At 38.9% G+C, this 72,089-nt stretch overlaps 3 protein-coding genes across 3 annotated transcripts; 1 reads left to right on the top strand and 2 right to left on the bottom strand.

The window, feature by feature from the left end:
* Window positions 1-9,247: 9,247 nt before the first annotated feature.
* Window positions 9,248-10,186, bottom strand: LOC127198012 (olfactory receptor 150). The gene has a single exon (XM_051155817.1). It carries the CDS (start codon window positions 10,184-10,186, stop codon window positions 9,248-9,250), a length of 939 nt encoding a protein of 312 aa, XP_051011774.1.
* Window positions 10,187-24,340: 14,154 nt separating this feature from the next.
* On the bottom strand, window positions 24,341-25,285 carry LOC127198011 (olfactory receptor 150-like). The gene has a single exon (XM_051155816.1). The coding sequence runs from the start codon at window positions 25,277-25,279 to the stop codon at window positions 24,341-24,343; it is 939 nt and encodes a 312-aa protein (XP_051011773.1). The 5' UTR covers window positions 25,280-25,285.
* A 21,764-nt stretch (window positions 25,286-47,049) lies between these two features.
* On the top strand, window positions 47,050-68,632 carry LOC127197869 (von Willebrand factor A domain-containing protein 5A-like). Its single transcript, XM_051155711.1, is given in 19 exon segments — window positions 47,050-47,092; window positions 47,184-47,386; window positions 47,654-47,672; window positions 47,675-47,873; window positions 48,573-48,750; window positions 49,039-49,153; window positions 51,588-51,763; window positions 52,004-52,092; window positions 52,261-52,405; window positions 52,855-52,934; window positions 60,722-60,836; window positions 61,596-61,760; window positions 62,029-62,129; window positions 62,800-63,010; window positions 64,086-64,182; window positions 64,348-64,425; window positions 64,920-65,050; window positions 67,557-67,686; window positions 68,553-68,632. Coding segments are annotated over 19 exon segments (2,355 nt in total).
* The last annotated feature ends 3,457 nt before the right edge of the window (window positions 68,633-72,089 follow it).

Genomic DNA, 72,089 nt, shown 5'->3' with positions numbered 1-72,089 from the left:
CTGAAAACACTACATATCTGAGTCATAGAACATGGCAAAAACCTAGCAAGTACCGACCTCGAACATTTGTTCCCACTGGCTAGCTTTCATTGTGCTAGAAAGTTCTATGGGCATTTCTTCAGGAGTGGAGTCATCCTCAATATTACTCAGCTGTGAACCCTGTGAGGTCCAATAATGACTGGCCTGACAGGATATGTGCACTGGTGCAATAGTGGCACAAATGCTGTGAGAGTAATCCACTGAAATTCAAGGTCTGCTTTGCAAAACAGAAGTCATGACTGACACCAAAATAGGGGTCAAGAATCTATGGCCAGACAGGCCATAGTCTCTCAGAGATAACCTACTAATTTTGTTATGTTAAACAGACTTAGAATTAAACTGACTTCTAATGACATCTTTATACCCATGCATTCATCTTTTAACCTCATTAGACAGGTCTCTTTTTCACAGGAGATGGCAACTTAGACTGAATAATACGCAGAGAATAAGAGACTGTAACTTCCCCTATATAAATGAGACATCTATATTATAGCCTTCCTTCAAAGGCTGAAGGGCCATTGCAGAAATGGGAGCAAAAAGACTATATTAGTCAGGTAGTGGATGAGCACAGTGAAACAGCTTTCTATATGCAATATGGTAGTGCACAAGTGAACTCAGGGTGGTTGTGACAGCATGCACAGGGCCTGTACATAATCAAGATAGATAGGATCCAAGTATGAAGGAAGGAGGTAGTATGGAACTCTCACTCTTAGTTGAGGAGCTGTTGACTATTGACTGCTACTAGTGAAAGGAAAGTCAGTTATTTTAAAGTGAGTCAGCCTCTGAGAGACTGCCCATATGTGTGCAGATGGTCCTAAATCCAGAAATATAATGGCAACAGTAGGAAAACTCAAAAGCTTTTTAAAAAGAACATACATATGAGTAACATCATTATTACTGAATGACTACATTACATTTAGGAATATGTAAGTGTAACATATACTTATATGCATATAATGACAATTAAAATAGAGGCTATGAATTTAAAGAGAGTAGGAAGGATGTGTGAGAGGCTTAGGATGGAAGAAAAGAGAAGGGAGAAATATTATTATTATAGTATAATTTTTTAAAAAGCAAAAAGCCAATGGTCAGAACATTCTCCACAGCTGAGTGGAGAGTGGGATATGACTTTCCTTCTCAGGTACTCTGGTGCCTCACATTTGACCATGTCCCCTGGAGGAGGGGGACCTGGTGGCACTCAGAGGAAGGACAGCAGGTTACCAAGAAGAGACTTGATACCCTATGAGCATATACAGGGGGAGGTAATATCCCTTAGGAACAGTCATAGGGGAGGGGAATAAAGGGAAAATGGGAGGGAGGGAAGAATGGGAGGATACAAGGGATGGGATAACCATTGAGATGTAACAGGAATAAATTAATAAAAAAATATAATACAACCAAGACAAGACAAGAGATGTATCTCAGTGGTAGAGTATTTGCCTATTGTTTACAATGCCTTATACTTAATCCAACAGTACAAATGAGTAAATTAAAATAAAAAATTAAATAACAGCTAAGTAGTATTCCATAGTGTAAATGTAGCACAGTTTCTTAGTCCATTCTTCTATTGAGGGACACTTAGGCTGTTTCTATGTTCTGACTATTATGTATAAAGCAGCTATGAACAATGGTTGAGCATATGTCCCTGTTGTGTGGTAGGGCATTTTCTGGGTATATTCCAAGGAGTGGGATAGCTGGGTCTTGAGGAAGCCCTATTCCCATTTTTCTGAGAAAGTGCCAGATAGCTTTCCAAAGTGGTTGCACTAGTTTGCATTCCCACCAGCAATGAAGGAGTGTTCCTCTCTCTCCACATCCTCGCCAACATGTGGTGTCATTTGAGTTTTTCCCAAAATTTGTGGACAAATGAATTGATCCAGAAATTATCATAATGAGTGAGTTCACCCAGAAGCAAAAAGAGACAAACGGTATATACTCACTTATATCAAAACACTAGTCCAAGCGATACGTACCATGAAAAACTTTACTTACCAAGAAAGTGGGTCAGAAGAGAGGACATCCTATTGAGACTTTAGGCGAGAGTAGCATGGAAGAATGGGGAAATAGTAGGACCCACAGGGTCCTGGGAACCTACAAGAAGAACTTCATGACAGGCAGATCTGGGTCCTGGGGTCCTCCTCAAACTAAGGCACCAGCCAAGGAGAATATAGGCAGTAAGCTTCGAACCCCTAACCAAGACCTAGCCGACGAACATGATACTCTCCACCGTTGAGTGGCAAGCGAGATCTGACTCTCACAGGAACTCTGGTGCCCCTTTTCTGACCACGTCGCCTGGATGGGGAGGCCTGGCGGCACTCAGAGGAAGGGTAGCAAGTTACCAAGAAGAGACTCGATATTCTAAGAGCATATATGGGGGAGGAGGTCTCCCTCAATCACAGACACAGGGGAGGGGAGAAGGGGGGAAGTGGGAGGGAGGGAAGAATGGGAGGAAACAAGGGAAGGGCTAACAATCGAGATGTAATATGAATAAATTAATAAAATTTTAAAAAATTAAATAACATAAAATAAACGAAGAGTTGATGAGCAAACTGTAGAGCACTGAACATAGGACACAGTTCTCACATTCACTTCCTCTCTCTACTCACTTTCCACTCTCATCCCTAAAAAGACTTGAACAAGTCACTTTTTCCTGGGCTTCTCCATGAAAAGCACTAGATGTTGTATCCTAAATGGTCAAACTCATATCCCATGTATGGATCTTTGGCAGAATAGCTCTATGAGTAGACCTGGAAGCCAGTGTTTTGGGCTCTGGCTGTTGTTGGGTGGTTTAAGTTTTCTAGGTGATCTTGAGCAGCCAGCCTGTGCTAGAAATGCAGCCCTATGTCTGCAACACTAACCTTTTCCAGGAATAACAGGCATTAGTTTCACATTTAATCTTTCTTTCTCACTTGGAAACTTTATTTAATAAATCAAAATTTGAGTCACCTGAAGGGAAAAAAAAAAAAAGAAAAGAAAAAAGAAAGAAAGAATGTGGGATCACAATGCCTCACTGGTGGGATCATAAAATAATAACCTTTTCAGAAAACAAGTGGGTAACTCTCTTTAGCTGGTTAACTCCTACAGAGGAAAATTGCCCTGTTATGGGCCAGTTAGTTATTTTACTAGAAAAGGTTAATAAAATCTAGCAGATGAGATGGCTAACTCAAAATAAGCCAAACTTGCTGAAACAATATTGGATAACTTACCAAGATAAGAAAGATGTTTTCTTCAAGGTTGTCAAATACAAATAGCCAAAACACTAAGAATGCAACATTTATATGAATCTTGATTGTGTCATGGTTCTTCTTGATATCAGTAGTTTATTGAAGATACATGTAATAATATAAATGTATATGTAAAAAATTTTTAAAGTGTTTTAAAAATAATAAAATAGAAAAAAAGATGAATAATTTGAAAGTTGGCTATTATGTTTGGTTTATTTTAATCCATCCAATCATTTTACTACAGTCAAAGACTCTGAAACTTGTATAGATGTGGATGAGTCTTTCACAGTTAATATGTTGTGAATTTTATCTCTTAGGAAAAATTTGTCAATATGCAAGATCCTTAAATGACAGTATTAGTGTGATACAGTAATGGTGTTAGGAAAATAAAGTAGTTATCATACATGTGTATCTAAAATTCAGAGTCCTCTGTGTTCTCTAACCTACGTGCCCTTTGTTCTTAATTTTCCAATACATCATTCCGCAAGGAGGTGGTGCCCATAGGATGCAGTCTTTGACCTTGGACATCTCAGCATCCAGGTACTTCAGTAAACTTCCAATCAGCTAATACCTGATCTGGAATATTTATTTATGGATATATAATTCAATCAAGGACACACATCCTTCCATATTTTTGAGTCTTATCACTGGCAAAATGTTTATTTTATCTATCTCTTGTCTCTCACAAACCTACAAGGTTACCTCAGGAGACTGGTACCATCATAGTAGCTCTTTTATCACTTGCTTAATGATTGTGACTTAGCATTTGTTGGGTTTTGACCTACTCCAAGTGACCAACTTCTCCTGAACTCTGAGTCTTTCACATTCTCTAACGTTCTACTGTTCCCCATGCTTTGTTACCACCACCAGTGTGGTGGTGCCCATTCGTCCTTGTGGGAAAATCCAGATAACATCCCCTGTGTGACAACTATCTTAACACTCTTTAGATTCATCTTCGGGGATGTATAGAGCAAAACTAAACTACAAAATGGTGTAGTGGGATAATATTAGTTCATTAGCAGTATTGTTGAAATGTAATCAATATACAGTGATTTGTATATATTTGATCAAATAAAGTTTGACCAGTTTGAACACACAGAAAAATCAATTATGCTGCAAACATAATCAGGATAATCAGTCCACCTTTTACTAATCAAAAATTTCTTTTTATCATATTGTGATTCTTGATTTGTTGTTTTATCAAGATTATTAATATAAGATGTACCCGGTCTTAGGCATATAATTACATATTGTTTCCTGTGGGTATTATACTATTTTGAATATATTGTAATCTAACTCATTCAAACATGTATAGTAAAGAATTATAAACACTGAATATATCCACCCTGTCTCTTGCAGATCCTTCCTCTGGTGATCATTGCTGCATTCCCTGCTTCAGTGGGCCAGAGTTACCTTATATTAGTAGAGTCATTCAACATTTTTCTTTTAATTTCTGGTTTATTTCACTTAGCATAGTATCTTCCAGATTTATTCATGTTTTTCTTTTTTTGGTTTTTTCAAGACAGGGTTTTTCTGTGTAGCCTTGGCCATTCTGGACTCACTTTGTAGAACAGGCTGGCCTCGAACTCACAGCGATCCGCCTGCCTCTGCCTCCGGAGTGCTGGGATTAAAGGCGTGCGCCACCACGCCTGGCTTTATTCATGTTTTTGGAAGTGGAAATGGTGATATGCATTAATGCAAAAATTTTCATGTACAAACATATGGACTCACAAAATACTAAAATAAAATCGTAATTCAAAATGACTTATTAGAAGGAATTGTGTTTCCAAGATGAAGGGAGTGATAGGAACATATTATGAAGAATGCCTGATGAACTGTGTTTAGTTTCAGAGTATACTTTATGATAAGCTCATAAATTATAATTATCCACTATAATTGAAGAATATTTTAAAGTAGTTTATACTTACTATGCATGTATCAAGTAAAAGAAATGAAGACTGTGTTTATCATGTTTTCTTAAGAAAAGTTCTGTAGCCTTTTACATACATTCTGTGTTAACCTCAAATTCTCTCATCACTGAACATACCTGTAGAAAGTACTAGCTCCAAAACATGAGTGTTATTTTTAGCTGTCATTATGAAACTCCTGTCATGTCTTGAGAACAGGGTTCATGAACATCCTCCAACATTCTGGGCATGAAAAGGTACACACTAGAACACAAGGAACTCAGATACTCACCTTCTCTCTACTTGGAATCCAAGTGAAACTTAGAACAAAGGATTCCCTCAGTGAAATGGTGCTTCAGGTGGTTGGTGCTCAAAGTAGAAAATAAAACCCTTTGGCTTTTCTTTACTTGTGGGATCACAATGCAAAGCTCATTATCTGAGCAGCTCATATAAGCACTGCAATTGCGTTGCTTCAGTTCTCCTCAAGGCTTTCTAAGGCCTAAGATCACAAGAGTGATCTTACTCTTAAAAGCATTTTAAAATATAAGAGCTGTCATAGATATATGTAGAAGGAAGCCCCTTCTAGACTTTCTTTCCTTAGGGGTGAACCACTAGATAAGAGCAATGAACATTTCCTCTATTATGATTTGTATGTTACTCTGACCTCTTGGGAGCAATTCTCTGTGCTCTGAAACTGTAGCAATGATTAACTAGAGACTGAGCCCCAGAAGACATTATTGTAAAGTTTTTCAATTAATTAATTAATTTACTTTGCATCCTGGCCATAGCTCATCCCTCCTCACTTCTCAGACTCCCCCTCCTCCCCCTGCCCTGTTTCTCAGAAAAGGGGAGCCCCACTTGAAATTCACTCTAGCTCATCAAGTTGAATCAGGACTGATCTTGTCCTCTTTCCCTGTTTTCTGGCAAGGCACTCCCACCAGGGGGAAGTGATCAAAAAGCTGAAAAGAAAGTCCATGTCAGAGAAAGCCCTCAATTCTTCCCTTACTAGAGGACCCACATGAATCCTGAGCTGCTTATTGGCTATGTCTTTGTAAGGGACCTAGGTCCAGTTCATGCATGGTCCTTGGGTGATGCTTCAATCTCAGCAAGCCCCTCTGGGACTTGATTAGTTTGCTGTGTTGATCTTCTTGTGGAGCTCCTTTCTCCCCTGGGTCCTTTTTTCTTCCCCCTACTTTTGCACAACACTCCCTACACATAGCCCAAAGTTTGGCTGTGAGTCTCAGCATCTATTTCAAAGTGCTGCTGGGTGTAGCACCACAGGGGACAACTATATCAGGCTCAAGTCTGCAATCAAAGCAGAGTATCATTAATAGTGTCAGTAGTTGGCTCTTTCTTGGGTTGGGCCAGGCATTGGTTGGACATTTCCTCAATCTGTGCTCTATCTGGTCTATCTTTATCCCTGCATATCTTGTAAGGCAGGGTGAGTTTTGTCTCAAGAGTTTTTTGGGTGAGTGTGTGTTCCTCTACCTCTGCTAGGAGACTTGTCTAGTTAGACGGTATCCTCTTTAGTTTCTATGGCCCCTGCTACTAATAGTCTCTGTCTGAGTCCCCATCCTGTCCTCTCAGGAGCCTATTTTGACTTAGGCCTGCAACTTATCACAGAGAGGCTCCCACCACACTTCCTCTTTTCTCTGCAGGCCTTCGGTTCTCCTCCTCTCATCTCCCTCTTCCCCTTTTCTCCTCCCCCAGCTTTCCTCTACCCTTATTTCTCTTTGTGCACCCTCTGTTCCTTCTATTCATCTACTACCTCTGTCTATTCTATTTCCCGCTCTGGGTGAGATTTAAGCATGGCCCACTGGGTCCTCTTTGTTACTCATCTTCTTTGGCTTTGTGTATTGTAGTATGTTTATCTTTTACTTTATGACTAAGATTTGCTTGTAAGTGAGAATATACCAAGTGTATCTTTCAGAGTCTGGGTTACTACGCTCAGGACAATGTTTTCTAGTTCTATCCATTTGCCTGAACATTTCATGATTTCTTTGTTCAACATACTTCATCATCAGGGAAATGCAAATCAAAATGATGTTGAGATTCCGTCTTACACATGTCAGAATGACCAAGATCAATAACTCAAGTGACAGCACATGCTGGTGAGGATGCTGAGGAAGAGAAACACTTCTCCATTTGCTACTAGGAGTCCAAACTTGTACAACCACTTTGGAAATAAGTATGGTGCTTTCTCAGAAAATTGGGAATTGTGCTACATCAAGACCCAGATATCGCATCATGGGCATATATCCAAAAGATATTTCATCATACCACAAGAACATTTGCTTAACTATATTCATAGCTGCTTTATTCAATAATAGCTAGAAACTGGAAACAACCTAGATGTCCCTCAGTTGAAGAGTGGAGAAAGAAACTGTGGTAAATTTACACAATGGGATACTATTCAGATATTAAAAACAAGGAAATCATGAAATTTGCAGGCAAATTATGGGTCTAGAAAAGATCATCCTGAGTGAGGTAACCCAGACTGAGAAAGACAAACATGTACTCACTTATAAGTGGATTTTAACCATAAAGTACAAGATAACTATGCTACAATCCACAGACCCAAAGAAGCTAAGAAATAGTATGGTGAGGCGGGGGGCCCTAGAATCAAAGTGGGCATCTAGTGTGGATGGAGGGAATGGAGGGAAGAATTGGTGTGGAGGAAGGGTGCAGGGACATTGCAGGAGGGATCAAGTGGTGGAGGCAAAGGGAGAAAATATGGGAGGGATAACTGGAATTGGGGTAGCATCTTTGGGATGAGCTAGAAACCTAGGACAGTGGAGGCTCCTGGGAATCTGTGAATGTGACCTGGCTGAGACTCCCAACAAATGGAGAATATGGAGCCTGAAATGGTCATCTCCTGTGGCCAGAAAAGACCTCCAATGAAGGAACTGGGACACCAGATCAGCCACAAAACCTTAGACACTCTATTTCTCCTACCAACAAGATAGACAAAGGTAAAGATGGAGCAGAGAGTGAAAGAATGGCCAACCAATGACTGGCACAACCTGAGACCCATGTCAGAGAGATAACCCACCCCTGAAACTATTAATGATATTCTGCTGTACTTCCATAAAGGTGCCAGGCATGGCTGCCTCTGCAAGGCTTCACCCAGCAACTAATGGAAACCGATGTGGAAACCCACAGCCAAGAATTGGACAGAGCTTGGGGAATTCTCTGGAATAGGGGGAGATAGATTGAAGGACTCAGAGAGCTTAAGGACACTGCAAGAGAACTTACAGAATCATCTATTCTGGACCCATTGTGGTTCATGAAAACTGAACCACCAAACAGAGAGCATGTATGGGATGGACCTAGGCCCTTGGCACATACGTAACAGCTTGATCTTCATGTGGGACTCCAAACAGCTGGAGCAAGAGTTGTATCTGACTTGTTGCCTATCTTTAGGTCTCTTTTCCCTAGGTGGTTGCCTTACTTAGTCATGGTGGGAGAGTATGTGAGAAGTTTACTGCAACTTGATATGTTGTGTTGGGCAGGTTAATATCCATGGGAAGTCTCCCTTTTTTGGAGCTTTTTCTGAGGTGAGGTGGAGGACAGGAGGATGGCAGGAGGTGGAAGGATGGGGGTGGGTTGGAGGGAAGACTGGGAGGACAGGAAGAAGGGGAGCCTGTGAATGGCATGCAAAATAAATACATTAATTAAAAAATAATAAAAAGAACAATGTCAGACAGTCAAAATATGGAGACTATAAAACAACATGATCAAGTGTATTTATTCACCAAATAGGAGAAGTAATATTAGCCTAAAAAGCCATGTTCTACATATAAAGCAAAATTAACCACAATGTGCATCGATGGATTTAAAAACGTTTATAAGCTCTACAGGTTACTCTCTATGGGTGAACTCTCAGACACTCAAGGATTTTTTTTTCTTGTGTAAGAAGATGTAAATCTATCCCTCCCTGACAATCTTCTTTTTCCCACCAAAATAATATCATATTAACAATAATTTCATGGCTGGACACAATGTTCTTGTTTCTGTACTTTTTCCTAAACAAATCTCTTATATAATCCATGGTATATTTTTGCTGTGGTGAATATGTTTTTACATGGGGACCTTCTTTTTTTGAAGTAACTTATTTAGAGCAATTTTGACATCTCTGTTCCTTAGGCTGTAGATCATGGGGTTTAGCATGGGCACAACTGTAGTATAAAACACAGAGGACACTTTGCCTTTGTCTTTGGAGCTGACTGAGAAGGGCTGTAGGTACATGAATGCCAGGGAACCAAAGAAGACAGCCACTGCAGAGAAATGGGAGCTACAAGTACTGAAGGCTTTGAATCTCCCCTCAGTGGATTTGATCTGGAGGATGCTAGCTATGATGAAGATGTAAGAACCCAGGATGGTCAGGGTTGGAATAAAGATATTGAAAGCACTGAGACACAGGAGTACTACCTCATTGACATACGTACTGGAGCAGGCAAGCTCCATCAATGGTAAAAGATCACAGAAGTAGTGGTTTATTACATTAGCCTTACAGAAAACCACTCTTAACATGCAGAGGGTGTGAACCGCTGCACCGATCAGGCCCATGCCATATACCCCACCTACCATCCAGGAACAGACTTGGTAGGACATGGTGACACTGTAGAGCAAGGGATTACAAATGGCAACATAGCGGTCATATGCCATTGCAGCCAACATGTGACACTCAGATATAACAAAAGAAATGAAGAAATAGAGCTGAGTCATACATTCCTGATAGGAGATGGTGTTCCTCTTTGCTACAAAGTTCACAAGCATTTTGGGGGTGATTATTGTGGAATAACAGAAGTCAATGAAGGACAGACTGCTGAGGAAGAAGTACATGGGGGTGTGCAGATGGGAGCTGAGCAGGATCAGGATGATCATGCCCAGATTGCCCAGCACTGTAAGCAGGTAGATGCCAAGGAAGAGAAGGAAGAGGGGCAGCTGCAGTTCTGGTTTGTCTGTGAGCCCAGCGAGAATGAACTCAGTCACTGTGGACTGATTGCCTTCAGCCATTTCTTCCTGGGAGTTCTATTTAAGAAGTGAAAAAATAGGAGTTAGATATTTATTGTCCTTCCATACATTGAAGTGTAATGTAGAATTTAAATCTTTGTGAACAGATATGACCAGCTCTATGACAATAACTTGTGTATGTTAAATGACAAAAATTAATAATCTGCTAAAATACGGAACATGCAAATGACAGGTAGATCTAAGCCATCTACATCCATCTGAATTCTATTCCAGAGGAGTATGTTTGTTTTTGGGCTCAAGCTCTTGAACAATAGGTATGATTACTTTGATTTTGTTTCCTTGGGACTTTATATACCATAATTATAATACTCTCATCTACTCTATATATGAATATTTCATATTAAAAATATATGTCATTCACAATAGACCTTAACCAATACTACTGAAAGACTCTCATTGAAAATTAATTTACAGGTGAAAGAAAACTTCCTTGCACTTTTTAAAATTCAGTATTGAATCAGAAGTCTTATTTTTAGCAATTAATTGAGAAAATAAAAAGAATTTTTTATGTATAAAGCCAAAGTGAAGTTAGGTCTTCAGATAAGCAATGCTGTTGTATACAGAAAATTCTAAATGACATACAAACCCAATTGTATATCTATAGAAGTAGTGTATAAAGTCAGCGAGAAAACAAAATCAGTAAGAAAACTTAAGAATTGTAAAACTTATTTTAAGATCTAGCCAATGGTCAGAACATTCTCCACAGTTGAGTGGAGAGTGGGATATGACTTTCTCAGGTACTCTGGTGCCTCACGTTTGACCATGTCCCCTGGAGGGGGAGACCTGATGGCACTCAGAGGAAGGACAGCAGGTTACCAAGAAGAGACTTGATACCCTATGACCATATACAGGGGGAGGTAATATCCCTCAGGAACAGTCATAGGGGAGGGGAATAAGGGGAAAATGGGAGGGAGGGAAGAATGGGAGGACACAAGGGATGGGATAACCATTGAGATGTAACAAGAATAAATTAATAAAAAAATTAAAAAACTTATTTTAAATATATGAACTTGTAAAATTCTCATGAATGAGAGAAATGTAAGACATTGTACTTATAACCAGAAGTAATGGAAAGGAATTATAGATATGCAAATGGATTCAAAGATTCAGCCTCATGAAAATGAGAAATAGTTTTATAAAATGTCATGTAAACTCAGCGCAAATCTGTGAAATCACTACTCTATTTATGCAGATACTCATAGGAAGACCATAGAATGCCTAGAGAATGTGTGTGGCCTCCCCAAAAAATCAGAGAAAATTTGAAAGACAGGAGTAAAGTTGGAGTTCGTACTTTTTCCAACTTGGAAACTGCTTAAGTGTTACAATATCAAGGTGATGCTATATTGACAGAAGCATATATGCGCAAATAAACGAAACAAAATTGACATTCTAAGTATGGGCATCTTTAAAGAATTAATTCCATATAAAAGTTTTATGACATTTCAGTAGGGATAGTAATTTTTAACATATGATACTGAAATAATTAGATAACTCCTCTTAATCAATAAAATTAATTTAAAATGGTTACTGAAAATAAACATAAGAGCCAAAGCTATAAGAATGGTGATGATGATGATGGTGATGATGATGATGGTGATGATGATGATGATAAACCCATAGACTAAATCCTTGCAAGTTTGGAATTGATGATAGTCTTCTTGTAAGATGCCTAAAGCAAAGATAATAATACAAAATTATCAAACTGAGTACTACTAAAATTTAAGTATGGGCATTGGAGAGATGGCTCAGAGGTTATGAGCACTGACTTCTCTTCTAGAGATCATGAGTTCAATTCCCTGCAATCATGTGGTGGCTCACAACCATCTGTAATGAGATCTGGTGCCCTCTCCTGGCTTGCAGGCAGAATATTGTATACATAATAAATAAATGTTTTAAATAATTGAAAATATGCTTTAAAAGACACAATATATAATGTGAAAATATGACATACAGAATGGAAAAATGGTTCAAGGAATATATCTGAGGAATAAATTACAGGTAATATACATAAAGAACTCACACAGTGTAACCATTAAAAGGACAAATGATATTACTTATAATGGTCAGGAGCTGTGAATAGTTATTCCTCTATTGGGGATGCACACGTGCCTAACAATCACCCGGAAAAAAAATCTATTGTTATCCCTGGCTATTAAGAACCTTCAAATCAAAACCACAAAGGAATAGCATTTCACACCAATTGTGAAGCTACAATAAAATGACTCTATGCTTATGTAGCAAGTGTGTTTACCCACTATACAATATTCTCAAATCCATACCTTTGTAACTATTAACTGCCAATGAATTAACTGACAATGAGTTGAAGACACAGGACACATAACTTAAAATGTTTCTTCTATATTTTTTATGAGAGGAGCAAAAAGAACAAAAGAAAACAAGAAACAATGAACTCTTGGGTGGGATCAGCAACACAGATAATATATCAAAATATCAAATGGTGTCCTCAATAATTTGCCTTATATGTACCCTCTTCTAACTTACCAGCTGGCCATCTTCTGCCCAGGATTACTACCTCCAATTCTAGCTTGAGGAATATCTAGAAGTAGCTGTTATTGATTCATTAGGAAGGCTAATGTTCTAACTGATATGTTCCAGTCATTACTCTCAAAACCTTCGTTAAATTTACATCATGCACTTTTATGTCTATTAGAGATCGCCCATATACATACATAGGTATATGGATTGAATGTGTCCCCCAAGGTTGTGCTAGGAATTTAGTTTCCAAATTCATAGTGTGGAGAAATAGAACCTTTAAAGGAGACCACTTTAATAAGATGAGAGGAAGTCAGTTATCACATGTGTAGATGCCTAATATAAGACTGAGCTTGGTCTCATGTGTACACTCCAGTGCTCTAGCATGTGTACCCTTTGCCTTTACTTGTCTACCACAGCACTCTTCACCCTCTGGTGTAGAACTTCCAAGCATTCAGGGACTAGAGACAAATGAACTTCTGGTCATTACATATGGTCTATGTTAGAATGTGGTACTGTGCTAAATCAGCATATATCATTATACAATTCTAATGGTTTCACTGGCAATACGACTGGTTTTTCTGTCATCTTTGCCTCTCACAAGCTCTCCCTGGAAGGGAACACTAGTCCTCATCACAGGATCTGCATTATCTTTGTGACTTTGAGAGCAGTCTGGGGTCCTTACCCATGACAGTTAAGTAAGCTATCCTGAGTCTGTTTCACACAAAGATCTCAGAGTCCTGCAGCTTTGTATTTGGCTCTGCTAGTGCCATCTGTCTAGTTGCACGCCTTTGAACTTAGCAGATAATTTCAAGCAACCTCCTCTGAGTCAGTTGATTAGTCTCTCCTTGTCTGATGAATAGGTCATCAGCAAGATATCTAGATAGATTAATGAAATGATGTTTTATTTGGATGTATCTTAATAGTGCCGTTGAGTGGAAATGACATACAATGAACAATGACCATTTGATATGCATAAGTTTATCAGCTCTTGTATATCCAAATCTCATGATATTATTGCCACAGTCTAGGTAATTATTTTGTGCATCCTCTAATAAAAGATTTTAGGTAATATTTGTCTATCTTTCTTTAAATGTGTTCAGAAACTGGGCGGGGAGGCTTGAGACAGCATTTCTCTGTGTTGCCATGGCTGTCCTGGACTCACTTTGTAGACCAGACTGGGCTTAACTCAGAGCGACCCACCTGCCTCTGCCTCCCCAGTGCTGGGATTACAGGTGTGCACTAATGCACCCTTGCTCCAGAACTCTTATTAAGAGGGAACTACTATAAGCTGCAAGTGTAGTGATTTACTATAAACCACAAGCAGTATACTATACAGAGGGTCATACTTTATTCATGTAAAATTAGTTAGAATTAGCAATAATTGCAAAAGCCCTCCCTGTGTTGCCCACGTCTCATACTCTAGGAATCACTTATATGCTCTTTTCTTTGGATTTGGCTTTTATACTTACCCCATATATAAAAAGTAGCTTAACATTTCTTCTTTCTTTCACTGCATTATATCACTTGGCACATCCTCTGAGTTTCCATGTAATTTCAAGTAAGATTTCCTTTGGAAAATAAGCATTGGGTTATTTTTCAGAGACTAAAATGATGACTCATAACAAATGTACAATTGCCGAGACATATCCAGAGTGTTTGTTTCAGTATGGTCTTGCTATGCTAATACAGTCAAAGGTTTAATTAGTTAAATAGTTTTTCATCATCTTAATTATCTGCTAAATTTCCTTAGTCATCTTGTGCATATTGCACAGCTATGTTGTCCCTGAAAATAGAACAGTATCTCTCAGTTATATGAACGAAGGAAACATCTAAACTTAAGGTTAGAAAATTTGACTTACTATCCTGTAGGAATTTATATTTCATCATCTTGAAAATATTTTTTCAACATTTTATCTAATATCATTGACTCAATTATTATGAAATTTATAGACTAAGAAAATAAACACCAAATTAATGTTCCAAGAAGATATTACTTAGATGTGACTATGAACTGATAGTAAAACAATTTAACAGTGAATAGCAGAAATGGTGTCCTGAGGATTCAGGATAGAAATACACAGGTGATAGGGTCTCTACTCCTCGGGATGCTCTAATACAGAAGGGGACAAGGAAGCAGAGAAACAGAACACCATGATGGCAGGTCCACAGGAGCATGGCTGCTGTAGTCCTGGAGCAGAATGGGGTCAATGGAAGCTTTAAAAAGTGAAAATGTAGTCTAAGGGATTAACAGACATTACCCAAATCTGCACAGTTTTCAGTGATAGCAAGTATTACTATAACAAGTTTTAATGTTAAAAGTTTGGATCATAAGAAAGTAAATTAATCATTTCGAAAAGTTTATGCCAAGAAACAAGGGATCCAACACAACAAAAATGATAGGCACACAAATTAAACAGCACCAGATGAACCATATTTATTTGTGTGCACATTTAAAAACAATGGTTTGTAAATTGAAATTATTCACTAAAACTTACTGTTCATATAAAAATAATTTGTACCTAGTATCTGCACAACCAATAGCAAATCAGTTTTACATTTAAAAAAATCGGTTTTACATTTACTGCGTGTTACTTTGAACATATTTTTGATAACATCAAAACTCATCAGGCATAAGAATGGAATAAGTATAGGTAGAAATAGGAAAATGGTCAGGTCATTCCTGTCTTTTGATGTGTCATTGGAAATATGAATGATCACTGTCAGCCAGTGTGAAGAAATTCTGGCAACAGCTGTGATCTAGAGTCCGTGTGAGTCCTGTGAAATTTTATGCTGGGATGGTGTGAGGAGAGATGAAACTCACAGGCTCCCTTTTTCTTTTCTTGGGGACTCATCTCACTGTGAGACGTGAACTGTAGGCTCAGTACTCTTAGTGAAACCCTTTTATATTTTGAAACCTATAATCCAAAGTAAAACCACAGGCCTTCCTATATATTTAAGGAATAGGCAGGCAAACCTCTCGTTCTGAATAGTTCTTGTGCACATCCATATCCACTGTCCTGAATGTCCTCCTAGCTTCCCCAGGCACATACCTGAATGCTGTTATTGTCATGTAGCATTTCAGACCACATTTTCAGTAAAATTATATGTAAAAGGAAATTCTCCCAAGGTTTCTTTCCACAGGGGATGAGTTGCTGTGAGACAAGGACAATTAAAGTTTCCTTTATTATCCTTTTTATAACACTCAATAATTCCCATAAGTAAAATTCTTTTTTTTTTTTAAGCTAGAATATAACGTCTGGAGATAGAATTGTAGACAGGTTTTTTTTTTTTTTAACAACAAATTCCAGTTTGAAAATCGTTTCTGAAATTTTGGAGTTTAGTTTTTTCAGTTATTTTAAGGGGCGGAGAAATAGATAAGGATTTGTGACTGCTATTACATGTCTCTAACCGGGGGCTGGAGCAATGACTCAACAGTTAAGACCACATAACTGTTCTTGCAGAGGCATTGAGGTCACTTCACAGGACCCACGTTCTCACAAATGTGTGTCACTTTAGCTCCAGAAAATTCGGATGTCCTCTTCTGGCTTCCGTGGGCACCTGTACATTAGTACACATATACTCATATACATAAATGGAAGAAAATAAAATCTTAAGGAAAAAAAATTTTAAAAGTTGTTACTTACTTATTTTCTTATTGTTTTGTGACATTTTAAAACTATACCCTCAGGGAAAGGGCTCAAGAAGATCATGCTGATGTAAGTTAAGTTTGGGAATGAGTACTAACTATAGAACTAAAGATAAAACAAGCTGTAATAGGAACCACTTTAGTTTATAGAGCTGTTGAAAGGGCTGTTTTCATAAAGATACATGTTGAAAATTTGTAACTACTATACCATAACCAAAATTAGGAATGAGCCAGGAAAATGCATAGGCAGTGGGTGATGGCAGCCACGTTTCCTGAAGTGGAAGGCCACAGCCAACCTATGGGGGTTTCTAAAGTGCCTGTGGCACTAACTGATGTTATGGAACATTATGCATGAACACAAAGGAGTCCTGATTGAGTCTGCACAGAAGTTTGAAGCAACTACACCAAAATAGCAGTGAGCACACACAGCTCGCATGGGTGTGCTGACCTTGCTGTTCTTCCTCACTTAAACAAAGCTTCTTGAATAAATTAATAATATTGATATTAGGCCAAAAGTATCCAAGATGTGAACATATTTTCTTGCCAGGAAGCAAAAACAAACAAACAAACAAACAAACAAACAAAAATTCGAGAATAATCTAATGTGAGGTGTCAAACAGACCTAAGTAGAGTAGGAAAAAAAAAAAAAAAAAAAAAGGTTTCTAATGTCCAAACTTGAATAACTTCAAGACCAATATAAATGTACTGGTAGTAGAAAATTAATCTGAATAAAAACTACTATCTGTGCATCCATAGAGACATGCAAAGCTAAGAAATAAACGAGTAAGGGATAAGAGGCAAAGAGGCAAATCATCAATACAGAAGAATTCCTAATGATTTATGTAAACAATCTGCTCTAAAATAAACAGAGCACCATCACTCATCCCCTCACAGTTGGTCTTGATATGGTGTGAGGAGACCCACACTTGCTTTTGTAGTTTGCCAGTGACAAAACATAATAACATAAAACGCATTAGCTCAGTCTAATATGATCGCCACTCTGAACAATAGCTGGCTGGTAGTCTCAACCCTATTAAACTTATCACAAACAAGAACAATTGGAACAGTAGACGGGAGCCCAAGTGCCATGGAAACTAACTGCAATTACACCATTAGGATGGATTTGTCAGGAGCAAAACTGATGGTGAGAAAAACATTAAGAAAATAGAAGTAAAGCAGAGTATAAATAAACAAACATTAATATCAATATTGGCTGTTTTGGGTTTTAAAGATATTTTGTTAATTCTTTGATGATCTCTTTATATATTTATTTTTAGTTTTTAAAATTATCACTATAATTATTTACATTACACCCTTACTGTAATCCCTTTGCTCCCATCCTCCTGTCCCCACCCTCCATTCCTTTTCTGCTCTATTCCCCTCCCTAGACCTTTGACAGGTAGGATCCTGCTCCCCCACTGTCTGACCTCAGCCTATCAGGCCTCATCTGGATAACTTGCATCCCCTTCCTATGTGTTCCCACAGGGCCTCTCCCCTAAGGGGCAGTGACCAAATCACAGGCACCAGAGTTCTTACCAGAGGCAGTCCCCGCTCTCCCCCATGTGAAGAATGAGCTTTGACGATTTTATACATTGCATTTTTATTATGTTAATTCCCCTCTATCACCTCTTCTCAAACACACCTCCTCATTCCAAACCCACTGAACTTTGGGGCCTCATTCATTTATTTTAAAACCCATGGAGTGCAATTTGTATTACTCGTCTACTCACCCTTCTGTGTGGACCATCCAAAGGAGTATGGCTGACTTTAAAGAAAGCTGTGCCTCTCCCAGACCCTCCTCAGTAGCCCCTCGATACAGGTGGGATTTTATGCACCCTTCGCCACTGTTAGGATTTTGTATGACTTGATCTTGTGCAGGTCTTAGACATGCTGTCACAGTCTCTATGATGGCATACATACAAATGTCCTTCAGAGGATGTTTTCTTGTCATTCATCACATCTGAATTTTTTGCTCTTATGGCTTTCTATTCTGATGTGATACCTAAACACCTGGAGGGCTTTTTACTATGGTCTACATAGGGCTGAGAGTCAGTGACTTTTATTACTGTACTTCATATTTCCAAATGTCAAGGTCTCTTGCTGAATCTGGAGCTTGAAATTTTATAAAGTTTTGGTTAGACTGACAGGCCTCCTGTCTCTCTCTCTCCCAGCTCCAGGGTTGGGGTACACTGCCACACTAACCTTTTTTACTTGGTCAATAAATTTTGATCTATATGTTTGTGCATCACTCTCTCTTATCCACTGAGACATATCATGTCTCCTCTGAAATGTCAACGTTTGATTGAAAATGATCTCAAATTAAGGAACTTTATGATGAGTCAAAGGTACACATGCCTCTAATCTGCCCAGTGAGAAGGATGGATAGTGAGGGTTGTTCATGGAAGGACCACTAGGGATACCAAATGAGCTTAAAGGACGCATGGCCACAGATCATGACTTTGTGTGAAAAATAACTATGAAAACATATATTTCTATAGTCTGTCTACCAAAAGAATCCAGGCTCTAGTGTTTTGTGAATTGAAATACTTACAGATTTCTACCTATTGATCTCAAGATTTTTGTGGCTGAACAGTACGGGAAAATCACTTCTATTTTTAGACCTTAAGCTTCCCTGTAGCTGAGAGGGTGAGATTGAGAGCAGTTTGCTGTCCATAGAATATCCACTGTTTTATTGTAGAGCTTCCTGTATTAGATAATCTTGCTGGGTGTCATACATATTTCTTCCTAATATATGTAAGAGGAAAAATTTATACAGGCATAATTTTTATTATATATTACAATTTAATCTGAAATGTCTCCTATACATGATGTCCTGAAAACTTGTCCCTAGCCACCACTTATTTTGCAGGGTTCTGGAAAATTTGGAAGGTGGGGTGCAGCTGTAGGATATAGGTCCTATGGGGAGCACATTATCCTAGTTCACATTTTGTATCACTATCTGCCTTCTGGAATGCTGTGATGGTGACCCCTTTTGCTACCCTATTGTCCCCCACATGGATGGAAATTTTGTATCAGAGAAATAAAAGTCAAACTCTGCATGAGTTTATTGTCTAAGCATATCACAATGTTTCATTATAGAATGTTTAGGTTTTTTAAATTATCAATGTTTTTGATATCTATTAGTCTGTAATAATATTTGATAGCAAATATGTGTTTATGATTTCAAATAGAGGAATGGACTTTTCTCTCTCATTGCAATTTTTGACAGCATACAGTGAAGCAAAGGTGACATGGCATGTTCCCATCATATTTTGAAGCAAGCTGGAAACAAATATTTAATTATGGTTGAGTCTGAGGAACTCTTCATGGAGAAATGAGGAAAGTCATGTAGGTTCTGCTGCCTCAAGGAGAAGGAGGCATGTGGGTTGTGCAAAAGGAAGATGTGAAAGAGATGGTGGGGCTCTTAGCTGGAGATGATGATAATCCGGGAAAACTAAGGTCTTCTTCCTCATGTCTTCATGTCCTTTAATATGAGCTTCATTTCTTCATTTTCTTTAATTTTGTTATTTTATTTTTATTTTAAAATATATTTTATTAATTTATTCATATTACATCTCAATGGTTATCCATCCCTGTATCCTCCCATTCCTCCCTCCCTCCCATTTTCCCCTTAATCCCTTCCCCTATGACTGTGACTGAGGGGGACTTCTTCCCCCTTTATATGCTCATAGGGTATCAAGTCTCTTCTTGGTAGCCTGCTATACTTCCTCTGAGTGCCACCAGGTCTCCCCATCCAGGGGTCGTGGCCAAATATGGGGCACCAGAGTTCGTGTGAAAGTCAGTCCCCACTCTCCTCTCAACTGTGAAGAATGTCCTTTCCATTGGCTAGATCTGGCTAGGGGTTTGAAAATTCAAGCGACACCACATGCTGGCGAGGATGTGGAGAGAGAGAAAAACTCCTTCATTGCTGGTGGGAATACAAACTAGTACAGCCACTTTGGAAATCTATCTGGTGCTATCTCAGAAAAATGGGAATAGGGCTTCCTCAAGACCCAGCTATTCCACTCCTTGGAATATACCCAGAAGATGCTCCAGCACACAACAAGAACATTTGCTCAACCATGTTCATAGCAGCCTTATTCATAATAGCCAGAACATGGAAACAGCCTAAGTGTCCTCAGGAGAAGAATGGATAAACTGTAGTACATTTACATGATGGAATACTACTCAGCTATTAAAAACAAGGAATTCTTGAAATTTGTGGACAAATGGATTGAACTAGAAATGATCATGAGTGAGTTAACCCAGAAGCAGAAAGAGGCAAATGGTATATACTCACTTATATCGGGACACTAGCCCAAGGGGCATGTCCTATGAAAGTCTTCATTTACCAGGAAAGTGGGTCAGAGGGGAGGACACCCTATTGGGACTCTAGGTGAGAGAAGCATGGGAGAATGGGGAAACAGAAGAATCCAGAGGGTCCTATAAACCTAATTTTTAAATTTTAATTTGTTTACTTTACAACCTAATTGTAACCCCTTCTCTCATTGCCTTCTAGTCCCACTCTCCCTCCCCTAGTCCTCAGAAAAGGGAGCCCTCTTCCCCTAACATGTGACCTCAGCCTATCAAGTCTTATCTAGACTGTCTGTATCCTCTTTCTCTGTTGCCTGGCAGGACCGCCACACTAGGGGAAAGTGATCAATGTGTGGGGTCCTGAGTCCATGTCAGAAGTAGTCCTTATTCCTCATATTATGTATGGGACCCACAAGCAGACTGTGCTGCCTATCTACAACATCTGAGCAGAAAGACTAGGTCCTCACCATGCATGGTCCTTGGTTGGTACATCAGTCTCAGCAGCACCCCCATCCTCTTCCTGGATTTGTTGGCACCATTGGTCTCCTTGTGGAGCTCCAGACCCTTCCAGGTCATTCTATTCTCTAATCATAAGACTTCCTGCATTCTTGAGTGTTAGAAAAGGAAAATTTTTATTGGTGGGCTCTTCTTTGAATGTACTTTTCCCCAGAATGGCTAGTCCATTTTAGAGGATGTGTGTTACTTCCCTTCAGTGAAACAATTATTGCCGATTTAATGTTTCAATATGAATGAATAAACTACACATATGCATTTGTTAAATAATACAGAAAAAAAAAAAAAAAAACCAAGAGCCTAAACAGAACAAAATAAAACAAAAAGGATACACGTGCTGCTTTACATCTTTATTCCCAGCACTTTGGATGTAGAGGGAGGTGATGACTATGAGTTCCAGGACATTCTGGTCTGTATACTATGTTATAGGCCAGCTAGGGCAACACAGGGAGACACTATCTCAAATTGTGCTAAGAAGGCAATTTCTGAATATGAGATTCTAAAATTTTGTTTTCTGATAATTAATTCATTCTTTGAAACAAGGGAGAGTGATACAAGATACTTAGCAGAACAAACTCCAATATTGGATGGAAGAAGAGTGTACAGTGTGTGGGATTGTGGGAAATTCGTACCACGCTGAGCATTGTCTCACACAATATCAGTTCCTTGTAGGGAGGAGCCAAAATTTTTCTCATGTTTCCATTACCATGGTAGGCTTATGTACTAGTAAGAATCAGGGAATTTATTTAATATAAAAATATTTTTACTAAAAATAATTTATTTTAGAGATCACATTCAGAAATAGTTGTTAACAGACTTAATTTTGAAGGCTAATTACACAAAATATTGAAACTATCAAATCATACTAACAAAAACCATTCCCTTAAGTAAGAGGAATAAATATCACATGAAAATAGTTAGGCTACAGATAAACAAAGAAGGCTTTGAAGGGATTTAAAACTACTTTGAGGTGCTACAGTTAACTCTCGGTGGATGAACACAGGAGCATCCAGAACTGCTTCCTCCATATATCTGAACCCATGTATCTGATCATGACTTTGAGTGTGTTTTCCAAAATCAAATAATCACATAGTACTGGTAGTATCATGTGAGTCTCAGCATCTGATTTGATCAGCTGCTGGGTGGGGCCTCTCAGAGAATGGTTAAATTAGGATCCTGAAATTCTCATTCTTTATCGTCATCATTTAGGTATCTGGGTGACTGTGGTCTCAAAGAATGAGCCTGAGTTTGGCAATGTTCCTTTTGTTTCTCTTTTGTGGAATCATTTGGGGAGTATTGGTATTATCTCTTCTTTGAAAGTCTGATAAAATGCTGCAGTAACACATTCTGGCCTAGAGGCTTTTTTCGTTTGTTTGGGAGAATTTTAATGACTACTTTTATTTTCTTAGGGGTTATAGGACTGTTTATTTACCTGATCTTGATTTGACTTTAGTAACTGGTTTCTACCTAGAAAATCATCTATTTCCTTTAGATTTTCTAATTTTTTTGGAGTATAGACTTTTGAAGTAAGACCCAACGATTCTTTGGATTTCCTCAGTGTCTGTTGTTATGTCCCCTTTTCATTCCTGATTTCATTAATTTGGATACTTTCTGCTTTTAGTTAGTTTGGCTAAGGGTTTTTCTATCTTGTTGATTTTCCTTGTTTTGTTTTTAAATAGAATGTTCTCTTCTTGTTTCTAGTTTTGTGTTACAAGGTGAGGTAGAATAGACATGGCAAAAGGGTGTCTTGTCAAATACTTGAAGGAAAACTGAAGGAAAAACTATCAATATTCTTTGCATATTGTAGGATTTAGCTGAAATAATAGATGCAAGGTAAACAGGTTTAAAATAAAGAGATAGAAAAACAAATCGTACATACATACATACATACATACATACATACATAAAAGTTAACACTGGGAAGAGGAGTAAAAGCTTCAGTGATTCTATTCTGGACACAGATTAATACAGTGAGTATGGGTACCATGTCCTATTTGGAAATCTCCATGCTTGTTCCCTTAATGTACCTCATTTAAAGGCTTTGAAGCTCCCAGAAATCATGAGATGTACAAGTTTCCAAGCAGCATAGTAGTGCTTTATTTTAGGAGAATCTGTCCTAGGGATAGGCCAGAAAAGCCACCTTGCTGCTGTTGAAGTCTTCAGGAGAAGACATGGAATGTGGATGCCACCAAAAGATACTGAGACTTTTCGATGTTTATACTATTTGACACAGAACGTAATTGGGTGAGCATGAGAAAATAAAATTTATTGGGTATAAGTCGCTTCCATGCAAGTAAAGAACCCAAAGAGGATAGTTAGTTTGAGGATATGAATAATACATGTAATTAGATAGACACTAAGTTTTCAGTTTTAATTTTTCAATATGAAAAAGAGCACAATATTGAACTTATTTATCACTTCTGAAACTGAGATTCTAAGATGTGGTCTTAGGAAAGTGCAGATGTTATTTTAAATAGAGGAAAATAGTGTAGAACTTTCAGAAAAACAAAGACAGTAGCAATGGTCCCAATCTGCTTCAATCACTATGGCAACAGTGTATGAACATGTGCAGACATGAATAGTCTTATTCAATGTTTTCAGTGTTGCTTCCTGAAGGCAAAACAATATTATTTCTAATATGTTTTATATTCCCCAACACAGTTCTATCTTCTTATGAAGGTTTAGAAATGATAAATTGGATCTATTAATTTTTTTCAAAGTCTCTTTATTTTAGAGATACTTCTTTCAGATATAATTGATAGAACACTCAATTTAGAAAAGTCACACACACACACACACACACACACACACCAGACAACAGAAGACTTTCTAACACATGTGTTTATTCTCTTAAAGAAGAAAAGTAAATATTTTCAGAAAAGAGCCATATTCAACACACATTAAAACACAATGAACTACAGGAAGACTTTGGAATTCTTTTGAAAAATACTTAGATGTGTTGTAGTTAGCTTCAAGTTGATATACTCTTGTTTACTCCAAAATTGCTTCCTCCATCTGAAAATGTTGGATCCAATTCTTGATATTTTTTAATAACCGGGAAGAAAGCCCAATTTCAAGATTTTACATGCATTGCTATCTCAGATTATTTTTAAATCAAAATTGTAGATAAAAGAACTCTTTTCTAACAGAAATTATTTTTTTTTTTTTTACATATGAGGTCTCTTCTTTTGTAGCAACTTATTTATAGCAAGTTTGACATCCTTATTCCTCAGGCTGTAGATTAGGGGGTTCAGCATGGGTGCAACAGTAGTATAAAACACAGAGGACACTTTTCCTTGATCTTTGGAGCTGGCAGATGGTGGCTGAAAGTACATGAATGCCAGAGAACCAAAGAAGACAGCAACAGCAGAGAAGTGGGAGCTGCAGGTGCTGAAGGCTTTGAATCTGCTCCCAGTGGATTTAATGCGGATGATTTTGGCAATGATCAAACTATAAGAGCTCACGATGGTCAGAGTTGGAACACAAAAATTTAAAGTACTGAGGCACCGAACTACTACCTCAGTGACAAACATATTGGAGCAGGCAAGTTGCAGCAATGGATAAAGATCACAGAAGATGTGGTTTACTACATTAGCCTTACAGAAAATCACGTGTAGCATGCAGGCAGTGTTAACCGTGGCTTCAATAAAGCCTATTGCATACACCCCACCTACCATCCAGAAACAGACTTGGTAAGACATGGTGACATTATACATCAAGGGGTTACAGATGGCAACATAACGGTCATATGCCATTGCAGACAACAGAAAGCACTCACATATAACAAAAACTATGTAGAAGTAGAGCTGAGTCATGCATTCAGGGTAGGAAATGATGTTTTTCTCTGTCACAAAATTCACCAGCATTTTGGGGATAATGACAGTGGAATAACAGAGGTCAATGAAGGACAGGCTTCTGAGGAAGAAGTACATGGGGGTGTGCAGATGGGAGCTGAGCAGGATCAGGATGATCATGCCCAGGTTGCCCAGCACTGTAAACAGGTAGATGCTAAGGAAGAGAAGGAAGAGGGGCAGCTGCAGTTCTGGTTTGTCTGTGAGCCCAGCGAGGATGAACTCAGTCACTGTGGACTGATTGCCTTCAGCCATTTCTTCCTAGACATTCTGTGTTGAAAGTGAGAAAAAGATTTTTTTTTATCACTTTGCACTTGATTGTCATATGGATTTCAAATCTTTTTATTCTGTTGTCTTTTGTTTCCAATAGCTCTTCATGCTTCTTACCATTTAAGACATTAACATGAGACATACAAATAAATATCTAGTGTATCTACATTTATCTGTAGTCCATGAGCACACAAAAACAGACATAATTCATTCTATGGAGGTATCTAGAAATTTCTCATGTCTATCTTGTAAACATTGTTTTATGTAAAAATGTTAATGTCGTTGAGGAATACTCTCACATAATTCCTATGAAAAACTTTCATGATCAGTTAATGAATGAAGCAATCTTAAAATATATATTTAATAGTAGCACATTGATTCTAGTTAGAGTAAGATAAGCAAGACCCTTATATAAAATACTTCTAATCATAAAGGAAAAGATGAGACTATCTCAACTTATTAATATAGAAATTCTAGCTAATATATAAAGAGATTTGAGGAAACATTTAAACGGTCAACAAATGGCAGAAAAGGAGAGCAAAAGGAAACAGCCAATAAAACTCATTAGTAATTAATTCAAATTATAATTTACTCATCTATGCATTAAATGAAAGAAATATTAGGTATTTTACTTAGAATTGCAAAGCTGTGTGCAAAGGAATTAAAGACATACAGAAAATCCACATCCATGAGTCAATGAAAATAACATTGTGACAATGGATATACTGTCTAGATCAATTGTTATAAACTCAAAGATATACATATCAACTTCCTGTTTCTTTATTTGATTTACTTATACATGGATCAATATATACCCATGAAATTTATTTGATTAAAAAACACCAGAACTAGGTTGAAATAGAAGAGCAGAGTCCTAAACTTCTCTTCCCTCTTGACGTTTTCCAACAACATTAGTAAATTGAACATTGTATAAAGTCTTAAAAATTACCCACCACATGGGAAAAATTCAAACAATATATTCAAGGAATATACTTTTAGATGGAATACATGAAAAGAAAACTAATAAAGTTTAAGATTTATGAGGTATGCTCATGTACATGCATGCTACTCAGAAGAACAGGCAGGAGCTCCTCCTGCCCTCTTCCCCTGTTGGTTTCCAACTCTTCTTATCCCACTTTTGCTCTGTGCCCCAGCTCCTGCCTCAGGTGGATATATGCTTTTTAGGCACAGGCCATTCCAGTCAGAAGAACAAGTAAGAGGCCTGCCTGCCTGAGAAACTCTCCCAAGCCCATGGTTTTTATCCCAAAGACTCAACTCTCTGTCATCCTTTCCCAGTCCATTGGCCCACAAGTGCTAACCTATTCCACCTCCACCTGCAGAGGATATCTTCTACTCATATGCAGGCCAGCTCTCCTCTGCCATCCAGGGCAAGAGGCAAGGCCATCTCTCCCTCATTCATGCCATCAGGATCAGCTCTCCAGTGCCCACATTATGGTGTATCCTGTGAGGGTCAGGACCAGCTTTCCCAGATGTAGCAGCTATAGAGGGGGCAGTGCCAATTCTTCTGCGCTCATGCTATCAGGGCCAGCTATCTCATGCTGTCCAGGTGAGTGGCAGGACCAGGTCTTCCTCACTCAGATTTCTGTAGGCTCCACCTTTATGGTGGCTGGTGAGGGGCAGAGGCAGCTCAACATAACCTCTCAGACATCAACATGTGTTTCTCCATAGATGGAGAAAACAAGATATTCCATAAAAATGTCAAATTCAAACAATATCTATCCACAAATCCAGTCCTACAGAAGGTACTAGAAGGAAAACTCCAATCCAAGGATGCTTACTACACACATGAAAATACAAGAAATAAGCAATTTCATATCAGCAAAACCAAAAGAAGGGAAGTACACACACACACACACACACACACACACACACACACACACACACTACCACCACCACCACCATCAAAGTAACAGGAATTAACAATCATAGGTCATTAGTATTTCTCAATATCAATGGCATCTCTTCCCCAGAAAAAAGGCACAGGCTAATTGATGGATACAAAAAAAAAATCTTTTTCCAAGCACACGACCAAAGAAGCAAGCTGTTGTAGCTATTCTAATATCTACAAAATAGACTTCTAAGCAAAATTAATCAAAAGAGATGGGGAGGGATACTTTATGATTATCAAAGGAAAAATCCACCAAGAAGATGTTTCAATTTTTAACATCTATACACAAACACAATAAAACTCACTATTGTAAAAGAAACATTACTAAAGCTTAAATAACAGATCAACCCTCACATGTTGATAGTGCGAGACTTCAAAACCCCACTCTCACCAGTGGACAGGTCATCTGGACAAAAACTAAACATAGAAACACTGGAACTAACAGATGTTATGAACCATATAAGCTTAACAGATGTCTACAGAACATTTCACCTAAACACAAAAGTATATACCTTTTTCATCACCTCATGAAATATTCTTCAAATTTGACCACATACTCAATCACAAAGCAAGCCTCAGCAGATACAATAAAATTGAAAAAAACAAACAAAACCCAACCCTCTTTCTTATCAGAACAGAAAGGATTAAACTAGATTTCAACAACAGAAACAACAGAAAGCCTACAAACTCATGGAAACTGAACAACTTTCTGTTGAATGACTACTGGGTCATGCATAAATAAAGATTTCCTAGGGTTCAATGAAAATGAAAGCAGAGCATACCCAAACTTATGGGACACAATGCAAGCAGTGCTAAGATCAATTTTATAGCACTAAGTGCCTACATAAAGGAATTGGAAAGTTCTCACGCTAGCAACTTAGAACACCTGAAAGCTTTAGAACAAATAAAGCAAGCTTGCCCAAGAGGAGCAAATAGTATAAAATAATCAAATTGAGGGTTGAAATCAACAAAATAGAAACAAAGACAACAAATGAAGAATAAATTAACAGAGTTTGCTCTTTGAGAAAATCAACAAGATAGGAACACTATTATCTAAGTTCACAGAGAGAGAGAGAGAGAGAGAGAGAGAGAGAGAGAGAGAGAGAGAGAGAAAGAGAGAGAGAGAGACAGACAGAGAGAGACAGAGACAGAGACACAGAGATATATTACCTAATTAACAAAGACAGAAATGAAGAGGGAGACAGACACTGAGGAAATCCAAAAAATTCAAACTTCAAAACCTCGTACTCCACAAAAATTGGAAAAATATAAGAGAAGCAAACAATTGTATAATAGATACCACTTAACAAACTTATGTCAAGATCATATAAACAATTTAAATAGACCCATAGCCCCTAAGGAAGTAAAAGCAGTTATCAAAAGTCTCTTAACCAAAAATAGCCCAAGACCAGATGGGCATTAGTGCAGAATTCTACCAGACTTTGAAAGAAGAGTTAATACCAATATTCCTTAAATTATTCCACAAAATAGAAACAGAAGAAAAATTTCAAAATTTATTTTATGAGGCCACAATCATTTTGATATTCATATCATAGTAAGATTCAAAAAAGAAAGAGAATTATATACCAATATCCCTCATGAACATTGATGTAAAAACACTCAATAAAATACTCACAAACAAAATTCAGGAACACATCAAAAAAATTATCCAACAATTAGACTTCATCCCAGGGATGCAGGGATAGTTCAACATATGAAAATTTGTCAATGTAATCCGCCATATAACAAAATCAAAGAAAAAACATGTTTATATCATTGAGTATTGAAAAAAATCCAACGCTCCTTCATAACAAAAGCATTAGAGATTAGGTATACAGGAGACACACCTAAACATAATAAAGGCAATTTAGAGCAAGCTTATGCCAACATCAAACTAAGTGGAGAGAGACTAAGAGCAATTACAGTAAAAGCATCAGCAGAGCAAGGCTGTTCACTTTCTCCATAGCTAATCAATATTGTGCTCTACCACCAGCTGCAATGCTTGAATTGATCCTACTTTTCTTTCTAAATCTTTGTTCAGAAACATTTGCATATAGAAACCCTGTTCCCTGTAAAAGTAATATTTTCCTATGGACCAATATTTAACCAATCTTTGTAGTTTTCTTTCACTAGTTTCACTCAGGTAATGATTGACTTCCACACATATCCCTTGTGTTGAATGGTTTTATGAAAACTTGACACAGCTGAAGTCATTTGAATGGAGAGAATCTGAAACAACCTAGATGTCCCTAAACTGAAGGATAGATAAAGGAAATGTGGTACATTTACACAACAGTGTATTACTCTGCTGTTAAAACGAATGACATCAGGAAAATTTCAGGCAAGTGAATGTAACTATAAAAGATCATCCCAAGTGAGGTAGCTCAGACCCAGAAAGAGAAATATGGTATATACTCATTTATAAGTGGATGTTAGCTGTAAAGTAAAGATTAATCATGCTACAATTCAGACTAAGGCTAAGTAAAGAAGTCTCAAGGGAGGATGCATGGATTTCCCTGGGAAGGGAAAATAGATTAGATTGTGCAGGTGGACTGAGAGCAGCTGGGGATGGGAACAAGAAGGAATGAGGAATAAAGGGGGAGAGATGAAGGGAGAGTGTACTGGAAAGAGACAACTAGATTTGAGGGGAATTTGGGGGATGAGATAGAACCCTAGTGCAAAGGAAAGTCTGTGGAGTACATGAAGGTGACTCTAGTGAAGACTCCTATTAAAGAGGGATATGGAGCTGTCAATCTTCTGTAAGCAGGCAAGGCTTCCAGTGGAGGGACTGGGACACCAACCCAGCTACAAAGCCTTAGACCTACAGTTTGCCCTGCCTGTAAGGTGCACTGGGGTAAAGATGGCACAGAATTTCTGTGAGTGACCAAATTGAGACTCACACCAATTAGAGGAATCCCACACTTGACATGGTATAGAGGACCAGAATCCATAAACTGGAAAGCCCAGAATCCTAAAATAGAACCAAACATGATTACCACCCACAAAACAACAACAACAACAAAACAAACAAAAATATCATCAGTAACATCACCTGTTAGGAGTAGGAGCAGATGCAGAAGCCCATATCCAAACATTAGGTGGAGCTCTGGAATCCCACTCAAGAGGGGAGGAAGTGTTTTGGAAGCCAGAGGTTCAAGAACATCACAAGAACACATCCCACAGAGTCAAATAGGCAGGGCTTATAGAGGCTCACAGAGACAGAAATGACAGTCAGGGAACCTGTGTGATTCTGACCTAGCTCTATATATGTTATGGTTTTGTAGCTTGATATTCTTGTGAGACTCCTAATGGAGGGATCAGGAGCTGTCTCTGAATCTTTTGCCTACTTTTGGTACCCATTTCCTCCTCCTGGGTTGCCTCGTCTAGCCTTGATAGGAGGTTTATCATCTTATTGTAACTTGTTATACCGTGTTTGGTTGATATCCCTGGGAGGGAGGCCTACTTTTTTTTCTGAAAATAAATAAATGGTATGGGTCTGAGGGAGAGGGGCTGGCAAGAGAGGAGGGAAGGGAAACTGAAGTTGGGATTTAATATATAACATAATAAGTAAATATATATAGATAAATATTTATATGTTTATATATATATGCATCTGTATAGTGTATGTCTCTATGCAGGTGCTCATGGAGGCCAGAAAAGACCTGCCTGACTTTTGAGAGTATTAAGTATATTTAATCATGGATTAATGTCTCCAGGCCAGCAAATAAGGTTTTCTGAAAAATATTGCTCTACTCTTAGTAACATTTACTAAACTTGTATCTTATGCTAAACTTGTAAGGCTTTTTATTACTTTGGAAACTAAGGCCGTTTAAAGCCTTGCTTAGACTGCTTTATTGAATTACAATTGAAGAGGGGTGTGGGTGTGTTCATTGTGAAAAATGGTTATTCAGGGCTGGAGAGTGGTTAACAGCAATGGCTGCTCCTCCCATTAGTTAAAAAAAAAAATTAAAAGGTCAAATATTGCAATTTGTAATGACCAGAAGATGGGGGCAGCCATTCTTTTATTGGAGATGTGCACATGTCCAATAAGCATTGGAAACCCAGTGCTTTATCATTCATTATTAAGTAAATTCAAATGATACATACAGTGAAATAACATTTTACATTGATCAGATTGAGTGCAATGAGAGCCGCATTACAGGGATGTAAAAAAATTGGCTTCCTCATATATTTTGGGTGGCATTTTAACATGGCACAGATGACATGGAAAAACACTTTAAAACACTTCACAATAAAAACTATGGAGTTATGTGGTGCAGAAATTTCAGTCTGGAGATAGATCCACAAGATTCAAAACATACGTTCACATTAAATGGCAGTGCTTATGACATCATGAGGTGGAAAGGCCCCAAATGTTGCTCCACTGATGAATAGACAGACAAGTTATACTTTATCCATAAAATGGACCACTATTTTGCAGTGAAGAGGCTTAAATTCCCTGACTACATCAGGTCTTCAAAGAGCCTGTGACTCTGTAAGTGAAAAGAACCAAGCATGAGAGGCAACAGATTTCTGGAAACCATTTATATGAAGTGTCATGAGTAGGCCAATCACATGAACAGGCCAATCCCATGGAGAGAAGCCTGCTTAGTGTCTGTGAGGTACTGTATGGTGGGACAGAAGGCACTGACATGAGACTTCTCATAGTTACAGGATTTTATTTAGGATGGGGATGAAAATGTTCTACAATAGAACATGATGATGGTTGCATAATTCAATGAATATACTAAAAAGAATTGTATTGAAGAATGCAAATTTTATAATATGCTACATTATATAATATATGTGTTATAAAAGTTAAGACCAAATTAGAATACTGAAATATCCTGACCAGAGGAAAAATTCTACCACAACCTGGAATGCTTCTTCCTGCCTGGAAGGCCTTCTCATCTGCTGCCTAACTGGTGTTTACTGCCTAATTACCTCTTAATTTATACCAAATACTCAGGTTTTCTCAATATTGTGCACTTCTCTGTCCCACAATGAACTACTGTCTTCACTTATTACTTTATACTATCACAGGGTGTGTTTCTACCTCTAATCCAAAATAAAGAAAACTAAATGCTTTCTAGATATTGCTACAATAAAAGTTAAAGGTAGGCATATAATCTAGCGCCTTTCTACTGTGTCTTCTATCTAAGAAGAGCCAGAACGTACAATCAGCAATTAAGCACCAGGCCAGAGGAGGTGTCTGGACTTCAATTTCCCAACCTCAACATACTTGAGCCAAATCAACTCCTGGTCACCAACCATTGTATAATGTGGTATTCTGCATTCCACCATAAACCATAATAAGACACGTACAAAAATGTGTTTCCATTGTTTCCACTGTCTCACTGGCGATCTGACTAGTTTTCTCTGTTCCCTGTCTCTGGGAAGAATGTGCTGGAAAACAAAGGATCTTATCACACAAGCTCCATTGTGTTTTACTGTGTCATTGTAGACTTGACATTAGTCATGCATATCTGGCCCACATCAACTGACTAACTTCCTTAAGGTCTGATGACATAGCCTCGTAAATTGCACTGCTTCCTGCTCCTTAACCTTGATGGAAAATTCCAAACACTCTCCTCATCTCTTTATCTAAAACGTCTAAGGGATGAATGAGTTGCAAGTTCTGGTTGTCTCTTAGTGTTACTGAAACAGAAAGGACACACAACAGACTTTAATATTTAATATGTATAATTTGTTTAAATTGTGTGCATTCAGATACTCATGACACCACAATAATGAAGGTAATGAGTTCTGTAACATCTTCCAAAGGCTCCTTGTGTGCCTTCATAGTTTATGTGTGTTCCGGGTGGTTAATTTGAGAGCTACGCTTTTAAGTTTGGCTGTTCAAATGCCAAATTATTAACTACAGATGCTGCTTATGGGCACTTCTTTGCAAAGAATATATATATTATTTATCTTTCCAACTTTAGTAAGATTTTTTACAAAGGTGCCTTCCATTATATATTAAGCATTTTGTCTTGTTGCCTATGGATTTTACTGTAGTACTTACTGCCTTTAAGTAGAATAATTCTGTGTTTTCTCTTTTGTGCCCAACTTAGTTCAGTTTGTGTATCATCTTCTGAGTTTGCCCACGTTGATTCTAACTTCAAGTTTTCCTCTGGAGAATAAGACAAAATTGTGCTATTAAAAAAAATAAGCAATGCTACGTAAAAATGATAAAAATCACTAAACTACATCTATACTTTAAATTTTTATTATGCTTTAACAGAATCATCTAGAAACTATTTAAATAGCTCTGCATTGCCTTGACAAAATCTTTACTAAACCTATATAAATATCCTGTGTGCATTACACAGTTATGCTTTGTGTCTGAAAGCTCAGGAAAAGATATCTTAGTTGGATGAATCCAGGAAACATCTAAAGCTTGTCCTTGAGTTAGAAGCTTGTCTTGTAAAAAGCATTTTATGAAGAATTTAATTGAAATTCATGTGTAAAGCTATCCTAACATTTATAGACAATAGTAACAAATACTTTCAGAATGATACTGCTTCTATAAAATAAATATTGTTTGGATATGAATGTGAACTGATAGTAAAAACCATTCAATGGTGACAAACAGAAATGTTGTTTTGGGTGCTGAATATAGAGAGAGGCATAGCACAGAGAAACCGAATCCCCTCAGACTACTGCAGTCTCCTAGAAGGAGAGAGGAAAGTTGATTGTTAGAATAAACTTCAAGGTCAAACATTAATATAATAATTTTCCCACTCAATATTATGGATTTATAAAAATAATCAAACATTTCAAAAACACAAGTGTTTGATGAAAACAAACAAGGTATCTAAATGAGCTAAGGGACAGGGATATAAGATAAAGAGTTCCTTGCTGACTTGTGCTAAATTGGAGGTGTGGTAGAGATAGAGCAGTAGAAGTTAAACTTATGCAGGTAAATTAAGCGTTCATATTAATGTTAGTTACGTTCAGTATCTACCTGACCAGTAGCACAAATGGGACTTAATGTATTGTATTGCCTCAGAAGAGACAGTATAGACAATTAGATTCATTTGGTGTTAACATCAAACCAATTTAACCATTAAATAAACCCAGAAAGACATATTTTTCTGCATTCTGATAGGTTTCTTCAAAATATGAGTGATCATTTTCAGCTACTTTCCTATAATATGTAGAAATTAAAACTCAGAATGTCTGTCTCTTTCTACGTGGAATAGTGCTAAGAGAAACTGAATTTAGGAGCTCACCTTTTCTCTAATTGGAAATTTCTTTCCCAATTTTGAACTTTGGAGGCAGAGAACTTCATATAAAATAATTCTGTAGTAGTTAATGATAGTTCAAAATAAATTCTCCTCACTTTTTTACTTGAGGAATCAGGACACAAATTGCAAGTTCTATATAGGCCACATATTATAAGTCAAATGCCATGATTCATGTCGTTACTTCCCAATGCATTTGCTGGAATGAAGTTAAGGCAGTTTTGATATATAAGAGCTGTTATAAGTAAATAAATATATCATATATACACACAAATATATATGGCACACACATACATAATGAAACTCTCTTAAGACTTCCTATTATTAGGGAGAGTTGTGTACAACAATGAGAAGGGTGGGGCTAAAGGCAATTAAAAATTTCCCTTCCATTCCCTGTTTGATACTCTTATCTCCCTTGTGTGTAAAAATTTCTCTGTGTTGAAATAGTAGTGATCTTCAGGTTAAGGCTGGAAAATAGATCCTAGTGGACATGTCTGCATGAAGCATATGTGATAAAGATTTTGAAACTAAAAGTTCTGAAGTACTTGAAGCCATGTCAATGTGTTTCTGCTTATTTAAGGCCTAGAGGAATAATGATTTGTAATTTTTATTAAAAGCTCTTTTTTCATGTCTATATATTGTTTTCAAGGTATCTTAAAGGATCTCAGTGGAGGTGTCCAGAACATGTTGACTTAAGTAAATCTGGAAATACATGGAGACTCAGGAATAAAAATAAAATAAACTTTTGTTATTGTTTTAGAAGACAGAATAAATCACTAGTGAAGGTGCTTTCCATAGTTGTGCAGGATAGAAATTCTGAATGTAACTAAGATGGGGCAATAAAATAATGCACAGTGGAGGAGGCTGGTACCTGATTTTAATGAATTAGAAAATTAAAGATAAGCTGTGTGGTTTGTGAATTAAACTATATGGCAGTAAATTAGAGTATAAAATGTCTGTATGAATGTTGTTTTACTCACTAGAAACACAAACATTAATTAGTGATACATAATTGAACATGTATCTCCGTAGAAGGTGAACATATGTACATGCCTTCTACTTGAGTCTGCTCAGATAAGTAGAGGCCATGACACCAAAGCAGCAATGAAGGCATCTCCTCCCTTATTCAATAAAAATAATCAGAGCAGCCTGAAGAAATGAGTAATATTTAGGCTAGGCAAAAAACCACCCAACATGTTTGAATCATGGTTTTTTGTGGCAGAAAACAAAGAAATGCTGAAAAAATTTGAGTATGCAAGAGGGACATAGATTGGATAGCTGCAACAAGCATAGTTATAAAATTAAATGTTGGTAGAAGGAAATAAGAAAAGAAATTAATATATACTCACTTATATCTGCATACTAGCCCAAGGGGCATGTCCCATGAAAATCTTCACTAACCAGGAAACTGAAACAGAGGGGAGGACATCCTATTGGGACTCTAGATGAGAGAAGCATGGGAGAATAGCAAAGTAGAAGGATCCAGAGGATCCTAGAAACCTACGAGAAGAACATTATGATAGGCAGATTTGGGCCCAGGGGTCCCGCTCAAACTATGGCACCAGCCAAGGATAATATAGGCCGTAAACTTCAAACCCCTACCCAGATCTAGCCAATGGACAGGACATTCTCCACAGTTGAGTGGAGAATGGGGTCTGACTTTCACATGTACTTTGGTGCCTCATATTTGACCAAGTCCCCTGGAGGGGGAGACCTGGTGGCACTCAGAGGAAGGATAGCAGGTTACCAAGAAGAGACTTGATACCCTATGAGCATATAAAGGGGGAGGAAGTCCCCCTCAGTCACAGTCATAGGGGAGGGGAGTAAGGGGAAAATGGGAAGGAGGGAGGAATGGGAGGATACAAGGGAGGGGATAACCATTGAGATGTAATATGAATAAATTAATAAAATTAAAAAAATAAAGCTTTACATTTATTTGGGAAGAAAAAAAAAGAAAATAAATTAAATAATAGTCATGAATCCAGTGGTTTATTTAAATGAGTAGGAGTAGGCATACAGATCTATAGCAAAAAAAGAGCCCCAATCATTTGTCTAAATGCTTTCCCTTCAAATAAATGGAGGAGTTAGGATAATGAACTATCTATCCTTATATATATCTATCTCTTTCATTGTTTTATTTTGGTTTATGTCTTTTCTCACTAATTTGTGAAAAGAAAAATCTTTATAGCTCACTGTATTCTTAACCTTAGACACCATATCACCAACACACAATGTCTCATACCAGCATCAAACAGAGTAACACACATATGCTTGAGCACTTTTGACTCTCTTCATTGGCCAGATGACTATTTCTTCTGTCTTTCTTTTATATCACAGGCTATATAAGAAACACCCTTTCTCATCATGGAAGTTCTATTTTCTGTTGCTCAGGCATTGTGGCTTTGCAAGCACTGGTGAAATCCTGATGTACTCTAGGTGATCAATGTCATCTCCTGAGGTCTGATTCTGACAAATACTTTTAAATCCTACTGCTTCCTGTTCTAACCACCGTTGTGTTTGTATCCCTTTGACCTTGACCGAGAGTTCCAATTAACCTCTCCTTCCTCATCTATTTTATCTTTGTCTGATACTCCTTAGGGATGAATGACTCTTCAGTAAAATACCAAAATGATAGAGAATGAACTTGTCTATTGTTAATGCTTTTATAGAGGTACAGTTTATTTGCAATGAGTCCCACATATTTAACCAAATGCATTTTTAGCTATTTGGACATGTACAAACACTCAGGACAATACCACCATGAACAAGGTAATTAGTACATGTATCACTTCTCAAGTTTTCATTATGTCACATTATTTTTTTAACAGAATACTTAACAAGAGATATGCCTTCTTAGGTTTTTAGCAAAAAAATATTGGTTCTCTTTTACTATGCCTTATAATGTATATAATATTTTTCTTGTTTACTAATCCAATACTGTTAAGGATTTGTACCCATTGAATAACTCTGCTTTGTCTCTCTCACCTTCCCTCTCTGGTAATCATCATCATCATCATTAACTTCTGTGTGTTGAACTATGATAGAAACTTTCTATAAGTAGAATCATTCAACATTTGTACATTTGGTAATTTTTTTTTTTTTACTTGTTTTACTCAGTCTCATTCATGTTGTTGGAAACTAGAGGGTTTTCTTTGGAGTAAAAGAAAATTGTGCCAGTTAATAAAAAATGCAGTGATGATTCAGAATTGCCATAAAGTGATCAACTCAACCTAGTAATTATTAAAGAAATGGACAGTCCTAGGATATCTTGAAAAGGTATTTCCTACATCTTTTGTAGTTACCATTTTCACATGATACAGTTTTCTTTTGTATTTGAAAATAGAGAATACTTTCTCAAAGGTATGTGAACCTGGGGACCATTACGATTGATCATAGGTTTGGAAGTCCATGGTATTTTGAATTATTTCATCACATCTTGAAAGTAGGTATTCTGTCAGTAACTTAGGTGATATGATACAAGAAATTTGCCTAAAATATAGGAAAAGTAAGAGTGAATATGTGCATGATGGTATTGATTAAAGAAAGTATTGAGTTTATTTTTGTAAATGTAACTTTATTTAATCTGATATGAATTAATGCTTCTATAGGTAGTAATGATACAGACTCATCATTCTTCAGAATTTTGCAATCTGGAAGGCAACAGTGAGAGCAAATAGACAGCAAAGGATGTACCTTGATTGGGCAGGTCTTCAGGAACACAATGATAATGATGCCAGACCTGAACTGTGTCAAGTAAAGCTTTTAAACAGAAGCATTAGATTGGAAAGAGGAGTAAAAATCTGTACAATATCCAAAAGAAAGAAGGATTAGCATAGCAGTTTTCATGTTCAAAACATATAGATTCATAAAAAAGAAATATCTATGAACAAATAATCCATACCACTAAAGGCCATGTGTAAGGTCTGGTGCTGCCACCTGAGGCTGTGTTGATATCCATGGTCTGTGCCACCCCACAGGGTCATGTCTAGGTCTAAGGTCCTACTGTGGCTGGGACAAGGGTAATGTTGATGTCTGTAGCCCATGTTATCACCAAAAGCCATGTGTATATCTATTTATGGTGCTGCCAAGACTACGATGGTGTCCATTTGCAGCAGAAGGCTGCTGGTGGTCTGTAATGCCACCAGAGACTGTGCTGAGTACCATGGTATGTGATGATGACCCAGACCATGTGGAGGCCCCATGGTTTCTGCTCACAGTAAAGGGCAAAGAAGCTACTCTTGCCATGGTATTGATGACTTCAGACTCACAGTTGAGATAAAGAGACACAGAAGGTCTATATCACAACCCCCACATTTCCTGAAAAGTAAAAGCCTAGAAAGAAATCCATTGAATAGAACCCTTTAAAAATGTGATAAGGATGTTGAAGTAAGCTCTCCACAATCGATGGCTTCAGGAAGGGTTGTGTATAGGAAAGGACTCAGTTTTCTTTAAAGAACTGGACACTAGAAATTTGACCAATGAGTTTATGGGCAACAAAAGTTGGACTTGGTTTTTGTTGTTTGTCTGCTTGTTTATTTTCTTATTTTTTGGTGTGTGTGTGGGGCGGGGAGGTAACAAGGGTTAGGGCTTGGACCTGGGATGACTGGGAAATGAGTGTGATTTGGGTTCATAATGTGAAATTCCCAAATACTAAAAATACTAAGAAAAACAAAAAACTCACAGATCTATTGAAAACAAAAAGGTCTATGCCTAATGATTTATAAAAATTAAAGATTTATCAGCAATAAAACACTTATTTACCAACTGAAGATTTATATAAAAGTAATTTTCTCTAGTATATACATAACTAATACCACACATGAGGACTACATACAGTGTGCATTACCTCAGAGGACAGAGCTACAGCCAGACTCACTGCATTTCTGCAGTGAAGTGTCCTAACCAAGAAGCATGCATGGAAGACAAAATGCTTGAAATGAAAGATGGTGGCTGTCCATGCTCTGACTTGTCAGTGAAAATTGCACGTGGTTTCTTCTAGCTTTAGCAAATTCTTCTAAGTCTAAAGACTAAAGTTCATGCAGGTCTTTCAACATTCACAAAATGGCCTGAAAGATGCTTAGACAACTGAAATCTAAGTACTTATTTTTTCTCAACTTGGAAACCTGCTATTGACCAAGTGTTGTTGAATGAAATAACTATGGGCAGTGGTGTTGGAAGCTCAAATATAAATGTTCTGACCCTTTCATTACACACACACACACACACACACACACACACACACACACACACACACACATATATTCAAATGCAGAAATGAGCAGAGAAGAGAGAAAGGAAGACATGGAGACAGGGAAGAATGGTGGAAGAGAGGGAGCAGAGAAGAGAGAGGGGGATGGGGAGAAAGAGGGAGGGAGGGAGGGAGGGAGAGAGGGAGGTGGAGGGAGGGAGAGAGAGGGAGAGAGAGAGGGAGAGAGAGAGAGAGAGAGAGAGAGAGAGAGAGAGAGAAGAGGTGGGGGGGAGATTATGAATAGGGCCTTGAGATTATCTGGTAACAGCTAACTAAATTTCCCTTTTAGCAATCACACAAACTATTCCTGTATACAATCAACCTACAGAATACTTCAGGTATCAGACAAATTACTCACACTTTGACACTTTGGGCTCAAAGTTATAAACAGCTCCAGTAGTTAGATGGAGAGTCAGTAGTTAGGTGGGGGTATCTTACTCTTCACACAGAGCGAATACACCATCTCTAGCTCAGTTAGAGGTCACAGGAACCACGTAGCTTTTGGAATTTTAATATTCTAAACAAAGTGAAACAAGCTATAATCAAAATTTTTCAGAAGACCTGCTATAAGCGTTTATAATCTTCTCTATACCTACTTCCATTTCTATCCAGCTACAGCCAAAGGATGCTCAGTCAGTTAACTAAGAATACATACATGCATCAACCACAATGTGTCCCAGACGAGAGGAGGCACCTCAGGGGCTAGGGACATACAGTTCCAGGCTCCTGTAGATGACTCCTGGGTCTGAGAGACATACATGGTCCTAGGCTCCTGACACCCTGTGCCTTCTGCCTACTCAAACATGACTCCTGAGTTCCAGAATTGTATGGCTCTAGCATCTGGACCCCAGACTCCTCCCACATCCCTGAGGACAGTTCCTGGATACCAGGGACAGGGTCTCAGCCACCCATTCATGGTTCTACCCCTCCATTGGTGGAGACCAGCTGGACAGTAGGAACACACAGGTTCCTGTTCCAAGGTGGTGAAGTCAATCAGAGTCTGAGTACCAGGAGCTCAGTTTCTGCAGGGCCAGCAACCCACTGTATTGTGGACTCTGAAGCACCAGCATCTATTTATGTTGTCCCAGAGAGAGGAGAGGATTCTAGTTGCTAGACAAGTGTGGTCCCACCTTCAGACCTTCCCTTTCCCACAATTCCCTTCCTCAGAAGCCATATCCTTCCCTACCCCTGCCCAGGCCTCTGACAGGGGGAAAGCTCTCCTCTGCCACCTTGTGACCACAGTTTATTTGGTCTCATCAGGATAGCCTGCATCCCCTTCCTTTGTGTGTCCACAAGGAGATGCAGCATCATGTCTGTAGCTTTCCCCCTAGCCCAACACAGAGAATGAGCAGTCCACTGGCTACATCTGATCAGAGGGTCTAGGTTCTCTGCATGCACTGTCTTTGGTTGGTGCATCAGTTTGTGCAGGACTCCTGCATCCAGATCCACAGGACTTGATGGTCTCTCTGTGGATCTCCTAAGAATAACAGAAATAGAAAAAAGAGAAGATTCCCAGCTCCAAGCACCAGAAAATATTTTTAACAAAATCATAGAAGAAATTTTATTTCCCCAACCTAAAGAAAGAGATGCCTTTAAACATACAAGAGGCTTACAGAACATCAAATAGATTAGACCAGAAAAGAAAATCCTTCCACCACATAATAATCAAGGCACTAAATGTACAGAACAAAGAAAAATATTAAAAGCAACAAGGATAAAAGGCCAAGTAATATATGAGGGCAGACTCACACAAGACTTATGGGACACAATGAAAGCAGTGTTAAGTGAAAAGTTCAAAGCACAAAGTGTCTTCCTAAAAAAAAAAAAAAAAATGAGAGTCCAGATGCCACTTGATGAGCTGGGGATGGTGAGTATGTGGGTGGGGATCTCTTTCTCTGAGGAGTAGGGGAGGAGAATGTGGGAAAAGGGAGGGACTGAGAGAAGAGGATGGAAAGGGCTGCACTCAGAAATGTAAAAGCAGTTAGTTAATTAATGAAAAATGACCTTTAAAAAATAAACAAATCTTGATGCTGGTTCCAGTAGAGCATTTGTGTGGTTGTATTTTTGTGATGGTGTAGTAATCTGTGGGGATACCTGGTGGCACTCAGAGGAAGGATAGCAGGCTACCACGAGAAAAATTGATACCCTATGAGCATATACAGGGGAGGAGGTCCCCTTCAGCGACAGTCATAAGGGAGAGGAGTAAGGGAAAAATTGGAGGGAGGGAGGATTTGGAGGATACAAGGGATGGGATAACAATTGAGATGTAATATGAATAAATTAATAAAATATATTATTAAAAATAAACAAATCTCCCACTTTTGACTATCTTTCAATTGTCTCTCTGGGTATACCATAGGGGGCCAGGGGGGAAGCAATTGCTCTTTTTTTTTTTTTTTTTTTTTTTAGCAAAACTTTTATCCTTCCACTGAGACAGAAACTGAAATTCAGTATTTGTTAAGAATGTTCAGTCCATCCCTTTTGTCATGCACTTTGAACTTTATTCCTGGTCCTTAGAAGGGGGCAGGTCTTCCTGGAATTTTGACTGTAGCTCCTAAGGCAGTGGAGACTTCTAGAAGTAGAGTACTCTTCTCTCTCTCTCTCTCTCTCTCTCTGGGAAGAACTCTACTTGCTGCATTTAAAGGAAAGAGCCTTCTATTCTAGCCAAAGTACTGTGTGTTTTAGCTTAAAGCCCTGTGGCCTCGAGTGGGGGAAAACTTATCATGGTGAGTGATTGATCCCTGACAATTTTCTAGGTTGATACTACATAAGTAATCTTAATTTCAAGTTCACATTCTCTGTCTCTATTCTTTCTCTTGCCTCCTTCCACTTACTCTTTCTTCATTTTATAATTTTTTCCCTCAGTTTTATCTAAGTTTGTTCTATGGAAATGCAGCTTTGATTCTCCACTCACCCTGATCCATTTTAGGCCAGAGACACTTCTCTCTAAACATTAGAGTGATTGAAGCTGTGCCTTTTGTCACTATCTGGTGCTGAAGTTCGTGGATGGAGAGTCTAAGGATTAAAAACCTCTTCATTTCTTTTCAAGGCTTTTCACTCCACCCCACAATCACTTTTCTTGAAGCACAGATCCTTCCATTCCCTGCTGCAAGAGTGTGGCCAGCTGATTCACTTTGCTCCTTTCTGGAATTCAGCTGTTCACTGTCCTGATGGTCAGATAACGGCAGAGCTGCTGCACAGGCAGCTCCCTAGCCCAGGGGAAAAGTCCTCTGGCTTAAGGCTGTAATTTTGGTCACCTTGGAAGCCAGTCTCTATCTCAAGGGACTCTGAGAACTTCTACCCTGAGAGACAGAAGGAGCTCTAGCCATAAGTGACTGGGAAGTGTGAGGGAGTGGGTGAAACACTCAGTGAGTGAAAGTTATTCTGGGTTGGAGAACGGAAAGAAATGTTTCATTGTGGGGGACCCTTGTGTGCCTCCCTCCTCTCTCAGCGTCCTGGAGTGGCCACTGCCAGCCTGAGATCTCTGCTGCCAGACACAGTCCATCCTTCAGCTGTGCTGCTCCTGGGTGAGTCTCCTGCTCTAAGCTTCCTGCTGGTGTCAGCAGAAATTCTTCTCCTCTATTCCAGGTGCTTCTATCCTCCCCCAGGGAAAACTCTTCCCTTATGCGTGCAGTCCTCCTCCCCGATACTTAACTGCTGCCTCTGGGTTGCTGGCCTGATCTGTGTGGTTCTAATGCTCTCAGGGGTTTCCAAAATGTATGGAAAATAGACCTTATTCTTGGTGTAAATTCTGTGACTGATGTGAGACATATAGGAAACACCACTGATAGCAGAGGAATGGTCTCCCATGAGACAAAGGATGTATTCCATCTTTTAGTCTGGTCTAGGGGTTAGATAGGAAACTTGGGGTTCTGTGCCTGCAGACAAGTTCTTTACACTGAGCTATAACTCCAGTCTGAGGGGTTGGTTTAAATGGTCATTAGGATCAGCCTGAAGGACCTAGAAAGAGCCTTCCAGTGTTTTCAGAATCCAGGATACTCAGGGAAGGAAAGAGGGTCTTCCACAAGGGAAAGATCCCAGACTCAAATAGTATGCAAACAACAAAGAGCATTCATTCTGCAGGATCCACATGTTGGGGTGACCATTCAGACATGATGGGGATCCCCTAGTGAGCTTGTAGGCTTTTTAAAAAAGACTTTTAGGGGGATTAGGGAGCTAGGTAATCATTAGCATGTTGGGTGCACCACTCAGACAAGATGATGACCCCTGGTGAGTTCTGTGAGCGTGCAGGTTCTTTTTTTTCTTTTTACAAGCATTTAAATTCCAGAGGGGGTTAAGTAATAATTTAAACTAGAAATCCTGGACAAACTGAGTAAACACACTGGCTACTCTGGCCAGGTCATGAGTTCATCATGAAGCAGAAGATTTCCAGACCAGCAATATTTCTTTCTTTCTTTCTGTCTTTCTTTCTTTCTTTCTTTCTTTCTTTCTTTCTTCCTTCCTTCCTTCCTTCCTTCCTTTCCTTCTTTCTTTCTTTCTTATTTATTTATTTATGGGTTATTTAAATAATTTATTCAGATTACATCTCAATTGTTATCCTCTCACTTGAATCTTTCCGTTTCCCCCTCCTCCCTCTTTCATCCTATTCCCCTCTCCTAGGTCTGTGACAGAAGGGGACCTTGTCCCCCACCATATGATCATAGCCTATCAGGTCTCATCCTGGTAGCCTGCTTACTCTTCCTCTGAGTGCCACCAGGTTTCCCCAACAAGGGGAAGTCGTTAAGTAGGGTGCACCAGAGTTAATGTCAGAGTCAGTCTCTGCTCTCCACACAACTGTGGAGAATGTGCTGCCCATTGGCTAGATCTGCATAGGGGTTCTAGGTTTGCTGCATGCATTGCCCTTGGTTGGTACAGTAGTTTGAGCAGACTCCCCTGGGTCCAGATCCACCAGCCTTAATGTCCTTATAGGTTTCTAGGACTCTCTGGATCCTTCTATTTCTCCTTTCTCCCTTACCTCTCTTACCTAGAGTCCCAGTAGGAAGTATATCTTTCTTAACCAATTATACCAGCACTAAAAACCATTTTTAAATTTATCTTTTTCTGGCCAGGTCATGGCCGTCTCTGGTTGGCTGCCCACTCTTTGCTGCATTACCAGTGACTGCTGAATCCACTGAACCTACCTCTGATTAGAGGCCCAGGCCTGCTCTGAACTAACAGAAGCTGAAGCCTGTTGCTAGACTCATTAAACTCGGCCTCTCAGGTTTTCTGTCCTGTAGAAAAGAAAGAGAAAACAGCATCTAGGAAATATGAACTCATCCTTGGACATCTGAACAAGCATGATGTATGCTCCCAGCTGTGCCCTTCCAGATCTGTAGGTTGTATTTTCATGAAAACCACCCTTATTGGTGCTGAAGAGTATGGTCATACACAGTGACAAAGGGGAAAGCAAATGTAGCATATGGTCAGGTTCAGAAAGGCTCAGAACAGCTTCCAGGGTTATTGGGACCATCGTTAGAATCAGACCTATATTAGGACTCTGTGGATAAAATAATCATGTAAAAGCCTGGTGTGGTGGCATATACCTTTAATCCCAGAGCTTGGGAGCTAGAGGCAGGTGGATCTCTGTGAATTTGAGGCCATCCTGGTCCAGAGATCAAGCCCAGGACAGCCAAGGATGTCCTATCTCAAAAAATATCACGTAAGTCAGAACCAGGAAATATCACTCTCTTTGTCATCATATCATATGCAAGATGTATGAAAAAATCATAATCAATTTCTGAAATATACTTAGAAATGTCTATTTTAAAAGAGACATTATATGTGTAATCCCTTTGTACCTGAGAATGTCTTTACATATATATATATATATATATATATGTATATATATATATAATGTTTTTAATTTATCTTTTGATAATTTTATAGTTGTGTGCAATATATTTTGGTTATATCCCCAACTCTCACTTCCAGCTTTTACTTATACTCCCTGATTGCTCTGCCAACAGCATATTTTTTGAGTTTTTCTTAACCCATTGAATCCAATTATTGCTGCCCATGTGTGTGTAGGTGCAGCAGCAACTTTTGGAGCAAGAACAATATACCAGGGACCAAGTCCCTGAAGAAAAGTGACTCTCCCACTCCACGTATCTATCAACTTCAAAACTCCTCAGCTTGTAGGTGAGCTGTATATGTCCCTCCCTGATCTGTGCTGAAAATATTGACTGGCTTAGAGAGGCACGTCTTATGCAAGTAACAACACCTGATTTGAGTTCATGAGTACAGTGGTCCTGCCATGGTCAGAAGATACTGACTTCTGCCTCTCAGAACTGCTCTGACACTTCTCTTTGTTGTCCGAACACTGTTTGCAGTGTGATAGGTGTTTGGGGCCAGACAGGATGATACAGATGGTCACTTAGGGCTAAGCATTCCAGTCTCTTATTTCCTTTCTACGTTGGGCCACCTGTGAGTCACATGGTAATATCTTGAAAAGAAGTATCAAAAACAAAACAGTGGATTGTTTCAATACTAAGTCCTGAAGAAAAGTGGTTAAGTAAGAGGAATATAATACAGGACACCATTGGAGTCACACAGATATATATTCACATACAGAAGTGGGAATCACACAGATATTCACATGAAGAACACATGAGTGTAGGGCTGAAGAGGCAGTTTAGTCTTTATGAGCACTGGCTTATCTTTTGGAGAATCAGGGTGTAAGTCCCAAGTCTCACATCTGTCCCACAACCATCTGTGACTCCAGTCACAAGTGACCCAACACCCTTTTCTGGCCACTGCTGGCTAGCATATGTGTGGTACACAGGCATAGTTGCAGGCACTCTTATATATAAGAAAAAAATAATAAATTAGTAAAAAAAAAAAAAAATGACTCTAATTCTGGATAGAGAATGAATAAGTTAAGCTATCACACGTATCCAGGTCCCTTTGGATGGTTCATTCAGCACTGTTTGTAAATGTAGAATGGTGTTTGAAGCAACCTCAAGGTAGGTTAGAGACTTCCTGTTTGCTGGACACTTACAGCCTCTCACCTGAGCAGCATTAGTTGTGAGCTTCATTACTGGCATCTCTCCTTTGTTTCACCACCGACTCTTATTCCTGTACTGAGAATCTGAAGCTCCTCCTACAAGAGAGGAGACCATAAATGATTGGAATTGATGGTATAAACCCTAATGCCAACGTTTTGGTTGTTTGTTTGTGTTCTGTGTAGCCTTAGTTGTCCTGGACTCACTTTGTAGGCCAGGCTGGCCTCAAACTCACAGAAATCCACTTGCCTCTGCCTCTCTGAGTGTGGAGATTACAGGCATGTGCCACCGTGCCCAGCTAACGTAGACCTCTTAATGATGTGTCATTTCCACAGAAACGTGCTGTCACCATGGAACATCACTGTGGTCTAATCACTGGCAACAATAAGACAGGTAAGCGATCTTTGTATCCAGCACAAATTCCTATCTATGGGTGTCACCCTAGTAAAGTTTGTTGATTTCCAAAACACTGATTTCTTCCCAGTGCCACTGAAGAACATCTTGGTAACCCTGTCTATAAATGACTTTGTGGCTGCTGTTTCTGCCACTTTAAACTATAAGAATGAGGAGCAAGTCCCATTAAAGGCAATCTTTGTGTTCCCCATGGATGAAGACTCTGCTGTCTACAGCTTTGAAGCCTTGGTCGATGAGAAGAAGATTGTGGCACAAATGCAGGAGAAGAAAGAGGTCTGAGGCATGAGTACATTATCTCTTCTCTTCTTACTTTAAATTTCTTTCTACTTTGATGCTTACAAACAATTTGTAAGTGCTGATATTGACTATTCCTTGTTTCACTTTTGGTTACTATTTGCCTAAAACCAATAAGGCAGAGGGGATCAAATAGCACATACCAGAATAACTATAAAGTTCTAAGATCCATTACACTCCCTCTAAACAGTCTATATTTCTTGACTACTTGTGATTTCATTTGAACCCACCATGCCCTTGTTCTAGGCTGGAAGCAACTATGAGGATCCCTCTCCCAGGGCCACCAAGCTTACTTATTGGAAGAGGATTACTACTCCAGGGACATCTTTTCTTGTGATGTGGGGAACCTTCCACCTGGGGCTAAGGTTGCAGATACCCTAAGGTATGTGCAGGAACTTCCCTTGGAAACAGACGGGGCCCTGCGCTACCTGCTCCCAGCAATCTTGAATCCAAGATACCAGCTCTCTGATAAGTAATTTATGCCTTTGAGAAATCAGTGGCAGAATAACTGGTTAGATACACAAAATTGTTGACATGGAAAACAGAATTGAAGGGGCTCTAGCAAGCCCTACCATTGCAAACAGGCCTGAACATCACCAACATTACAGACAGGTTTTGCCCTTACCCATCTTTTCTTCTCCCTTGCTTAAAAAACCAACCAACCAACCAACCAACCACCACCACCACCACCACCACCACCAACAACAACAACAACAAACAAAGCAAAAACCAAAAACCATTACATTACTAAAGTTGGCCACCAAGGTCTATTTTATTTGGTTCCTTCCAGCCTCTCCCAACTCCCCCGCCCTGAAGGCTCACCCATAATTAGCTATCAAATTATTGAAGTTCAACAGTCAAAAGCCCCCCACCCCTTTGCCACCTTAGCTAACATGCTCAATCAAATTAACCAACTCATCTTAACACAGGGTTTCTTTCCCTCCTTTTATCTTTATAAACTGCCATTTGCCTATGAGGTACAACTGTCTTTTGGTCATTCAAGAAAAATACCCCACCCCCTTCTACGTCATATTCCCACCTTTGTTCCTTATTCCTGATCTCTGTCCCTCTGAGACAAATAAATCTTTGTGCCAAGAACTTGGTTTTAGGATGCTTTATGCTTGTGTGAATACCTATTCTTTCAAGAATTAATGTACTTTTTTGTAGAATGGTCAACAAAAAGTTGCTTTAGTGAAGAGAACCTCATAGTCTCTTTGGAGGACCTGTCCTACACATTCAGCATGGTTGCCACCATTACCTCCCAGCATGGCACTGAGAGGGTCCAATCCAACTACTCCTTGGGTCCTATTCAGTACCTTACAGATGACAAGACTTCTGCTTAGGTGAATAGGAAGAGAACACTACTGTTGGTCTCCTTTATCTTTGTTGTTGACCTGGTCCTCACTCAACCTTCCCACATCTCCCTAGTGTTTCTGGCCATGCATGGGGAGGCACACTATCTACCATCCCTACTCTGGGCTAAGTGTAGACTCATTGTCATCCCATCTTTACTGTACTTCTGAATGTTCTCCTGAGGGAAGATGCCATGCCTGCAGTCCTGAACTCTGACCCTATCTCAGGAAGCACTCAGTGGAGTTCTAACATGGCTCCTCTGCTGGTCTCTTACTCAGGTTTCCTTGGATGAAGGACACAAGTTTGACCGAGATGTAGAACTCCTCATTCACTACACTGAAGTGCACAGCCCCACTGTAGCTGTGGAGATGGGGATGCCAGACAGGAAGCCAGGTATTTTCTATTGCACACTATGGTCTATTCCTAAATCGTAACTCCCTATTATCTTTCATTGATTGAGAATCAATATATGGGAGTTGAAATATTTATTGACTTTTCATATCCACATGGAAAAATGGATAGGTTTACTTGGTAATCAGGTAATTATGTCCTATAGGCTAATTTATATAGATTACTAGATAACTAGAGAAAAAGTAAGACTAAATAATTCACAAGAAAACATACAACCCATTATCAGCATATGACAACGATTAGTCTTTACCAAAAAGGAAAATATAAATTAATCCTGTGACTACTTCTCCTTTCATGGGTTAGGGTTGCCATGTAAATCAGGTAGTGCTGAAACAAATCAATTTGTTTCAGCTGTTTTGAAAGTATTTGGGATGCAAACATGAAAGTAAATGCTAATTTTCGGCAACTATAATATTTACAGTATTTTCTTTTAAATAAATCTAAGGGTCTATATGATATGCAGATAATATTGGCTGATATTATAATGACGTCCACAAGTAGTAAATGACTAAAATATATTTACAGTCACTATTCATGTATTTTGTTATTTGATATTATAATGTCATTATTTAAATAATGTACATTTACAATTTGGAAGAATTCAGGTAGAAGGACTCCAAATAATGAAGAGGAAAAGGTAGTTATAATTTCTAATAGCCCTATTAAGTAACAGTTAAAATAGGAAATTAACTGCAATATGAAAATAAGTTCTTCTTAGATCAATAATAATGATACTTGAAGTAAGTATATTTTATCAACTACTTTATCACACTTGGATATAGTCTTGCTGTCAGCTTTTTCTTTTACATCTTATGACAAATAGGAAGTGCCAAATTTAACATAGAATTATTTGTAAGTCCCCTATGTCCTGGAAAATTTGAACTTGAAACATCACAGGAATCTATCTCTTAATTTTTCTTTGTGGTCTACTTGGTGTTTTCTTGGATGAAGCTTAGCTGTCTAGTGAGTTTTGTTTCTTATCAACAGTTAGTGATTGCCATTTAAAACATTTTTAAAAATATGTGTACTGTATTTTAATGAAACTACCACAGATTAGTGCTTTCCTCTCTTTGGTTTTTTTGGCCCTTTCTGCATTGGTTGCAGGGATCATACACTCCACAAGAAAGGCACTGCAACATTTTTTTGTTTTCACATTGGAATTTTTGGAATCTCCTTGGGGCATCAGTGATATTCACAGTGTGACATCTGTGTTTGGCTTTTGCTTAACTATATACACTGTGAGGGCTTTTCAATACCCAACCCTCCACTAATCACACATTATCAATGTTTGAAAACTGTGATTTCACACTGTATTACAGCAGGGGCTTTGTGTCCCTCAGTATGTGGTTACTCCTCTCTGAGACCACTGATGGGGATCCCAGCTTTCCAGGTTTTCTTGTAACTGCCTCATTGTCCCTGTAGTTCTATGTTATGTCTTTTCTGTTATTGTCGGTTTCCTGATTTTTTTTTTTTTGAAGTTCTCATGAACTATTGGAGCTCAGATTTCATCTTCATCCAGGATCATTTTAATCCACCCTATAGAACCTCACAATAGGAGTGATTATAATTCCTATAACAGGAATTACTACCTTGATACTTTAGAAGAGGAAACTGAGGCAGGATGTAGAGGTGCTCAATTATCAACAAGGAAGCTCTGACATTTCAAAGTGAAATCATTTGAATTAGTTTGAAGACACCAGTAGAAACCATGCTAACTACCTACATGACCTTCATCTAAACAGTGTGGCCATCCATTCCATTATTGTCCTGGGCACCCTTCTGGCTTCTCAAAAGATGCTAGTGTCCTGATAACCACCTGTCTCTCAAGATAGAAAAAACTCTACCCATTAAAAATGATGCTACTTTTGCACAAGTTGTATACCAAATGATCTAGATCCTGTTCATGTTCATAAAGTTTTCATCTAGTTTTCTAGTGCAATTTTCCTGAGTAGCCTGCACTTGGAATTTGTCATCTTAAGCATTATGCATATGAGCATCATTTTGCCCCAATAGTTCAAATGAAGACTTAATCAGTGACCCATGTGATCACTTCCCTCTTAATAAGATTTAGTGAGATTCGCCTCTTTTAGAAATCTTTGAGGTCATGCTGGAAGCTGCTAAGCTAATGTGTCCTATTCAAGTGTTAAAATGCCTAGAATGTGCACACCTATAAGCTGTTATTGTCTGTTAATCCCTACCCTGTTTTCCTTCCTCTCCCCTCTGTTCTGCTCCTTTCATTTTATTGTGACAGCTCACATTTTATCCTGTACAAACAGCATAAAAGAGCAAACACAGGGCTCTATATTTGAGCTTTCTGATATCTCTATTGAATTGATAATTGGTTCTTGGGAACATTAGAACCCCCAATTCCCTTGTACCTTATGGGGGTTCTTGGATTCTTCTTCTTTCTGTACAGATAGTTTGATGGGAGCCCCTGTTGCAATGGTGAGCATCTACCCAGACATCCCAAAAGTGGAGGCCTCAAGGGCCTGTGGAGAATTTATGTTCCTCATGGACCGCTCTGGAAGTATGCTCATCCCCATGAACACCCAGAATTCTCAGCTGCGCATAGAGGCTGCCAAGATAAAGGCAGTTTCTTCACTATTCAGCAGTGCCATGGGACAATGACTTGGAAGGGTGGGAGTGGGGCTAATGGGTAGCTCTAGGTCAGCTCTGGTCTGGGCAACAGCAAGCATGGCCACTCTGTTCTCAGCCTTGAAATACAAGGTGACAGATGATGGTGGCATCCCTCACCCTTATGAACTAGACTGGGGTCTGTATATTTGGTAGAGCCCTCTCTTACCCCATCTCCTCTTCTTCTCTCACCTTCAGGAAACTCTGTTGCTGTTGCTAAAGAGTTTGCCAGTGGGTTGTTATTTCAACGTCTATGGATTTGGATCTACCTATGAAAAATTATTTCTGTAAGTTTCTTGGAGGACTATGGACTTGAATCAACAGGCTTTAAAGGAGAATCTGCATTTTCAAAAGGCTATTGCAGAGTTGACCTGAACATTGGGGTTGTTGGGAGAAATTTTTGTGATATGCTTGTATGCTACTGCCATGTGACCAGACCTGCTTGTTTCTCTAAGGGAGAGTATGAAGTACACTCAGGAAACAATGGAGAAGGCAGTGGAAAGAGTGAAAGATTTAGATGCTGATCTAGGGGACACTGAAATCTTGACACCACTTTGCAACATTTACAAGGTGCCCTCCATTCCTGGCCATCCCTTACAGGTGAGCACTGGAAGCAGTGAGAGAGCAAAAAGGCTCTGCAGAACCTGAAAGGAAAGACTTTAACACACTAAGAGGGATAAAGAGTGTAATTCTCCAATAGCCCAAGCCCAAGAAATTCTCTCTTATAAAATTGAGTTAATCAGTGTGTAAAGTTATCTACCACAGAGTGGTGAAGAGAAAAAAGACCAGAGGCAGTGTCCTTTCCTCATTTCATGTAGGAAGTTGGTACCATAAAAGCTTCAGATTCAACAGCATGGGGAGGAAGTGAAACTTCTCTGGGGTCTGAAGAGTCTCTATGCTGGCATGGAGCAAGTGACAGTGGAATGCTAGTGTCCCTGCTCCAAAGTAAAGATGATTCAAAGACTAGAAACTGTTGACTTCCATGGGTCCAGTGATAATGTCTTCTAATGAATTTGACAGAAGCTCAGTGAATGTTCTTTCTTTTACAGCTTTTTGTCTTCCCAGATGGAGAAGTTAGTGACACGTTTAGCGTCATTAGAGAAGTTAAGTTAAACGGCAAGAAACACAGGTATGAGGAGAGTATGGTTTCTACTGTGCTGACTGGAACCCAAGCAACACCATATATGACGTGTGCCACATGGTACCAGGGATTCTCATGCTGCCAAAGGGGCAGAGTGACTCAAAGACTTTTTTTTAGTAAACTAGCTGATCACTTATTCTCTATAAAACTTAAAAGTAATTTTCCACTTAATGCTGATACCACAAAGTTATTGTTCCTTATTTTTCTAAAGCTCTGAAGGATATATTGAATGACATTTTCATTATAAAGGGATTGGCAAGTTAAAATAAAAAGTTAATCAAATACTTGGTATCTGGGCAGATGATCTGTCACAGCGTATACTCTGTGTGCATACCACATGGCTAGGGCTAGACAGTTATCAGTCTTCTCTCATTCCCTTTCCACCACTCACTGTGATAAACCTACCTTACATATAACTCTTCTGCCTTATGAGAGTTTCTCTTTGTTTTTGTCTCATACTGAGTTTCATGGTATGTGACTCTTCCTAAATACATCCCTTTTGTTTTTTATTTCACCAGATTTTTAAAACGTAGATACAATTTGCATATAGCCACAGTCAAGTCCCATTTGTGTGTGTTTTCCTATGAAGTAGTTCACTGTGTTTTATATGGACAGTCATAATGATGGTTTTCTTTGAGCAGTGTAGTAATTGTAATACATGTCACAAGCAATTCACTGGAGATTTAATTTATATGGGAGGATATGTGTAAGCTAAATGCCAGTGTTACCATGTATTAACAAGAGGTGCTAGAAAGCAACTCTACAGAAAGCAAAGCATAGTACCATGAACATACTTACTCATATATACCGTTCTTTTTCTTTCTTTCTTTCTTTCTTTCTTTCTTTCTTTCTTTTTTTTTTTTTTTTTTTTTGATTTTTAAGACAGGGTTTCTCTGTGTAGCCTTGACTGTCCTAGACTCACTTTGTAGACCAGACTGGCCTAGAACTCACAGTGATCCTCCTGCCTCATGAACACTGGACTTAAAGGCTTATGCCACCACTCTATAGCCACCCTGTATACCATTCTTTATGTAGACAGAGTTGTCCTATTGCAGTGGGATGGCAAACAGTTTCACTACCGCTACAGTTTTAATTTACATCAACTTTACAAACGACTTCCTGAAGCTTCATTTCCTAACTAAATTGAAGGTTTATGTTCTCCAGTCTTAGCTAGTTTTGTGCTTAGGACTGTAGTGTCTCATGGATTAAAGTTTTATTTTCCTGGTATCTCTACCTCATATACATTTTAATATTTAATAACCATGGGATACATTTTAATATTTAATAACCATGAGAGTGGACTCTTTTAGTATATGCTCAAATAGCTTTACTACTTTTATTGTTTTCTCCAGTAGATTTTTTATTTTACTGAGATGTATTTCATTTTAGATTTGTATATGAATATATTGATAACTATTTTCTTATTCTGTAGCTTGTATTTCATGATGAAAACTATTTGCTTTGTTTTTCAAGATACTCTTTCTTATATAGTCAGGATTGGTCTGGAGCTCCCTTACTTGACCAGGCTGGCCTTAAAGGGTGACAGTCGGCCTGCTTCTGCCTCTAGAGTCTGGGATTACAGCCATGTGCTGCCATAGTTGACTCAAGTAACTGTCATTTCAATTTGTATTCTCTGAAGCACCTTTTTGTGATTACTCCTTTGTGCGTGTTCTGTTACAGTTTTTCTCTATTCAAGATATGAAGAACTTTTTTGCTCTCTCTCTCTATTGGTTCTTTGAAAGTTTCATATGCGTACATAGCACATTCTCCTTACTAGCTCTTCTCTTCCTCCTTTCTCCATCAGTCTTCTCTTTCCTACCTTTTACTTGCCAAATGTTATGCATTTTTTGTCTTATACTGGGATCTATTTTATTTAACCAGTGACGTCTCAGTGACCACTGGATTGGGACTAACCATTGAACCCTGTGGGCTATTTACCCAAGGGTATACAGCTGAAGGCTGTGACTCCGCTTTCTCTGATTCTTAGGATGTTACTCCCATAATAGTCATTCAGCTATTGCATCAGTGAGTACATGCATGGCAGACGGTATTACAGCATGTAGGGCTCATAGCTGGTTAACACCACTGATGCCTTTTCTCCCCCAGAATGCTTTATAGCATCTCTTGATTTTTCTATATCATACGATCAGGGTGTTTGTTGGCATTGGCATTAGACCCTTGTCATCTCTCTTCTATAGGCAACCATGAACAACAGCAAGACTAATGGCTTTTCCCCCGGAGGCTCCCCGACCAACATCTCATGAGCAGTTATCCCATTCTTGGAACTGGGTCTTTTTTAGTAGCCCATGGTTTTAAGAAGAAGCCTTTTCTAGACATTAAACTATCTCACTTTCAACTTTAAATTCAGAAATTTAGCACTACAAATTTACAGTAGTGAGCTCCATGCCAGGCTTCTACTCATGTTTTATTTTGAGATAGCAACCAATTAAGTCTTCTTTGCAATGATTAAGAATGAGATCCCAGACAACAAATATGAAATGGAGAAGTTTATTATAGGAGCCAGGAAGAACAAGAAAGTGGGAGAGGAAACACACACACACAGACACACACACACACACACACACACACACACACACACAGAGAGACAGAGAGAGAGAGAGAGAGAGAGACAGACAGACAGACAGACAGACAGACAGAAATAAAGAGGATGAGAGAAACAGAGAGACAGAGAGAACAAGAGAGGCAAGGGAGGGGAATGATAGAAGCAAGAGAGAAAACAGAGAGAGAGAGAGAGAGAGAGAGACTAGCTGGGTTCCCCTTTTTATATCCTGGGCAGTTGGCATACCTAGTGGCAGGCAGTTAAGCTGTCATAGGTTGCTGGGCAGACTGGGGGCCGCATGCTAACCTCTCTTCCTTCTGTGATAATTAAAGTAGGTTAAAGTAGGTGTAAAGTAGGTTAAAGTACATAAATATAGGTTCATTGGAAAGCAGCTCTTGGCGAGAGAGAGAGAGAGAGAGAGAGAGAGAGAGAGAGAGAGAGAGAGAGAGAGAGAGAGAGATCAACAATATGTCTAAAAGATATGGTGAAGGGGAAGGAAAAGCTCTTCCCCGGAAAGTTCAGGGTAGAGAGTTGGTATGCCAGCCATGTCCTGTAGCACATAGGAACCAAGGAATGCTGGAGAACCTGGAGCCATTTGTCCCTGGTCTAAAGTACACCATTTCAACCTTTTGTAAATGGATAAGGAATGAAGAAATCAATTTTTTCAACTGTTTCCTGCTGACAGTAAGGAGGTGAAAGACCCCCAAAGAAAGACCCTCACTCAAGCCTCGGGATGGCGTGCACCCAAAGACACACAAACTACAATCTTGCTGTAAACACATGAGCAGTTTATTGGCGGAGCTCCGGGTTGACATGTATCTCACGCAGGAGACAGAGGGGTCGACCCAGAAGCCCAGGGACTTGGGGTTTATAGGGGCAAAGGTCGGGGTGGGGGTGGGAGTGGGAAATTTTGGTGCAGCCACACACAATTGGTTATTTCGAACATCAGCAAATTGTGTAAGCAGATCTGGGGCAAGGTCAGACTTAATCTCACGGGAACAGTCCTTGGTTCCTGTTTCTCTCAGAACCCGAGGGCAGATGCTTATCTGAGCTAATGAAACATCTGGTTAAACTCAAACCAGGAACATTGTGTGCGGGCCTCAAGGGGGATTAAGCAAACACCATAAGATCAGATGAGGGGTCTTGGCTCATTACTCACTCCATCATGTCCGGTACCTGTTTCTCTCAGGAATTTGTCCTTGTGTATCCTCCCTATCTTTTACAGCCAGCCGGTCCCTAGAACACTCAATAGGCCTTTGTCTCCTAGCTCCGAATTCTTTGTGAATTATTATCTGGGGCCTTGGGCTAGCATACCTGCTGACCTGCACTCCTAATGAGTCAGAGAGCTGAGAGCTCTGTTGTTCTGGTTGTTTTAATGCTAATTAAAATTTTTCTCTTTCAGAGGCAACAGGGAGTCAAAGGCCGAAATGTTGGCCAAGCCCAGGAAGAGCAGGCTGTTGTATTGCTGTCTAGAGTCTGAGAACATCTGTGGCTAGGAGGGACAATGTAGGTCCCGATGGTACAATCTGTGAGGTTGGACTAGAGAATCTGTGGGTAGCTGCTTTGGTGCTGTCCTGGATGTAGGACATGCTGGCAGGATACTGTAACATATACATGGGCAGAAGACAAAGTTAGAGCACTAGGGGGAAAATTCCCTATGTGTGTACATTTGAAACTCTTGAGAGAGTGAGTAGAGATGGAAGTTTTGGAGTGAAGAAGAGAAAATCTTGAACATGGGGTATTTCCTTTCATTTTACCTTAGGTGTGTATTTGAAACTGTTGGGAGAGCAAGGAAGAGAAAGTGCTTGAAAATAAGGAGCCTCCTTCCATTTTACCTGACTTCTGGCATAATTAAAAAGGTCTCATTTTGAATCTGTCCAAGTTTGGTTGCAGAGGTTTGTAAACTTAGCAGCCTTTAATGTGAACATAGGGATTTGAAATTCTGCAGAAGGCATCCCAAAGAAGTGCCAAGAGAGGCAGCAATTGGACTATTTTCACAGAGAGGTGATGTCAATAATCCCTTAGGGCATCCCTGGAAATGAATAGTGACTCAAAAGAAAAAAAAAAAAAAAAAAAAAAGCTGGTACAATCTGTTCCAGTCATCCATGCATGCTGGACAGCAACCAGGGAAAAGCACAGATCAAACAGGAATGACCAGAGCCTGGAGACACAATCACCTAATGCACTAGGATTTTAGAGGCAGGAATGGAGAAAAAACTATGTTGGCAGTGGTCTTTCCCAGTGGGAGAAGTCTTAGATGCAGGGCAATGAGGGAGTCCCGGCACAGTCATGCATACTGGGGTTGGGTACCTCATCTCCCAGTGAACCAGAGAGGCGTCAAGCAGTTACGCTGAGCAGAAATTCACCAATCATGCCCCATATCTGACCACGTCCCCTTGATGGGGAGACCTGGTGACACTCAGAGGAAAGATAGCAGGCTACCAAGAAGAGACTTGATACCCTATGATCATATACAGGGGGAGGAGGTCCCCCTCAGTCACAGTCATAGGGGAGGGGAATAAGGTGAAAGCGGGAGGGAGGGAGAAATGACAGGATACAATGGATGGGATAACAATTGAGATGTAATATGAATGAATTAATAAATAATTTAAAAAAGTAAAAAAAAGAAATTCACCAATCAAACTGGTGCTGGATGCAGAAAGGTAGCTAGCATTAGGCCAGTTAGGGGATTCCCAAAGCCAGTGAAAGCAAGAGGAATACCACCCTCCAAAATAGGTGACAGGTGGGAAAATTGATTGCTAGTACTTATCTGAGTTCCATTTGACCTGAGAGGTAGAATCCTTTTAAGTTTCTGAAGGGACATGAATTTTAGACATGTTAGCATCACCATTGTTTGCAATCTACAGTGAAATATACATTGCAGAAAAAGGCAGTAGAAATATAGCATAGTAGAGCCTTGGGGGAAAAACTGTATTAAAAGCATAAATATTCTTTGAGGTGAGCTTAGGAAAGGCAGAAGCCTTGTGGATTTTTCTGACAACTGTGGAACAGTAACATGGGGAGGACAGAATCCTCCTGTAAAACAGAAGGGCAAAAGTTCACTTTAGCATCAGTACACATCATGAAAGATGTGTGTCCAGAAGACTGGATGTATATAAATCTAGCACAATGAGAAACATTTTAAGTAAAAAGCAAACCAAAGGAAAGTTAAATTTTTGAGCTTGGAACTATGATAGAGGATATTATGCCTCATAATAAAAATTATACCATTAAAGCCAGGCATGGTGGCTCACATTTTTTAATGCCAGAACTCAGGGAGGCAGAGGCAGGGAGATCTTTATAGGTTTGAGGACAGCCTGGTTTACAAAGCCAGTCCAGGAAAGCCAGGGCTACACAGAGAAACCCTGTCTTGAAAACAAACAAAGAAACAAACAAACACAAAAATTAAAAAAAAAAAAACAAATTATACCATTGAGTATAGTGATTGATATAAGAATTTTTAATCCTCTGGCTTACTGCTATTGTTTTGTGTGTTTTTATTAATTAAGGTAGTTATTTGGCAAGTTCTTTGACAAATGTATATATGAATACTGATTGTTCTTATTCTCATTTTGTGAAGTCCTCTGCTCCCTACAAGTCCTTTACTGTGAATCTGTTCTTAATTAGGATGAAGAAGCTCCCTATTATTTCTGTTTGAGGGAGGGAGGGAGGGAGCAGGTGAGGGAGGGAGGGAGGAAGGAGGGGCAGAGTGCACTCACATTGAGTTCAAGCTCCTGGAGTGTGTGTGCATTAGTGTAATGAATGATAGTTGAATTTAGTCAAACAAATTTCATTTGCTTGTTGGGATAGGCAGTGATTTTATCCCTTATTATTTTATATGGGAATGGTGATTATTGTTACATCTTATTCACATACTGAATTTTCTGGTAAACCTATCTTGATCTGTATCATGGAATTCAGTTGACCCACACTGCATTTTAAAAACTCAATTAGTTCCAATGAACTTTACAGTATATTTTGGTGGCACCTGCCACCACAAACTGAGATAAACATACTGTTCTTTTTTTATTTTATTAAAAAAATATTTTTTCAATGTTTATTAGAAATAACAGACTGCTATCTGGACCTAGGGAATTTGGTAGGAACTTTTAGACTATTTACATTTAAATAGTCTCTTTCTTCTGATAGGTCTTACTCTTTGCTTTCAATGAGTGTCTAGATTAGAAGTCAACATCCTTAATGCAGTTAAAATGTGTTGAACTTCATGATTAAGACAGGACCTCTACTTCTTAGGTATAAATATTTCTACATTGTTTTGTGAAAAAGTTGTCAGGTGCTTTCAAAGGTATCTGCCACAGACAAAACTCAAAACTCTACAATTTTCTTACTTTCTCTGAAACTGCTTACATTTACGCCTCCCATACTTGTCACATGCTTCATATAATAAGTGGACAGCATATGCAGGCTCATCTCACCTTTCTTCTGTCCATTTCCTGGTCTCGGCTTCTAGGTTCATAGTCTTTCAGCAGTCCCTGGAGCCATACGTCATGGTAGTTGGATGCTTCACACATATTAATAAAACTACTGTTTTATAGGTCTCTAGTTCTCTCTGGCTTGAATAACATTCTAGTATTTGTGTGAATAAAGCAGACAGCTTGTTTTGTCTTGGGCCTTGACTTGAAAATGCTAAAACCAATAACGACAACCTTGTAGGTTACTAAGAGGGAATAAAACCACAGTATAAAGTTTGCTCCTGATGTTTATATATTAAACATGAATTCTAAGGCCTGATGTCATGACATTTGAGGGTGATGACTCACAATAATGAAAAGTCCACAGATACTTAGATATAAGCAACGTATATGTCAGTGCACTTACTTGTTGCTTTTGTATTTTCGTAGTTTACTAGAAGGATTTCAGAGTCAGAATGCTGCTAGATAGTTGCTGTTTCTCTGGCCTGTTGAAGGGAAAAAAACTTGAGACAATTTTTTTCTCAAGTTCTCTGGGCCCTAGATCTTCATCAGCAAAATGGAACTGAGCCTTTCCTCATAGAAGTCTTGTGACATTAAATTTTATTACTTATTTACGGCATTTATTGCAGCCTCTAGAAGTAAAGTATGGTTTCTAAACGGTAGCATTGCATTGACGTTGAGGTAAGTACCTTATCTCTTGGTGCATTTTTGACCAGCCCATGTTAATTGGTAATTGTGCTATGGAGAGCCCATCTCTAATGTTCATCACTTTACCATTGCAGATGTTTCTCATTTGGAATTGGAGAAGGAGCCTCCACCAGTTTAATCAAAGGCATCGCCTGGGTATCAGGGGGCAGTGCAGAGTTTATCTTAGGCAGGGACAGGATGCAGACCAATGTGAGAGTAGGCAGAGTGTTCAGAGTTCCAAGTCCAGGGCAAGTATGAGTGAGACAGGTCAGGGAAACTGCTGAAAAGGCAGATAATCCATTCTCCTGGAGGAGGCATTTTTATGAGTCTCGGGCCAAACACTTAAAGTATGTACTTGTTATTTGCTAAAAAAAAAAAAAAAAAAAGGTTCTGTTCTCATATCCTGCTGACATCTGACAGTGGTAGCTAGAAATCAAAAGAGGAGATAATTAAAGCAGTTGAGACTTTGGTTTTGAAGACCAGAGAGAAAGAAAGTGAAAGCTTTGGCTGCTCAATCTGGGACCACAGTCTGCACTCGGAGTAAATGTAGTAGAAACTATTCTCCATGCAAAAGACACAAAGTAAATGAAATACAAACAAGTGTGTGTGTGTGTGTGTGTGTGTGTGGTATGTGTGTGCGTGTGTATGTTCATATTCCTTATTAGTATATAAAAATGGAAGACATCTCAGATTATATTTCTAAACTTCTCTTTCCATTTTGTTACAACTTCTTTTCTAACTCAGTTCTGCAGAGTTCTCTTTTCTCAAATATTTCCTTCATTCACACCTACACTTTTAAATCTCTCAACTGTAATTTCCTCATGTGCAAAAGTAGAGAAAGAATTACATTTCTCACTCAGCACTGGTGTTAGACGTGACTTGAGTTATGTCCTTGGGTCTGGTAAATAGTTGACAATAGTCATTATTATCATTCTTGTGTGTAATCCTGGCTCTTCTCTCCCCCAACAGGTTCTTGGGTCTCTGAAGTTCGCTCTACAGAGTGCAGTGGAGGACATCTCTCTGAGCTGGGATTTGCCTCCTGGTCTGTCTGTTAAAATGCTTTCTCCAGAGCAGACTGTCATCTTTAGGGGTCAGAGGTTAATCATCTATGCCCAGCTGACTGGGATTGTGCCCGTGAGTCCCTAATCCTGTTCATTCCTTTACTCAGTGGATCCTATATCAGCATTTTAGTTAACACTGATAGTTGCTTTGGATTTCATCAAGATATACACTAGCCAGGCAGGCAGCCTCCCATCTGCTTCTTCATGTCCTGTCTATATGATCCTGTACTATCCAATTCTTTCTCTTATATTTCATTGAGCTGTGAAACTTCCCTAGTCTCGCCACTTTTCTGAATATATCTATCTTCCACTCCTTTTCACTGCTCTTTTCTTATTGGTAGCAAATGGAGAGCTCAGGAAATGTGTGCCTCAAGTACACCATCGAGGGCAAGAGTCTTGAAAGCAGGGTGGAATTTTCCCTACAAACCAAGACAAATGCCAGGTAAGAATTTGTGTTTGCTTCCCCTTCCCTTCCCTTCCTTTCCCTCCCCTCCCTTCCCCTCCCCTTCCCTTCCCTCCCCTCCCCTCCCCTTCCCTTCCCTTCCCTCCCCTCCTGTCCCCTTCCCTTCCTTTCCCTCCCCTCCCCTCCCCTCCCCTTCCCTCCCCTCCCCTTCTTCCCTCCTCTCCTGTCCCCTCCCCTCCCCTTCCCTTCCCTTCCCTCCCCTTCCCTTCCCTCCCCTCCCCTCCCCTCCCCTTCCCTTTCCTCCCCTTCCCATCCCTCCCCTCCCCTCCCCTTCCCTTCCCTCCCCTTCCCTTTCCTCCCCTTCCCTTCCCTCTCCTCCCCTTCCCTTCCCATTCCTCCCCTTCCCTTCCCTCCCCTTCCCTTCCCATCCCTCCCCTCCCCTCCCCTTCCCTTCCCTTCCCTTTCCTTCTCTTCCTTTCCTTCTATTCCCCTTCCTTTTTCTCTGCCATTCTTGGTGGCTCACTTATTCTTGTCACTAACCTCTGCTGTTTCCTCTAAGCTCTTCTTTTTGTGACTCATTCTTCTAAACTCTTTGTCTCTGCATCCCCCTCCCCCCATCTACAATCAGTAGCTTTGTAATGATCTTGGGTAGTTGATTTTCAATTATTTTTTCATTAATTTTCTGCAATATCTTTTTTTTTTTTTTCAGTTTGACCATTCATCCATTGGCTGCAAAGACCTTGATTCAGACCAAGGACTTTGGCTTCCATGAGACTTCGAAAGGAGTAGAAGAAGTGGTCAGCATCAGCACTGAGTCTGGAGCCCTCAGCTCCTTCACAGCTTTCATCGCCATAAACAAGGAGCTCAACCAGCCTGTGGCACGGCCTCTGACTCGCAGACTGATTGGAATTCCAGGAACGGTTACATCTATGTGTTTATACGGCGAGGACTCTTATAAGTTTTATTCCAATTCAGACTTATGCATAATAAGTCTCAGATCTCTAAGCACATAATTTAAACAATAAATTTCAGAATTTATTAAATTTAATTTAAATCTACTGAATTTCTTGTGTTTTGTCATCCTTCCACACCTTGGATTGAGTTTTTGCCTTATGTTTTCTAGAGAAGTAGAATATATCCAGCTGGGAGAGATATTTAATGCCGGGATACAGAAAGACACAAGGACAAATTATAATTCAAAAGTATCTATCACCGTTGTATAATGAGATCATTTAATTTGAATCTGACTTCTGTTCTTGATAAATAGTTAATGGCCATGGAGATGACTAGATTTAATCTGATATGAATGTTAGTGATAGAAAGAAAATCAAAGCAAAAGTGCATATCTGAAAGAGCCAATGGTGATAATTAGGAAATGAAAAAAAAAAAAAAAAACCACATCATTTTTGATGGTTGAGGGTCCAAGTACATTTGATCCTCTTTTAAAGGAGACATAAATACTGATTAGAGGTCTGGATTTTGAAAATCATTTGCAGCAGGAGTTAGGGTGGGTAGAGGGCTAAATTTTTAATGTAAGGTTTTGCCACCATGACTATGGAATTAAAGGTATTGGTAAGGGGTTCAACTTGTTTGACTGTGATTTAGGTTGAATGAAAATCAAAGTAAAGATTAAAAGAAGGTGACATATATGAAAAATTAGAAGAATTGGTGACTTAGAAATTACAGGTCAGGTAAAATACCATTTTTTTAATTATGTGAAGCCCTAAGTTAAAGCGCTAGAAATATGGGCATTGTATTTTTAAAGTAAGGTTAAGAAAATTTGCAACTGGTGAAGGTGTGATGCAGCTATGGCTGCTTACCACATATGAGAGGTTTCAGGAGGCTCAACAGGACGTAGAAGCAAGGCTCAGAATGTGAGTCTCTGTATTGGAGGAGGCCACACAGGAGAAGGGCACATTGTGGATAGTGTGTGAAGCTGATGTGGCTAGGAGGGTTGACATTTCAAATCCTCACACGTTTTAATATTTGCTACAGAGCATGGATGCTGCTGCAGTCTTCACTGTGCATTTGTGTTTTTCAGATACCAAGACAAAACCTCGTGCCTCAAGGAAAAACAAAAGATCTTCTACAGGTAATAAGCCTGTGGCGCACAGACTGAGTGGTTAGGATCCCAAGAGGTCTATGAAAGCATACTTCTGTAGTATGAGGGAGTTTCTTTGCAGGAATGTTTTCTCAGTAATGTTTGCTTGTCACAGGTATTCCATCAGATGGATCTGGCTCTTCAAGTCCTGATAAGGGAAATTCAGGATCCACCAAAAAGACAAAATGGCAGATTCTTCCACCAAGGAAATTAACTTGAAAAATGACCACAAAGGTAAAATGGGCCTCAGTTTGTGCCTAATTTACGCAACCATAAACTAACTTTCAGCACTCTTCACCTTGGAGCTTTCTCTACCTACGGGTTGGCTTATTAGAAGCTATGAGGTGATATTTGACATCACCATGTATTTGGCAGACTGAATCCAGCTAGGTTAATTGACAATATAGTGCTTGATGCCTTCTAACCTACTGTAGTTGATTATCTAGTTCTTTAAGCCTCATGCTTATCTGTACCTGCACAGTCCATGTGTCATCAAGGCCTAGACCCAGAAGGCGCTCTTGCTGCTGTGTTTGGAAGCCAGACCAACTGTCTGCACATCATATACTAGAAAGAGCCTGTGGAGTTTCTGCAGAACCCTCACTGTAGCCTCCTATTTGAGAAAACTTCCACAGGAGGGCTGTATCCCATTGACTCTGTGATTTCCCATGGCATCCCTCTTTTTCATTGTTGTTGTTGTTTTGTTTTGTTTTTTTCCCCTTTCCACAAAGCTTTTGGAAAGAATGTTGTTGTACAGTTGATTTCCCTCCAAAATGCAAATGGCTTCTGGAAGCTGCATGAAGATCTGGGCAAGATCCTAGGCACTAATTTGGAAGACATCAAGGTTGCAAACCCTACCAAGGTGAGATGCAAAGTGAAATAGGGGAAGGGTGTGTGCTTCCTGAGGTTAGGAACATAATTAGAATCGGAAGGAACCAGGGCCCAGCTAAGAACTAAAAATATAGGTAATGCAAAGATGAAATTCACTTGTAGTAGAAGATTAAAGCATTCCCACTTTAGCTGGAACATAAAGAACATTGAAATAATGGTCTGACTATTGGAAGGCATGGCCAGCATGATGGATGTCAAAGGGAAAACTCAACACTATTCTGTGTTAGTCTTATTCACTGAGACCTCATTGAAAGAGTAAATAGTTTCATCTTTACACTGTCCAGCAGTATATTAAGCACTTACAATTCATATGTTTATTTGATTATCATTTCAATGAGCTAAAGCAGGTTCTATTATGTAGCTATTGATAGATCAATAAATTGAACATTATAAAAGTGAGTCATTGCAAAGCTAGATTCAATACTAGGATGCCGTGTCTTTTATAATAACCCAATTATTTCTTTTCTTTGTTCTCAATTAGGATTACTAGAGTAAATTTTATGCAGAACTTTAAGATTAACTTATAAATCATCTACTAATATTTGAAAAAATTCAATAAAAGGCATATGTCAACTCATGAAAATGACATGTAATTCTGAGTGATTAAAATGTGAAATAATTGAATATGCTTCATGTATTCTATGGCTATACTACTTGTACCCTATCTTCTTGTCATATCTAGATATTAAGCCTATGAAATGTGATGACTGTAAATGAGAGAGATTTTTTTAATCAATAGTGGTATCTATCTGTAATATGTAGTCTGACTTAATTATTTAGGATAAATCCATGGGAATATTTCTTCAGAATTATTTCATATTGGCTACTTTTTAAAATGACAACTATTTTTTAACACTAAAATAATAAGAACTGATACTAGTTAGAGAAGTAGATCACCAAGAAAACTGAACTCTAGAGTACAGGAGGTCACGAATTTGATTCAGTGAAAACATATAGTAAAATAGAGTAAATATCTCATGATGTTATCTGAATTTCAATCAATAATTTGAAAATTTTCAATGATGAAATCTCAGATTTAAAAAAATACTACTACCCAATAATGAATTGATGTCAAAATGGAAAAAAAATATATTCAGTTACTCAATAAGCTCTGAATTTTTACAGGTTTATATATTCAATGATGACTTTTTTTTTTTTACTTTTGCTATTTTGTTATTTATTTTAAAAGACTTGAAAGCATCTGAAATACATGCAAATGATGACTTTAATGAAGATATGGATTAAAGATTTCTATTGGTAGATAATAAAACTGAAAAAAGGCGACATATAGGAGACTCAAGATTCCTTGAGATCTTTGATCCTGATTTGCACATTTTCATGGAAAGACAACTGCACTAACAAAAACTGTGTGGCAGGAATAAAAGTCTAGTTCTTAAACCTCAGCTGTATAAGCAGAGACAGAAAACTGACTCCAGATCAGTCTCACTTGGAATCCAGGGGTGCAGGCAATATGAGTAAATTTGGAACCAGGACCCACCAGGATAAGCTTCGTTCTTGGGGAATGAGTATAGATTCTCCTATGCAACATTTTAAAAATTAGTGTGATTTTTGCACCTAGTCCTGAGCAGTATTCTTTTGTATTTGTACTACCTTGATTTATGGAAAAGATTGAAGGAACTGGGAAACTTGTCCTGTAAATGAGTCTGTGCAGAGGAAGCATGATAATTGATAATGGATAACAATTCTAAAATGTCTTGAGACACTAGCAGGTGGCACACTTGCCTAGAATGCATTAGGACCTGGGCTTGATACCTTCCTAACAACACACACACACACACACACACACACACACACACACACACACACACACATACACACAAACACACACACACATCATGTTCTAAAAGAGGAAATTTTCCACTTTTTCTTACATGTGTTGTTTAGCGACAGTCAGTGTAAGTGAGTTGCAACTTACAAGTGACAATTTTTTGCTCTGTGGCTTAGGTGTTCTTAGAAATGTGAGTAGTTTCTAATGGCTGATCTGATTCCAACACCCATCATTAGTAGAGGACTAGTTATGACAGACAACCTTTTCATTTTTGTAGTATTCACATTTATATTTGATAATGTGCTATTGATTATACCTTATGAATTTTTAGGCAAATGAGAATGCAAAGAAGAAATTCACTAGCATAACACTTTAAAATACCTCAAATATACATTTTCTTTCTTTCTTTTTTTTTTTAGTACAGTCCAATTGTTCATGCAATCAGCATTTGGTGTGTTTTGAGGAATGTGATGATGGTTACACTGGACGTACAACCTAAGTCCTGTCCTAAGTAGTAATAGAATCTTGTCTTGAGGCTCTGCTCAGTCTGTGTGGTAGGATGGGGCAGGAAACTCATACAGCAGCAGAAGAGGAAGGAGATGGATGGCTAGTCTCTCTGCTTCCTGTTGAGTGGCTTCCTGCCCTGCCCGGAGTGTCACGGAAGTGTCTGTCTGTTTTTGTTCTGTAGCATGAGGGCCCCTCAGCCTGGGCCACAGTGCTGCTGGCAGTTCTCTGGCTGCATGCCAATGGCAAGGACTTGAAATGCAAATGGGAGCTTCTAGAAAGAAAGGCTGTGGCCTGGCTTCATGACCATGCAGGTAGGAGCATAGCCCCCCTCCCTTTCTTTCCCTCTTTCCCATCTGTGTCCAAGGGGTCACGCCTGCATGTGCAACAGAGTACTAGAGAGTCTTCGTAGTTGCCTCAATCATCCTATCACAGAGCATTGTCTGTTCTTTCAGCAAATCCTTTTTTTCAGGATTAGAGTGAATATGTGTTTGGTGGTTGGGACAAGTTGTGCAAAGAGGGGAGAAATACAGATGTGGATGCTTAGCTGAATAAGACTATCCCTAGACATGTCGCAAGTACTTCTGTCTGTCTGTTGCATCCTTGCTTGTAGAATGATTGTTAATATTTACTATCTTAATTATATAATTATTAAGTCAGCAGTTATTCCTTAACTTCTTATTATATAAATAAAAGACACAGAACCCTGTTAGATTTTTTTAAAAATAAATCTTAATAAACCTGTGGCTGGGCACATATTTACCATGTAAGGTATCTTGTTTATTTCTAAGCTAAAAATCCCATGGTGGCCTGCTCCTTCTCTTTCACGCTCCTTTTGAGAGCACCAAGGCCAAGGCTCTGCCTGACTCTCTCCTTCCGAGCCCAGGCGCAGGCACTTTATTTGACAATCAGGGAGAATTTGGAAGCAAGGTATACACCACATCATTTTGACTATGTGTGGGATTTGCTAGCAAGGAATTTGGGGAGCAAACAATTAACATTTGAATACAGATGTCAACCACAATGATTGCTGCTGTGTTTCTGTGGACAGAAAGGACTAAAGGAGAACCAGGACAAGAAAGGATGAAAATCCAGGGGCACTGCAGCTAAACCAAGGTCGAGGAAAGATCCTCCCTCTCCTCTCCTGTCCCACAGTGCTGAGGCTTGTTTCTTCTCACAGGCTCCTCCATCCTCATGCTTGTGCAGACTGCCAATGGTCACCTGAAGGTATCTGTGAATCCTGAGGTCTTTGACATCTAAGGATGTCACCCATGAAACAAGAATGTTTCCTGGTGACCACCGAGACCCTTACTTCTTGGCTGAGACAGCCTTTGCATTGTATCTTTTTCTTTTCTTCCTCTTCGTGACAATAAAGGACATTCTTACACCCTTGCTTATTTGTCCCAGGTCTTTGGATATGATCTTCTTTCTCTATCATTTCTTCTGTGAGAAGTCATCATAGTTTCCCAACATGTTTTCCTCATGATATCTTTCATTTTATTCATATGCAGAATGACACTTGAAGTTTTCCAGAGAAATTACAATGAAATAGGAGTTATGGAATCTAGAGTAAGCACTGCAGCGCCGATCCTTGGCAATGCCTGAATTATCATTATGCACTCACCTTTATTCTTCTCTGAGTGTCAGGACCACAGTAGTAAGCTTTATGTTCATAGGAGCAAGAATTGGATGAAAGTTGAAAATCAGCATCACTATAACAAAGAGGGAGACTAAAGCTACACGTTGGTTGCCCATTTCAGAACTACTATGGTTATCTTAGTTATAGTCAGCTTATATTTTTGACTATACTACAGGGCTTCATTTCTGTTTCCTAAGTACCTTCATTTAACTAATACTAGGAGATAAGGTTTTTCCTTAATCTCTAAATATCTTATGAGATAGCTGTGAGTCCTTAGAACAAGCGTGTGCTCTAAGGACCCTAGCCAGTCTCAAGTCTAGTTAGAGAACAGTCATGAATAAAGATGATTATACCAATCAGTGGTTTTTCTTTTTTCTTTTCTGCAACGGTGAGAAAACTAATTTAAGGGAGAAAAGTTTTGAGTGGATCCTCAGAGTTTATAAGATGGAATGGTAGAATTGCCTCTATTTCTAGTGCTGACAGGGAGGGAGGGAGAGAGAGAGAGAGAGAGAGAGAGAGAGAGAGAGAGAGAGAGAGAGAGAGAGAGAGAGAGAGAGAGGAGGGAGAGAGAGAGAAAGAATCCCAGGAATTCATGGGTCAGCCCATGTGGACAATGGTTTAGCTCCAAATTCAGTGAGAAATCCATCTTCCCAATAAGGTGGGGAATGATTGGAGTCCGACATTGGCTCTCCTGAGCAAGTATCTGTGAGAGCTGCACTTTAGATGTCAATATGTACGTTTATAAAATTTTGTTCTTTTTTTCTTATTTTTTGTTTTTGTTTTTCAATACAGGGTTTCTGTGTGTAGCCTTGGCTGTCCTGGACTCTCTTTGTAGACCGGGCTGGCCTCAAATTTAGAGGGATCTGCCTGCCTTTTCCTCCTGAGTGCTAGGATTATAGGCCTGTGCCACAATGCCTGGCTTTTAAATTTTAATATGTATTGTATGGTTTATTTAATAAAGTTTAATATAGATGAAATTAATTTATACTATTAGATTTCAGCAGAACAGTTATTATTTTTAGCAATTTTTTATTATATTCCTTTTTTACGTGTATATTTATATTATTACACATAAATAAAATAAGCTACATACAGCAAGAAGAACCCTGAAACAATCAGGAATTATATTATAAATGTTACATTCATAGTGGTTTGGCTATTTGTATTTGGCAACCTTGAAGAAAACATCTTTTCTATCTTGGTGAATCTAAAATTCTGAATGTAAATCAATATTTATCATATCTCATCTCTATCAACTTAAAACATCAATCTAGGCCTAAAAACACCTTAACCCCTAAACAACTAAGCTTAATTGTAAGACTAAACTATCTGTTCTTCAACCCCATCAGAGACTTGAGAAGGAATAAAATTTAATTACCTGAGTGAACCGGAAGTGCAGGTTAGCAGTTTTCAAAATAAAAAACTGACAGAGACAGTTTGCTACCTGCAGAGTCACCCAAAACTCTATCATTTTGGAACATTCAGCCTTCTGGCCCAATATATCTGACAGACATATTTGTAAGGCAGGAACTATTGAGGACTTGCTTACCCTGTGTTGGCAGAGTTTGGCTGTCAACTCGGCCTGCATCCAAGATTGCCCATTTTTAGGCAGAATTCTGTCTGTGGCAGAAATGAAGACATTTTGCCTAGTGGCCTGTTTGCCATATTTGAAGCCATCTCCATAAGGAGGCTTTTTGACGCTACCACTTCTTTGAGGTAGGCTGGATGTTGCCAGGAGTCAACTGTCTTGTCAAAGAATCTCTAAAATAATAATAAAAAAATCTTTAAATACCATATTCTGAGGATTTTGAAGACCTTATTTGTTTTACCTTATGTGTCTATAAAATCATATCTATCTGTTAAACCTAGGATGTATATTCTTGTGATAAAAATAGACTAGTAGTTGACTTGACTGTGATTTGCTTAACTAACAATTAGCTTGTAATGAGTGAGTTTATTAAGTCTTTAACAAGCAAAAGTAAAAGAACAATTAGCAGACAGCAGGAAGACCACAAAACCTCATCAAATCTGGAACTTACAATATCCTTCAGAAATGATGAGACAAGTCTCTTTGAGGCAGACAACTGTAGTTCCTGATCTAGAGTCCTAGGGAGAGCAGAGCATCCCCTTATGTGAGGCTGCTAAGTAAAAGTCTAAAATCAAAGTACCAGATAGATAGCAAAATATCATCAACTTGGGTGTTCACAGCATCTGACAGAAACAGCACATGTCAATTTATTAATTTATACCAAATTAATTTATACCAAATACACTATGTCTACCTCTGACTCCTACACGTGCGCCCACCCACCCACACCCACATGTGTGCATGCACATAGATAAAGGAAAGATTGACTTTGGTGAGGTGATTTGTGTGTTTCATGTTTTTAGAGGCACAGATCAGAATTGTGAGGTGCCAGCTGAGATTTCTAGGTTCTTCTGTCTAGAAAATAAGTTGCATCAGAGATATACAGATTGTAATATAAATTAAGCCAAGTTGTTAAAATACATACACAAGTAAATAAGTAAGTAAATAAATAAAGTTACTCTTAGGTGGAATTAGGCTATTGAACTAAAAAATAAAAAAGAGAGCTGGTCATTAGCTCTAGGCCACAGGTTTGCTGTAGGCTGTATACAATATTAACATAGCACCAGCATGCTTTCCCATGCATGCTATTTCCTTGTACCCTTGGTAGAAAATGATCTCCAGTCTTTCTGCTGAGTGGTATCTCCCATATGTGACTCTTTCTGCCATCTCCCTAACTTCGCTGTCTTGCCTCAACTCTCCCCTGAGAGCTGTGGTTCAGGAAATCTTTTGGGAGAACTAAAGGTTCATCCTTTAATTATGTATTGTTGAAGGATCTTTCCCCAGCTTATGATGTACCACAAAGCTCTCTCTCTACTTCATCTATTGGTGAGAGAGGAAGCTTTGGATTTTCTCTTGTAGAACATGCCTGGGATCCCTGGATCACAAAGAGTTTCATTTGTAACTGCCACATGACTTGGAAGACAAAGTATACAAGAGAAGACATGATCTCTAAACCAAAGAAATATGATTACACCAATTAATGATCCTCT

The sequence above is a fragment of the Acomys russatus genome, chromosome 14 (genome assembly GCF_903995435.1).
Source record: "Acomys russatus chromosome 14, mAcoRus1.1, whole genome shotgun sequence".
NCBI lineage: Eukaryota > Metazoa > Chordata > Mammalia > Rodentia > Muridae > Acomys > Acomys russatus.
The sequence above is the reverse complement of the archived record's forward strand: the minus strand, read 5'-3'. Positions and strand labels throughout refer to the sequence as shown.

Coding starts and splice junctions, on each gene's coding strand:
- LOC127198012 (XM_051155817.1), bottom strand. CDS start 10,186: ATGGCTGAAGGCAATCAGTCCACAGTGACTGAGTTCATTCTCGCTGGG.
- LOC127198011 (XM_051155816.1), bottom strand. CDS start 25,279: ATGGCTGAAGGCAATCAGTCCACAGTGACTGAGTTCATCCTCGCTGGG.